The sequence below is a fragment of the Vigna umbellata genome, chromosome 3, assembly GCF_029865625.1.
Source record: "Vigna umbellata cultivar VRB3 chromosome 3, Vumbellata_1.0, whole genome shotgun sequence".
In the NCBI taxonomy this organism is placed as follows: domain Eukaryota; kingdom Viridiplantae; phylum Streptophyta; class Magnoliopsida; order Fabales; family Fabaceae; genus Vigna; species Vigna umbellata.
Genome location: NC_142167.1, coordinates 289,013 through 361,101, shown reverse-complemented (window position 1 = coordinate 361,101; position 72,089 = coordinate 289,013). Strand labels below are relative to the sequence as shown.

The window sequence follows — 72,089 nt, the reverse complement described above, 5'->3', positions numbered from 1 at the left end:
GGAATAATATTAGTGATTTCTTATTAATTTCATGTAAATAACTTTTTTATATCACAATAGTGTATTTTTTTTATAACTACGTAACACTCCAGACAATGATATTCTAGAAGTGATAGTTCAAAAGTAAATGGTTTTAATGTAAATAGTTTAATGGTGAACTAGTTGTAATTTTAAAATACATTATCTTTTTATAAAACACTTTTCTAGAGTTCTCTTACTTTTGTGTAAGTGTTCTCACTCTCTTCTTGTCTGCTTGTTTGAAGATCAGAGATGGGTTGATTAATAATCATAGCGAGATCTTCAAATCTAACTGATTAATTTGTTATATAGAGTAAATTGATTTTCTACTTATTTCTTTGGTTAGTTTTGGTTTTCTTGCATGCTACTCTTCGTGTTTGCATGTAAAGTTTGAGTCTTTTATAAGATTTTTTATTGATTAGTGGTCCTAATGATGTACTCTGATCGTTTTGTGGTCGTGAGCAGATAGGAATTCCTGTATGTTGGAGCTATTTTAGACTTTCTAGAAAGGTTTGGTCATTTGTCACATTAGGAAACTAACTAATACTTTTAATTTAAATGATATTTATAATTTGTGTTATATAGGTGAAATGTTATGAAATTTGGTGGTTTGATGAATTAATTTTTATTATGAATTGTTGGTTGAATGTTACCGACCTTAGATGATTTATGGGGATTAGAAATGATTGTTTAATTGATTTGAATTATGCTAAAATGATGTTATCATAGTTAAAAAAAAATTGAAGTTCGGTTTATTATAATTATAACTATATATATAATTCTAATAACATATGTAATATATTTAAGATTTAAATAAAATATATAGATATAAATAATGTAATATAATTTAGTATTTTATTTTTTATTTTAATTATTAAATTATATAAATTATAAAAAATAAAACATTTCTAATCAATATGCCAAATTTTCAAAAAATTATATGAAAAAAAGAACAATAAGAATAATTTCAACAGTTTAATTATTTATTAAATACAAGTAAAGTATAATCAAATCAAAATTAGGAGAACTGTATACATGAATAATTTGTTTTATGTACTCTTCAAAAACCCCCTTTGCTTTTTACAATTATTTTATATGAACTTAATCGTTGGAAGAAGATTCCACATTTAAATTCACAATATTTATAGGTGCAAATTTTGTAAAATTTTATATGCGATATTATAAGGTTGAATTAAATGTAAAGTTTTAAAATTTGTTATTTAAAATATCATTTAGTAAGCTTTATATAAATAGTAGAAACTGAGTTGATGAGATTGACTTTAAAATTTAAATATTATTCGTATAAAATAAAATAGAGATAGAAAAAGAAAAGGATAATGAGACAATGAAACATGGTCATATGATTATTAATGAAGAAAAGAAGAAAAAAGAAATGTTCTATTCTTTGCAGCAACAAGCGTTTCTAATGCAGTAGCCACCAGCAGGATGTGGAACACTCAAGCAATATTTGTTGCAGGCATTGTTATCTGGGCAATGCCCTTCATCGTTCGAGCAAATCAATAACTCTGAATCGCTTTTTCCATTCTTCTCAATTTCTCTAGCTGATGAACACACAATCAAACCAATACATATCATTCCAAACAACACTATGTTCATCTTTAAACCCATTCTCATATTGTCTTTTCTTCTCTATCTCTCAAAACAAAGAACAAAACCACTCTTTCACCCTATTTAAACACCATAGCCAATTCACCAAACATTGCTTTTCACTTTTCCATTTTCCTCTTTTAATAAATCTACTTAAGCTAATTTTATTAGAATCAATTCTATTTAATGCTAACTTTATGAGAGTCATATCTTTTATGTTAAAAATGTTTAATATTGTTATTTATTTATAGAAAAAAAAATAAAATTTTATTAATAATTTTAATTATTCCTTATTATTTAATAGTAAATCAAGATTATGCAACAATTTAATCAAAGATAAGTCATACCACATAAACAATTAATGAAAAATATTAATTTCTTTTAATAACAATTAATGATCAGTTTCTTAGTTTCTAAGAGAGAGTAAGTTGGTTTTCTATTCATTTCTTTGGTCAGTTTTGTTTTTCTTACATGCTAACCCTCTTTGTGTTTGCATATTGTTACTATGAACTCATAGCCAACCGAACAGTAAAGGTGCAGAAGAGCCTCTACGTCATTTTGGGCTCATATACTATCGATCGGTTAGAGTGACATACGACCCTAAGGAACTGAATGGTCAGCATGCAGGAAAAAGCTTCTCTGTCGTTCGGTCCCGACTGAAAGCAGACAAGCGGAGCACAGAACTTAAACATCGAAGTCACGTCGGAAAAGTTAATGTCTCTGTCTCACAAAATCCCTACCGAAACATAATATAATATAAGAATAAATTATTCATATTTTTTATCAATTAATTTTTTCTTTAAATAAATAATAACATTAAACATTTAATGTAAAAGATTTTATTTCCAAAAGGTGAAAATGAGCATCAAGTAATGTGTGGTGTTTAAATAGGGTGTAAGAGTGGTGGTAATCCATCAAAGATTGTAAGACGATGAATGTAAAGATTAACATAGTTTGGTTGGGAATGATGTTCATTGGTTTGGTTGTGTGTTCAAGTAGGGATATTGAGGAGAATGTGAAAAGCGATGGAGATGCGTGGAATTTTTGCTTCATCGACTTGGGAAATTGTCAAAATAACGATGTTTGTAGCAAAAAGTGTGAGAGTGCTTCCTTTTCTCGTGGTGGCTACTGCAAGTATAAGGATTGTTGCTGTAAAATATAAAACATCTCTTCTCTTCTCCATTAATAACATAACATCTGTTATTATCTATTTATATGTCTCTTTTTTTTCACTCCCTCTATTTTATTTTCTTAAATACTAAACATAATGCTTAATCTAATTCTTATGCGTTTCGATAAGTCCTCGTATGTTCTTAAATATTCTTTTATGCAAAATAAACACTTACAATTTATAAAATTCGATCTAAGTTTACGAAACTTTCACGAGATGAGAATGTCAAGTTTGATGATATTAATAAAAAATAAATTATTTTAAAATATGATTTATTATTAATTTAAAATATCACTTGCATAATTATTTTTTATCGAAATCAATTATAATAACATATCATTTTAAAATATTAATGATTATTTAATGATTGTTCAAACTATGATTTGTGTAGATGATCGATTGTTTACTTGAAGTGATCAATTAAATCAAACATTGTCGCCAGCTGTTGTTTTCCTTTTCCATCATATGTGTTCAAGGAATAACTTTTTTTTACTGGATAGTAGTAAACATGAATTATTTATTGTTTTACCCGGTCCAATAGGTACACTAAAGAACGGAGTCTAATAAGGTCCATTAAGCCTCCTCAATGTAGAATAATCCAAACTTATGTTTATTTTGTCCACATATTATAACTAAATCTCGATATTTAATGTGTCGGATATTATTTATTCTTTTGTTATTATTTATTACATTGATATTGTATTTCTCAAGTAAGTCTTATTACAATAGAAACATAGGTTTACGGTCCATATTGATCCTATAAATACAATTAGTATTCTTCAAGAAATAACTATTACTTCATAAACACTTATACACACTATACTTACAAAGATCCAAACTTTCTTATTGACTTGAGCATTTGAAAGTCTATTACAGGTGAGTCTCCCCCCTCTTAACAACAAAGAAATCATTTCCAAATAGCAGGAGCTTTCAAAACCACCATTAGGATTTTGTCACTTGACCTACGCTTAAGATCTTGGTAAGATCATTTGGCACCTACCATTAGGCCTCAATAAAACGTTCCCCTGGCCTTACCACCCTATGTTCACCTCTTCAAGCGAATTCAAAAATTGATCCCAGTCAAAATTTGAGTGAATTCAATCGAGTCAACCTTTATTTACATTCGGTGAAATCTGGTTAAGTTAGTCCAAATAAAAATTCGGTAAAATTCAATCGAGATAACTTTAATCAATATTTGGGCGAGTCGACCTGACCAAAATTCAACCTAATTTAGTTGATTCAGTCTTGATCAAAATTTGTTCTAGACAGCCTATGTCAAAATTTGATGAACTATTACCTAATATCAAATATATTAAAATAAATTAATATTGTTTTCATATTTAAAAAAAAAAACTCCTGATATTGACCCATAGAATTTTTGTAGTTATTTTGGCTATAGGAATATTTTAACAATAATAAATTATATTTTAAAAGAATTGATTATCTTATCAAGATTATCAAACTTAAGTTTTGTAAAAGTTTTTATTACTGAGAAAGAAAATTCAACCTTAAACTTGTAAGAGTTTATTTCGCATAAAAAAATATTAAAGAATAATCGAGGGGTTTGTAAGACTGCACATGAATCAGATCAAACATTGTATTTACTTTTTGATAAAATGAAATAAAGAGAGGGAGAGAGAAAAGAAAAGACATAATAAGAGATGTTTATGTTATTAATGTAGAAGAAAAAGAGAGATGTTTTATAATCTGCAGCAGCAAGTCTTATTTTTGCAGTAGCCACCACGAGGAAAGACAATACTGAGACACTCTTGGTTACAAACATCGTTACCTTGACAATGTCCCATGTCGATTTTACAAAACAACCATTCTCCTGCATCGCTTTTCGCATTCTCAATATCTCTACCTAAACACACAACGAAACCAATGCACATCATTCCCAACAAAACTATGTTAATCTTTGCATTCATCATCTTCAAACACGTTCTCTAGTATAATCTTGGATGGATTACCAACACTCATCCACCCTATTTAAACCTAATAATCCTACTTAATGTTCCTATATTACATTAATTTTGTGCTATATTCTTATTATTTAATTAAATGTGAAAGTTATGACTAAATATACAATAAAGGGATAACCAAGTCGTTCTGTTTTGGTCATGGGACTATCTGGTCAACACCGTTGATGAGATTAATTTTCTTAACCAACATGTTTTTAATGAAAATAATAAAAATTTGATAAATCATTGAAAATTTCCGTAAATTATAATAGTCAATCAACTTATTTGAAATATAATTCCTTTTAAATTTTAAAATTTTATTATGATTTTACTTTTAAAACGCGTCTTAAAATTTTTTAAAAGATAATATATTTAAGTATAATATCTATTTTGGTCCCAATTTTGGTTGGAAATATTCAAAATGGTCTAATTTTTTGTTGCTGTTTAATGTTGTCCTAAAAATCGTAAGTGCAATCAGTGAATGACATGGACCACCACCACCGCTGTTCATCTTCTTCGTCCAACAACCACCCAGAAACACCACCAGGACCATCTTCCCCTTCCTCCACCGTGGATCTCCATCAACGCCACTGCCTCTCCTTCTCAAACCATCACCATGGCGGCCCATCAATGTTACTGTTCGAACCCTAAATCGAACCGTTGTTCAACCTCACGAGCGTCACGCGCAATCCTCAACGCATCACCATCATCAGCCGCATCAGAAACCTGCAGAAGAACCCAGAAATTGCAAACTCCATTGATGCACGAAGCTTCAACCGCCATCGCATAAGATCATCTTCATCTTCTTCAATGCCTAGCCACGGAAGCCTCTGTAATAAAAAAAACCACCGCGATGCCAACATCTTTCACCTGCAAATTCCAAAATCAACATAACCCTAACTCGTCTAAACCATGAAACAGACCCGTCATCATGTTCATTGCGCTTCATGAATCCAATGCGCCATTATCGTCAACCCTTGAGCAGTGCCGCTTCTTCATTCACAAGCAACCATGAACGCAAGTGAGCGGCGCAGGAGGAAGAAGCCACTAGGTTTTCCCTTTCCCCCAATCTGAAACCCTAATTTTGGGTGGGAAAGGGGTTGTCACGCGGCAGCCCCTCATTGGTTGCGTGATGTTTCAGTCAAAACAAGTCAGCAGTTAAAGTGTCCACATCATTCACTGATTGCACTGCTGGACATTTGGCTGTTAACTATTTAAACGGCGTTTACAAAAATGACTAAATTGAACATAAATTACGATCTTTAGGACAACATTAAACAGCAAAAAAAATTGGGATCATTTCGAATATTCCCAATCAAAATTGGAACCAAAATAGGTATTATACCAATATTTAAATTATCTTGGTTATAGGAATTATTAACATTAGAATATTCATTTATCCTACTTCGGTAGGCTTACGAAATAACGTGAGACAGATTTAAAATTTTGAAATTTTAAAATGTCTTAATAATGTTTAATATTATAAAAACCAAATATAAAAGAGAATATCCAAACTAAATCGATGATACGCAAGATGTATAATTTTATTCTGTCCCGAGTGCTGGTCCTTCAGTTGACTTTTGTCATAGTTTTAAGATGGAAAAAGTTTTTTTAACAACCTTTTTTTTTATAACTTTTTGACAACGCATATGCAGACTTATGATTGGTTCGTTTTAAATATTTTTTAAAAAATAAATTCAAACAAACCAATAAAATGGTGACAAGTGTCCTGTTGTCAAAAAGTTGTTAAAAAATTGTTAAAATATCATGATTTTTTAAAGATTTAGCAAAACAAATTTATGATGTCTATTGTATGATTAGTCAAGACCGGATGGTTAATCATTGAATAATGAATTAATCGATTGGGAGTAATGAATTGATAATTTGAACAATAAAAATCATTAATAGATAATTAATAAGAATAATAAAAATTATTAATCGATAATTAATATGAATAATAAAGGTCACTAATTGATAATTAATAGGTCAGACCTAATTGAAAGTCCATTATAAAGTTTATAAATATGTTTAATATTGAGGTAAAGGATTTTACTTTTGACTACTTATCTTTACCATATAATTATTGAATAAAATCACTCACTTGAGCGATAGAGTGCTTGCTGGTAACTCCTATACGTACCGAACCACTCAAGAGGATTCATAGGTTATTTGGCGACTCATGCTTGAAAGCATAGGATTATCCGAACAAGAAGACGTCTTTTACATTAATTACAACATCATTTTTGTATTAACCATAACTTGATATTTATTAATATGTAAAGACAAGTAATCAAGATGATGAAACAATTAAATAGTCATATGTAGGGATGACAAAAAAATAGATACACCCGCGGACAAAAAAATATACTTCGGCTTCATCTCCTTGTCCGAATAATCTTATGCTCTCAAGCGTGAGTCTCCAAATAATCTATGAATCCTTTTGATTCGTTTGGTACGTCTAGGAGTTACATGTAGGAAGCACTCTAACGCTCAAGACAGTGATTTTACTCAATCATTATATGATAAAGATGAGTAGTCAAAAGTAAAATCCTTTATCTCAACGTCAAACATATTTATAAACTTTGTAATGGGCTTTCAATTAGGTCTGACTCGTTAATTACTAATTAATGACCTTTATTATTCATATTAATTATAGATTAATGACTTTTATTATTCTTATTAATTACCCATTAATGACTTTTATTATTTTTATTAATTATCCATTAATGACTTTTATTGTTCAGATTATCAATTAATTATTGTTACTGACCGGTCAATCAATTCGTTGTTGAATGATCGCTCCCGGTTCTTGGTTGATTGGGCAGTTAGACAGTACATGATGCTTTCTTTGTTTTCTTTGGTTAGTTTAACTAGTAAGAAATTCACCATTTGATACTCATGTTCAATTCTTTCAAATACAATCAAAACCACAACATTATGTATTCTTGGTGGTCCAAAGACACTGCTATAATGGTGATTTTTCATTAGTCAAAGTTTTGGACATTATAAATAAGAATTTAGCATAAACAAAAGATAAAAATTCTCAAATCAATTCATAACTATTTAAATTTATATTATTTTAATTTCACTTTGAATCATTTTCAAATTTAAATTTATATTTTTTGAATTTTAAGTCTCATATATTTTATTCAGTTTGGATTAAATCTAGATGAATAACATTTTGAATTTTGAAAATATAAAATCAAGGGATGTTCATGTCGAACTAAGTTAGTTTGAGTCTAAACTCACATGAGTCAACCAAAGTAGAAGAATGAGTTGAGTTAGACTAAGCTCATGTCGAACCGAATTGGCTCAGACCCATGTTGAGCGAGTTGATCTAGGTCGAATCGAATCAGACTAGGATTAGGTTGAACTAAGTATGCTCGGGTTGGGTCAAACCTAAGGTTAAGTCCAATCGGGTCGAAAGTTGAGTCGAGATGACCTAGGATGAAGGTCAAGATGAATTGCTCTAAGTCCAAGATGAGCCAAGTCACTTAAGGTTTAAGTTGATTCAAGTTAGCTCTTATTGAGATTAAGGTAAGGCGACCCAAATCCTAGTTGACCGAAGTAGCCGAGTTAAAGTCTAGTTGAACTGATCCAAGTATTATAGAACTAATAGTCAATTCTATTAAGTTCACTAAATTGAATCTAATTGACAAAGTGGATTCAATCTATATTTAATTAAATTTAAATTAGATAAAAAAATCCAAATCTAATTTATTTAGTTAACATTGATGTAGATTACTGTCCAACTTATTAGATGTAGATTATAGTGCAATTTATTAGATCTAGATTGGATTTTGAAAAATCCAAATTCATGATCACCCTTAACCCTAAAAAAAAAGAGTTCAAGAGTTTGTGACGGGCTAAAGATATAGTGCATCTAAACGAACAAGATTTGACGTTTTGTCCAACCTTGTAAGGAACACAATCCTATGTCAAAGAAATTTGTTGGTGAAAGTTTTAAGAAGATACTAAGGTGGGGAAGCTGCAGGGAAAATAGGAGTTAACTTTTATTCAATAGGAGTTATAAACTTAGATAACTTAGATATGCAATAGGAGTTATAAACTTTTATGTTAGTGCCAAAACTTGTATTTCTTTGATCAATACTTTAGTGGGAAAAAAAACATTTTTTTTTATGAAGTGGACAGTGATACATACCATTTGTGCTTATTTTGACTTATTAAGATTCCTTGTCTTATATATGCTAAAATAAATAGTCAGTTGAATACAATAAATATTTATATTTTATTTTTAATATAATAAGAAAAATAAAAGGACAATATGACAATACAAAGACTTGAGGTTTTTCGCAACCTTGTAAAGAACTGAATCCTACGATGATGTCAAAGAAATTGACCGAGAAAAGTTTGGAGAAAATACTAAGGAATGGGTAAGTCAACTGTTGGTAGTTAACTTGCATAAATATGCAATAGACTTTTCAGCTGTTGGTAGTTAACTTGCATAAATATGAAATAGACTTCTCAACTTTCTATTCCTTTGATCAAACTTTAAATAGTTAACGTGTGGCCCCTTAGGCAATATACACCACAGAGTGGAAAATCTCAACCCGGCAATGTACTTAGAATTAATTTCAAAAGCAAAGTTTAAAATGCACAAACTGGCAGAGTTGACCAACCAGTTTGAATGTAATATAGATATTTGATTAAGAGTATGATGGTAGCAGTAACCATCACAAACATACCGAAACACAATGGAGAACCAACAAATTTTCATGCTAATCATTTACACTACTTTCTTTTGTTTCATGCCCACTTCCTCTACTATCACCCCAAATCAGTCCCTACAATATCCTGAGACACTTGTTTCTTCTGCAGGAACCTTTGAAGCCGGATTTTTTGATTTTGGAAACTCAAGAGGACAATATTTTGGTATATGGTACAAGAACATATCACCTAGGATTATTGTGTGGGTTGCCAACAGGAATGTCCCAGCACAAAACACAACAGCAGTTCTGAAACTTACTCATGAAGGAAATCTTGTCATTCTTGATGGCTCCGGAGGAAGAGTGTGGTCCTCCAACTCTTCAAAAATTGCAGTGAAACCAGTTATGCAGCTTTTAGATTCAGGAAACCTTGTTGTCAAAGATGGAGAGAGCTCAGAGAACTTCTTGTGGGAAAGCTTTGATTATCCTGGAGACACTTTCCTTGCAGGAATGAAACTGAAAAGTGATTTTGTTACTGGTCCATATCGGTATCTCACGTCTTGGAGGGACAGTGATGATCCAGCTGAAGGTGAGTTTTCTTATATGATCGATACAAAGGGCTTTCCTCAGCAAGTTACTACAGACGGAACTACAATTTTGTACAGCACAGGGCCTTGGAATGGCTATCTTTTCAGTGGTGTTTCTTGGGACAGAATGAGCAGATTCTTGAATTTCTCTTTTGAGTTCACTAACAAAGGGGTTTCTTATGGATATGAAATGTTAAACAGTTCAGTGCTTAGTAGAACAATGCTCAAGCTCAATCCAAGAGGGGCTACAGAGCGTTTTCTATGGTCAAACCAAAGACAAAGTTGGGATATTGTAAACAGTCATCCAACAGATCAGTGTGAATATTTTGCCACTTGTGGTGTCAACTCTATCTGCAATGTTAATAATGTTCCAATATGTGAATGCTTGCAAGGTTTCACACCAAAGTTTCAAGCAAAGTGGGATACTCATGATTGGTCTGGTGGTTGTGTCAGAAGAACAAATTTAAGTTGTGATAATGGAGATTGGTTTAAGGAGTACATAGGAATAAAGCTTCCTGAAACGTCTTCTTCCTGGTTTGACAGGAGCTTGAGCCTTCAGGAATGTGAGACATTGTGTTTGAGAAATTGCTCTTGTACTGCATATGCAAATTCAGATATTAGAGATGGTGGGAGTGGTTGTTTGCTTTGGTTCCATGACATTGGGGACATGAGAACTCACCCTGATCGAGGGCAAGAAATTCATATACGACTGCCATTTTCTGAACGTGGTAATTTCATTTCCATTTCCATTTTATGCCTTTTTGTCAGATTTAGTTGAAATATAATTTATGTTAAGTTGGAATCGATAGAAAATAAAGGAATGAAATGGAACATTACTAGGATTCATCAAAGAATGCATTCTATTCTATTCTATTGCATTTAAAACCTTTCCTCCATTGCATTCCATCAAATTTGTAAATTCTATTAGACAACTAAGAGGATGAAATTATAACCATACTGGATTCAGCTTCCCATCAACAAACATATATGGCCAATAGTCATGTGTCAGAAGTTGGAACTAGCGGTTACAAAGTTGAAGTTGTTCTGTACTCCATTTTTGTTTTTCCCTGAATTGTAAGCTTAGAGCTACTTGTGGATTGACACTAATTTCATTCCTCAAATCAAGGAAGGAATAAGAGGGACCGAAATCCAAAGAGACTTGCAGGGATTGTGGTAGGACTTGTTACATTCATAGTTGGACTAACAATTCTTGTGTGGGCGACTTCAAAACGTATAAAAGGGATGAAGCACGTGATGGAGAAGGAAAACAACAGCTTACCGACAATGTTTGATTTTTCAACCATTGATATTGCCACAAATCATTTTTCTAAGACAAACAAGTTAGGAGAAGGTGGCTTTGGAACAGTACACAAGGTAGGTGTTCAAATTTGTTCTTGGTTACCAAGTTATTCATATCGATTCTCAAGTACCAAGTGTTCCAAAATCATTGCTAGGGAACGTTGATAGATGGACAAGAGATTGCAGTTAAGAGACTTTCGAAAACTTCGAGACAGGGAACTGAGCAGTTCAAAAATGAAGTAAAGTTGATGGCAACACTTCAACACCGTAATCTTGTAAAACTTCTTGGTTGTTCTGTTCAACAAGATGAGAAGTTGTTGATCTATGAATTCATGCCCAACAGAAGCTTGAATTACTTTATTTTTGGTTTGTTCTTTCACTCCCATCAAATTTTTTGCTTTGATTTTTCTCTTGCCTTCGTGTTATTTTCATGCTAACTTGAGAAAATGAATGTTGCCAGATACAATGAGAGGCAAATTACTAGATTGGACTAAGCGGTTGAAAATTATCGAGGGAATTGCTCGGGGTCTTATGTATCTTCATCAAGATTCGAGACTTACGATAATACATAGAGACATCAAAACAAGTAACATTCTTCTTGATGATAATATGACTCCAAAGATATCAGATTTTGGATTAGCAAGAATATTTGGAGTAGATCAAGCTGAAGAAAATACAAACAGAGTGATGGGAACGCAGTAAGAAACTTAATTTCTGTTTAACAAAGCTATAGTGCTACACAACCACTTTTCCTTACTTTGATACTGTTTTTGCAGTGGCTATATGCCTCCAGAATATGTAGTGCATGGTTCTTTCTCAACCAAATCTGATGTTTTCAGTTTTGGTGTAATTGTTATTGAGATAATTAGTGGAAGGAAGATTCGTGGATTTCATGACCCTCACCATCATCTTCTCAACCTTCTTGGGCATGTAAGCTTGAAGTGGTTTCTTGATAACTTGGTTTCCTTATATCATTTGTTTGTCTAAGTCAAACCTGAAGAATTATGAAACTTAAAATGAAAACTAATTCGTGCATATACTCAATGTAATTGAACTATAGTTGAAAGTAAACTCCACACCAACACTCGTACCCTCCCAAATAATCATCTAAAAGGTTTTGAACACATCATAGGAACATGAAAGTTTGCTTTTAGTTTTATCATCCATTGAAACTCCTGTATGTTTGAATAGAAATTATGAGTAGGGAATGAACTCTCACTCTTGATATTCCTTTTTGTCATATCAGGCGTGGAGATTATGGAATGAAGAAAGGCCACTGGAGTTAATGGATGAGATATTAGATGACGGTGGAGACTTATGTTTAGAAATACTGCGGTGCATTCATGTGGGTCTGTTGTGTGTACAACAGAATCCAGAAAATAGGCCTAACATGTCATCTGTTGTTTTGATGTTAAATGGTGAGAAGTTGCTACCAAAACCAAGCCAACCTGGCTTCTATATAGGAAAAGATAATATTGCTGACACTGAATCTTCAAAGCAATATGAAAGGTGTTCAATATATGAAGTTTCAATTTCATCCTTAGATGGGCGATAGAACATGTTTCAAGTAATGATATAGGATGTCACGTTGGTCAACCAAAACTCATTGGGACCACACGGATTTTTCAATGATGTAACTTTGTTTGCGCATGCTTCTTTTTTACCTGCGAAGACTTTGATGTATGTCTCATAGTGATGTGGTGTGTGTAAAATAGAAGACGACACACACTGCATAATTGAACTTCGTAATTATGTGTGTTTTTCGTTGATGAATATCATAAAATTTAAATAAATGTAGGAATGGAGATAAATATATATATATATAGTAACCTTAAGTTTTCACAGCATAAAATCACTAATAATGACATACTCAAATTATAATGACAAAATCAATCAAATCAAATTGAGACAATAATTAAAAACCGTAACATTGTAATCATGTACCAAATAAATTATGAATCAAATAAAATTACTAATAAACACTTTAGATTTAAGTTTATTCAACAAAACTCTTCTACAAACTTAAATATTTCCATTCTTCATTCCTTCACTCCAACTTTCTTTATGCCTCATCCCACATCAGGTTTGTTTCTTCCATTACGAGTTGGATTTTTCGTTTTCTTCTTGTTGGTCATATTGTTTTTCACCTTGATGGATTCTCTAATATTTTTACCGACTTGTTTTATATTATGGCCTTACCTCTTCTTCACCTTGACCAAAATGGCTGACCTCTTCTTTGCTTTAATCGACATGTTCTTTGTTCTACCCGACTTCTCAATAATGATGGAGGAGTTCCTTCAACATTGTTGATGAAACTCCTTGATGAAGAGATGACATAGCGAAAGCATGAAGAAGAAGTGTTAAAATGGCTTGATGTTGGGTCAACCTTGAAGAAAAAGGAAGAAAAAGCCTAGAAAAGAGACTACTTCAATGAAAACCTAGATGATACACACTTTCTTTTGACACACAAAAGGATGAATAAACTTAACCTTGCAACAACAAATATGCACTCACTTAGACACACTAAAGGAGACACTTCTTTCAAACAACACAAGAGTTTACAAGTACATGCACCTTTTGCACAAAAAGTTTATTAAAACAAGCTTTTAAACTTCTTAGCAAAAAACTACTTTTTAAATATTCAGCAACAAGGTATTTATAGACCTAACTTAAAAAATAGGTTAGATACAAAAGATATATTCATAATAATCACAAATAATTGATTATTCTAAGTTGGTAATCAATTATTTCAAAAACATTTAAAATTTCATTTTTCTTTGAAATAATTAATTATCTAAAAAATTAATCAATTATTAAAGAGGAATTTTGTCAATTGATTTGATAGTTAGGTCTAGGTATATAATCAATTATTTGATAGTTAAGTTTAGGTATTCCAAAATAATCATTAATTATTATCTAATAACATTTATTAGGATAGTTAAGTCTGGTATATAACTTGTTGATTGATTTGATACATGTTTCTGGATTCCCATCTTGAGTTGATAAATATTACAAGAATTTCAGACGCTTCAATATCAAACGCATAACTAAAATTTCATGATAGTCAAATCATCTAATAATTTTGTAAATATTGAATAATTGCACTTGCGTTTATGAACAAAAATAGATAAACTTAAAAAATATTCTTTAAAAATTATAAAAATAAATATTTTGTATGATTCTTTAACTTTTGTCTAATTATTTTAATTTCAATTTATGTAATTGTATTTTTTTCCTAATACTTAACATTGAAAAAAAATGTTATTTTTATATTTAATATTTAATAATATGAACATGCTTTCTTTAATGTTATTTTTATTAATTTATAAAAATTATTTTAATATATATTGAAATAATAAGAAAGTATTTTCATGTATCTTTATTACTTAATGGTAATGAAAATGAGACAAAATTGTTTATACCTTTCAAGTATTAAGACGAAGATGAATTTTTATTTAGTAGATAAACAAGGATGGTGAAACGCATCTCGATTCTCGATTTGTTATCCTTGTATTAGGAGATAAACAATAATATATTATCGAAAAAAACATTAAATTATTTTGAAATAAAAAGAAGTTATTAATTATGTATTTTATTAAATTAATAAATAAATGTATTATCTCTTTATTTACTGAAAAGTAAAATTGTCCATTGAAAAAATGGCAAATAAATAAATCATCATATCTTTACATAATGGTATAAATTAGTATTATTACTTTGATTTTTATTTATTCAATAAATAATGTGATGAATATTATTATCATGGTTTAAAAAGCAAAATAATATGAGTTGATAGAATGAGAATTAACCCAATCACTTTTTATTTCTTTTTATAAATTTAAATCAATCAAAACTATTGTCATATTGAATATACTTCTTAATGTATAATTTTCTTATAGCATTATGTAATGAAACATTAGTATTTTAATCAATAATGTTATATTCTTTTTAATTTGAACTATATAAAAAGAAGAAGTAGCCCAACAAAAAACAACATTAAAACATACTTAATCATGAATTAAAAATTGAAGAAATTAATTATTTTATTCAAAACGAGGGAGAGTAATTAAAAGAAGATATAATAAGATATGTTTTATTAATTTGTTCAATTTACTTTACAACAACAACTCTTGAACTTGCATAAGCCACCACGAAGATAGTTAGCTTTCTGACACTCTTCGCTACAAAGATGGTTATCTACACAATGCGCTATTTGAAGGAAGCAAAGCAGCAGCTCACCATCATCGATTTCCACCTTCTTCTCAATATCCCTAGCTGAACACAAAACCAAACCAATGCACATAATTCCCAACAAAACTATCTTAACTTTTGCATTCATCATCTTCAAATCTTCTTTCTTCTTCCTTTCTACCTCTCAAAGTTAAACAATCTTGGATGGAATATTACCACCACTCTTCCACCCTATTTATACAATCCTATATTTAATGCACACTTTTATTTTCTCAAATCAAATCTTTTACATTAAATGCATCATTTATTGTTTGTTAAAAAAAATTGGTTCATAAAAATATTAATCTTTCTTTTTATCGTGTATAATTGTTAATTAGTTGTGAAACATCCTAACTAAATCGATTCTTTTACATTAAATGTTTACTGCTTTTGCTTTTTTAAAGGACAAAAATAATTAAGAAAAACATTAATAGTTTACTCCTATATTGCCTTATTTATGTGGTATATTCTTCTTAATTAATTAAATGTGGAAATTATAATTAAATGCACAATAAAAGTGTAACAAATCACTGTTCTTTTAAATTAATTATAATATCATTTTGTATTAACCATAATTTTATATTTATTAATATGTAAAGACAGGTAATCAAGATAAATATATAAATAATTGTAGGGTTTTCTCTTCTTTTTTGTCATTGTTTTTATTGTCGTTCCCCATTTTCAAATAATTCAAAAAGGAACGGAGGTAAAAAAAAGTTGTTAGATAATAGTTTTTTTAGTAATTGTATCATGATACAAATTTTACATTAACTTGACATAACTAATGTGTCCATTTTAATATTATTTTAAAATGTGTGGTTCCAAAACATAAATTAAAAGGAAAGTAATTATGTCAGGTAAGTTTATTTTGGTTTTTCATTGTAACTCTCACTTTCTCCTCTCTTCAACACTCTCAATTTATTAAATTGTTTCTAGAACCTTCGACCTTTTTTACTTATTTTTAATATTTTGATTTGTTGTTTACTTTTATTTTGCAAAACATTGTTTGAATAATCTTTTATATAATTATTTTTATTTTTAAACTCTTTAACAAACTTGTAATTTTATTATAATATAATAATTTAATGTTATAACTTTTGTTTACCAAAATTTTCATATATTTTTGACATATATGTATACTTTTAGTGGTATTGTTTTTATTTATACATGCTTTAATTTTATTTATTCATTAGGGTTATATAAACCTATTTAGCTCAAACAGAATACATATTTTAAAGTTTAAGTCAAATAATATCAAGTGGACAACAATTAAAGTACATTACTATAGTATGTTTTATGTGTAGTATAGTCTTGACTATAATAATTAAATTATTAAATGACCTTATATGAACTTTAGTTCACGTTATGATTGCTTTCATTGTACTGACTAGGTGAATAACTTGTATTCTTGAATGGTTGAAGACTTATTTACTGATTGTATGGTATTCGTTAAGTAAATAACTTGAATTATTGTGAAACTGGTTGAAAGAGTATCAGTTTGTAATGAAAAAAGTATGACTTACTATTAAGCGTTTACATAGTTATTTATTATCATGTACTAAATCTGTTTGGAGTTTATTGAAATTTTGGTTTGCTATTATGTTCAAATTACGTGTGTGTTAATATATGAATGCATAGGAACAATTTTAATTAATGTAAGTTATTTTTATTGTCATAATTAATTTGTAATAATAAAATTTAATTAACTAATTATATATTATTTTTCTTTATTACAGTATTTTTCTAGGCATAGATTGTGGTATCACAGGCATAATCAGTTATGGTTTTTTTTAAGGCAAAGTCAATTAAAAGCTGTTACAAACAAAATTGATGTCAGTTATAAAATTAAGGGTAAATTTGTAAAGTGCCTCACTTTTAATTTAAATATGCATGTAGTGGATGAAAACTTGAGCATTAAAAAATTATTTATGTTCATTAAATAGATGCATCAACACTTAATTTATATTTAAAGAAAAAATAAAAATAATAAATGTATAGGTTATATAGTGCAATAAAAATCGTGTATAAACAAAATCTCAAACATCTTCTTTCTTCAATTCTATTTCGCACAAATCAAAGTAATGATAGTCTTCCCTTTCTATACAAATAGTAAATTTACTCTCAAACAACACATTAAAAGAAACAATAATGATAGAGATAAATCTTAAATAAAAGAGTTATTGTAGAGAAGGTGATGAAATCGAATTTAATGTATGGAAGAATAAAAAATGATCATTAACTATAACATAAATTAAATATAAAAAAAACACTTAACATCCAATTCTATATATATGGTAGAGACGGATCAAAAGGGTACATTGCTCTGAAATAAAATTAAGATGAAGGCCATCGCTTCAATTTTCATGGTGATGCTACTTCTTTCAACCAATATTGGTAAGTTTTTGTTTCTGATCACTAACTTACGATTTATGATATTTATTAGGATACAAAACAAAATCTCAAATAAAATAAAACACGAGATAATATAAGTTTATATACATATAAAATACATCTCTCTTGGTAAGAAATTTTATGGAATAGTGTCAAAAACAGATCTGTAAAGGCTTGATCTAAAACGGACAATATTTTATCAGTATTAAAACGGAGAATATCTTATCAGTATAGAGTTTTATTAGTATAGAGATATACATGTGGATTGAACCTCCTTATCGTTTCTTTGAACAAAATTCTTGATTGAATATCAAATGTGGTTTGTGTTGTGCAGGAAATGAAGGAGTTTTGAAAAAGGTAGAGGGAAGAAGGGTTGAGAAATCGTTGTTCCAAGCTTGCACAGACAAACTATACGACAACTGTGAAGACAATATCCCGTGTTTGAGACTTTGTCGCAAGAAATATGGCTTCTTAGGAAGTGGTGAATGTAACAACAAAAAAGAATGTATTTGTACTCACCCATGTTAACTCTTTCATCTTCTTCCAATTACAATTTCAATCTTATTTCTTATAAATCAGTATTGAATCCTTCAAATAAAATTACTCTTTTATAGTATATTTATGCTTTAATTTTTTGTTGGGTTAAATATGTTTTTAGTCCCTAAACTATTGGTTGTTTCTGGTTTTCGTCCCTCTTTCAAAGTAAGGTACAATTTGGTCCTCATTCTTTTCGAAACGTTCGTTTTAGTCCTCGAAAACTAAACACTGTTTAAAAATTTGGTCCTCATTTAGCAACAAATGAGGACTAAAACCAAAATTCCGAGGACTAAAAAGAACGTTTCGAAAAGAATGAGGACCAAATTGTACCTTACTTTGAAAGAGGGACGAAAACCAGAAATAGTTTAGAGACTAAAAACATATTTAACCCTTTTTTTTTAATTCCTCATCAAGTATATCAACTTATGAAGTAAGATGAAGATGCAATAAGAGTATCTTATCTCCACTATACGATTCAGTCTCTCAGATTTTAATTTAATCTTTACATGTTTTGAAAATCTTTCTCTGTGATTTTTACACCGATACAAAATAATGATAATGGATTGGTACAAATTTGATAATTTTATCTTTGTTTTTAAATTTTTAAAATAAAAATTCATCCTTATCACAGTTTTAGTTAATGAATATTAATTTTTCGTCTCGTTTACTTTTTATTAAGAAACCGTTTCAAATATTAATTAAATAATTTTTTTATAAAAATGAAAAAACACAATAAAAAAATATTGTTATTAAATATTTAATATAAAAAAATACATATTTTTTCTCTAAAATGAAAAATAAAATAAAAATTATAATTATATAATTAAAATACAAACCTTAAGACCGTTGAAAAATTAATAAAAATTTATTATATTATCTTAAACTTTTAATAAAAGGAACACGTTACTGTTATATTTCTAGAAAAACTCCTAACTTTTTTTAGTAATATTTTTAATCATCCAAACAAAGAAATGTATGATTCCTACAAAAAAATTAAATATCGTCCAACAATACTAATATTTATATAATTTTGTTGGCTTAAATTCATTTTTTCATTCCTATTAGGTAATTTTATTTTATTAATTCATTTGATAAAACTACAACTAAAATTAAATATTTACATTTTTTTCCAAAATACTGTATTTAACCTGATACTTTTAATTGATTATTTTTAACTACTTTAATTTTTAGGGTTTTTTTTATTTGTCCTTCCCATTTTAGAAAAAAAAAAGGTCAAAAGAAACAGAAAACGCTTTTTGTCCATTTGAAAAAAAAAATGTTCCAGTCTATTTAAGAAATTTTTCTTTAAAAATATTATTTTGAGAAAAAAAATCCATTTAAATCTTTCTTTTTCAAGGCAAAGTCAATGAAAAAGAATTAAAAATGAAACTGGTTTGTGTCAAATACAAAATTAAGGACAGATTTGTGTAAAATTGATTTGAGCATCCTCCTATCTTCATCCCATTTTTAAATAGAAACAAATAAAAATAATTTATACGAATAATAAATTTATTGAAACAAATATATTTATGAATATAAGAAATGAAATTGAAATTAAAGAACGAAGTAAGTAAGTTATTATTTGTGACCGAAATCATAAAATGACATTTGTTATTAATATGCAATCGAAATAGTAATTGATTATTTTTCTAATGATAATAATTTGGTTAATGGTCATAATTATCATACTGTTTTGATCGCCATATGTTTAGATGTGACTAATTTTTACTTACCAATTAAAAGTGGATTGCTAATTGTTTTCTGACTAAGACTTTAGCTATCATATGTTTTTTTTATCACAATTTTACTTTTTAATTGATTTAAACTTTTTAAGGAAAAAGAATGACCTTTATAATGTATTGTTTTTATAGTGTAATAGGGAAAATATATGTGCTACAACATGTGTTCATATTTTTTTATAATAATAAAATAATAAAATTATTATTATTATTATTTCATAATTACAAAATTAAATATAAATAATTTTTATAATTTTATTTTAAGTAGTTTTTATTTATTTTATAGATAATTTTTAAATAAAAAAATTATTAAACTTATAAAAAAGGTTAAACTTAAATAAATGGTTACTTGTAATATTGATAAAATAATAATTTTAATTTAAAAATCTGAAGGATAAAATTAAAAAATAAATATAAAAACTAAAAAGGGAAATGTTCTTTACATATAAATATAAATATAGGCGTGTTTCCGAATTAACGTAAAAGAGTCAAATAACAATAAATGATAAATATCAAATGAAAATAATGCTATCAAATTAACGTACAGAAGAGTCAAACGGTGACTGATTATATCATAAATTAATAAATAAAAAATAAAAAAGTTACAAGCATTCAATACTATATATATACATATATGCTGTAGCAAATGATGAAATAGTAAAATAGTACATTGCTCTGGAAACAAACTAAGATGAAGGCCATCGCTTTAATTTTCATGGTGATGCTCCTTCTTTCGACCATTGGTATGTTTTTGTTATTTTGACACACATAAATTCATTATTTTTTTTAGGTTTAATAGGTTCGGAGGTCCTTATATTTGTGGGTTCGTTTCAATTGGGTCCTCCAATTTTGAAAGTGATCAATTTGGTCCCTAATTTAACAAAATTGAGTCAATAATACCTTTCCGTTAAATGCAATGGACGGCATTAACGTTTTAAACATGTGGTATGTTGAAGCATCCTTCAAATAAAATTGTGCAACCTGCAAATAAAAGGATGCCTCAACATGCTACATGTTTAAAAAGTTAACGTCGTCCATTACATTTAACGGAAAGGGTATTATTGACTCAATTTTGTTAAATTAGGGACCAAATTGATCACTTTCAAAATTGGAGGACCCAATTGAAACGAACCCACAAATATAGGGACCTCCGAACCTATTAAACCTTTTTTTTAATATAAAAGTTTATTTTTTATAATAATTTTATGTGTTTAATAAATATAAATATAATTGTGTTGTCGGGAGTTTTACTTTTACGAGATCAAGTCAATTTAGAATATATAGATGAATGTAAATCTCATCTAGTCAGTTTTATAGGATTGAGTTAAACTTAAAAGTTCACTTCTTAATTTGTATATCAAAGTTATAATTAGAGTCTATCTTAACGATATTTGTTGTTTGTTAGATATATTATTTGACATGTTATCGAATCGTCTATTAACGTCCAGTCTCGATTATGATTTCTTTGAAAAAGGTGGTTTAAATATTGAATGTGTTTTATGTTGTGCAGAAAACGAAGGAGCAATGGTGGAGGGAACAAGGGTTGAGAAAAAGTTGTGGGAGATTTGCATAGAAAAACTATACTGGAAATGTGAAGACAATGACAAGTGTTTCACTGTTTGTCGCGAGAAATATGGTTACTTAGCAAGTGGTGTATGTAATTACGAAGAAGAATGTGTCTGTCGTCACCCTTGTTAAGTCTTTCATCTTCTTTCGATTACACATTCAATTTTCATCTTCTCTTCCAATTAGCGTTGGATTGGATCCTTCATAATGAAATTAATCTTTTTATATTATATTTATGCTTTCTAATTCTTTCAATTTTATTTTTAATTTCTCTCCATTATACAAAATTTAGATTTTAATTTAATGTTTACTTGTTTCATTGGGTCTTGTTGTTTTTAAAATCTTTTTGGAACTTTTACTCCGATTCAAAGAAATGGTAAAAGGGTAGGTATGATATTCGTTAAAGTAAAAAATTATTACACATTTTGTTTTTTATTTCAAATATTAAAATTAAATTATATTTATATAAATATAAATATTAAATAAAAATGAATGAATTTAAAATAATTATAAAAAAAATAAAGATATTGAATACTTATAAATGATTAAGAAAATTATGACAATAAAAAATAATATAAAACTTATCGGATTATCTAAAATTTAAAGTATTTTAATAATTTAAGACGGAAATAAGATTGAGCTAGAAACAAGAAACAATATGAGAACCTGAGTTTATATTTATATATATATATATATATATATATATATATATATATATATATATATATATATATACCTGAATATAATTTAAAAAAAATTGAATAACAAGATTATGTTTTATCTAATTGTTTTTATATATCCAATGCAAAAAAAATGTATATTTTTATTACCATGGCCAAGAGTTTTTGGATTTTGTTTTTTATATCACGTTAGCATATTCTGAGGTTTTATAAGACTTCATGATCCAATATATGTGATTCCTCTTAGAAATATTCTCATCCAATGTTTAATTTTAAGTATAAGTATCTTAAGTCATAATTCAATTTAAATTAAACAGTAAAATATGTTTACAATATCTAAATTTGGATGCGAAAATTGAGTTTGTCTCTATTTTATCATTAAACTTTTCTCAGGTGTAACATTTTTGCTAAAACATTTCTTTGTTTTCCTTGAATCTGAAGTTTTAAAATAGTGTTTATGCAGTTTATCTTTTACATAAAACATTCATTTATGAGACAAAATTTAAAAAAAAAAAAAAAGTATTGTCATTTTTGAAAATCTAAAATAAAAATTGTACTAAAAAGTTACCATCTTATTCTTATTAAATCATTTTACATAGTAACGAATTAAATTTTTAACAAAAGTAATAACCTGTCGTGATTTGAAAGGCAGGTGTAAATTTAGATTATTAAACAATTGTAGTAAAAAGAAAACATTTGAAATTGAAGCTGAAAATTCAAAGGTTCAAAGAACGTTGAAAATTCAGCAGTTAAGGTAAGGTTTCCTTGTGTAACTTTTTTGTTGTTTGAATTGTATGATTTTGATTGTGAGTTTGTGCTTATGTTATTAAGGGTTGTGTTTAGTTCGTACAGAAGGTGTTGATGGGGTGAAGGTGGTGATTGTGAAGTGACTCGATCAAAGGACTCATGGCAGTAGAGTGTATGAGTGGGGCATTTCTGGCAGCTGCCTTTCAAGTGACTTTAGACAAGTTGGCTTCAAGGGATATCCAAGACTACTTCCATGGAAGTAAACTCAAGGATAAGATGCTCAAAAAGCTAGATATTGTGCTGAACTCCATCAACCAAGTGCTGGAGGATGCAGAGGAAAGGCAGTACAAAACCTCAAACGTGATGAACTGGCTTGATCAGCTGAAAGAGGCTATATATGAAGCAGAATTGCTGTTAGATGAGGTTGCCAATGAGGCATCAAGACAGAAGCTGGAAGCTGAATTTCAGCCTGCCACTAGCAAGGTGAGAGGCTTCTTCAAGGCTTTTGTTAATCCATTTGACATGGAAATTGCATCTAGGGTTGAAGAACTACTAGAGAACATACAATTTCTTGCAAGCCAAAAGGATATGCTAGGATTAAGAAAGGGGATTTTTTCTGGCAATGAAGTTGGAGTCAGTTGGAAACAATCCAAGCAATTGCCAACTACATCCTTGGTGGATGAATCTAGCATTTGTGGTAGAGAGGAAGATAAAGAGGAAATCATAAAGATTTTACTTTCAGACAATGTCACATGCAATCAGGTGCCCATAATTAGTATAGTTGGAATGGGAGGGATGGGTAAGACCACCCTTAGTCAGCTTGTGTATAATGACCAAAGGGTACTAGATCAATTTGACCTTAAAGCTTGGGTCTATGTTTCACAAGATTTTGATGTTGTTGCTGTCACAAGAGCAATTCTTAAGGCATTTGGGTCCAAAGGAGCAGAAGAAAAAGACTTAAACCTACTTCAACTTGAATTGAAGCAGAGACTGATGGGAAAGAGATATTTCCTTGTTCTAGATGATGTTTGGAACGAAGACTATTCAAGTTGGGGGGTACTGCAGATCCCCTTCGTTTATGGACCTTCAGGAAGTAGGATTCTTATTACCACTCGTAATGAGAAGGTAGCATTGGTCATGAACTCCTCCCATCTATATCATTTGAAGCCATTGGAGAAAGAAGATTGTTGGAAGCTATTTTCAGATGTTGCATTTCATGACGAGGATGCCACCAAATATCCATATCTTGTATCAGTTGGCAGTAAAATTGTTGACAAGTGTGGAGGATTGCCTTTAGCTTTGAAAGCATTGGGAAATATCTTGCGAGTGAAATTCTCCCAGCATGAATGGGTTAAGATATTGGAGAGTGATATGTGGCAACTATCTGACAACGATGCCAACATTAACCCTGCTCTTAGATTGAGTTACCATAATCTCCCCTCCTATTTGAAACGCTGTTTTGCTCATTGCTCCATATTTCCAAAGGGTTATGAGTTTGACAGAGATCAGCTAATCCAACTGTGGATGGCAGAAGGTTTGTTGAATTGCTGCCAAATAAATAAGAGTGAAGAAGAGTTAGGCATTGAGTTCTTCAATGATCTAGTAGCAAGGTCATTTTTCCAACAATCAAGACGCCGTGCTTCGTGCTTCACTATGCATGATCTTCTTAATGATTTAGCAAAATCTGTCTCAGGAGAGTTTTGTTCACAGATAAGTGGCAGTTTGGAGAAAATTATAACCAAAAGAGCACGCCACATTTGGTCTAGCAAAATTAACATTGATGATAAATTCTTGAGGCATATTAGTAAGTGTAACAGATTACGTTGTTTTGTGGCATTCAAATGGGAATTTGGCAGAGGAGGCTTGATCAACACTGATAAACAACGTATTCTGTTGTCTACATTGAAATATTTACGCGTGCTATCCTTCCATGATTGTCTTCTCACCGAATTAGTTGATGATATAGGCAATTTAAAGCTTTTGCGTTATTTAGACCTTTCGTACACTAAGATTAAAAGATTGCCTGACTCCATTTGTAGGCTGCATAATCTGCAGACACTGCTACTATTATGGTGCTATCATTTGGATGAGCTTCCCATAGATTTGCACAAACTTGTCAACTTGCGTCATCTTGATTTACGTATGAGCGGGATAAACAAGATGCCAAACCACATAGGAAAGCTGAAACATCTTCGCACACTGACTAGTTTTTTTATCAGGAAGCATGATGTTAAGGAATTGGGAAATCTCAACAATCTTCAAGGAACACTTTCAATTTTCCGGTTAGAAAATGTCACCGATCCTGCGGATGCCATGGAAGCTAATCTGAAAGGTAAAAAGCATTTAGATGGATTAGTGTTGAATTGGGGTAACAAATTTGGAAGGTGCAATGAAAATGAGGACTCAATAATAGAAAGACAGGTGTTGGAGGCTCTTCAACCAAATGGGAACTTGAAAAAGCTTTCTGTTTTACGTTATGATGGAACCAGCTTTCCAAGATGGTTTGGGGGATCTCATTTGCCCAATTTAGTGTCCATTGCACTGACTGAAAGCAAATTCTGCTTTGTGTTACCACCATTTGGGCAGCTTCCCTCTCTGAAGGAGCTTTCCATATCATGCTTTTATGGAATAGAGGTCATTGGTCCTGAGTTCTGTGGTAATGATTCCTCAAATATTCCTTTCAGATCTCTTGAAATATTGAAATTTGAGGAAATGAATGCATGGAAAGAATGGTGCAGTTTTGAAGATCACAATGAAGAAGGCCAAGGTTTGTCTTGTCTTAAAGAGCTATCTGTGAGGCGTTGTCCATGGTTGAGAAGGGCCCTTCCTCAACACCTTCCTTCTCTGCAGAAATTGGAAATTTGTGAATGCCCACACTTGGAGGATTCAGTTCCCAAGGCTGTAAGTATTCATGAGATGAAGTTGCGTTTGTGTGAAAAACTTTTCCTGAAAGATTTTCCATCCAGCTTGAAAAAGGCCACAATTCATGGAACTTGCATCATTGAGGCATGCCTCCACCAAATTCTTGTCAACAATCCCTTCCTTGAAGAGCTGAAAATCCACAACTTTCATGGTCTAAATAAAAAATGGTCCTCTTTGGATTTGCACAGACATGATTCTCTTGTCACTCTCTCTATAACAAGCTGGTACTCTTCCTCTTTGCCCTTTGCACTACACTTGTTTTCCAATCTTCATTCTCTACTTTTTCATGATTGTCCTTATCTTGAGTCATTTCCCGAGGGGGGTTTGCCTTCAAGCCTACGCAAACTCGAAATTGAGGATTGTCCCAAGCTGGTTGCTTCTAGGGAGAAGTGGGGATTGTTCAAACTCCATTCTCTCACAGAGTTAAGAGTTAGTGATGACTTTGAAAATGTGAAGTCTTTCCCAGAGGATGGATTGCTACCACCTACTCTCAGTGTGCTCTACTTAATTGCTTGTTCGAAGCTAACACACACAAACTATAAGGGTTTGCTCCATCTGAAATCTCTCAACTCCTTCTATATTTTATGTTGCCCTCTTCTTCAATCTTTGCCAGAAGCAGCTTTATCCAACTCTCTTTCTGTTCTCTACATTCATGATTGCCCTTTACTGAAGCAGCGTTACCAAAGGGATGGAGAGCATTGGCGTAAAATTCACAACATCCCTTCTGTGATTATATCATAGCAGCAGTTGAAACACAAGGCAAATTCCTCCATATTTTAATACCCAGTCTAAGCTTTCACAGGGGGGAAAAGGGGAAAAGATATCTATTCTACCACATGACGTGACTTCTTAGAATAATGATATTTTTCACAGGACATTTTTTACAATATTTTAATATTATCTACGTGTTATTATGTGATTAGTCCATATTAATGTTTATAATTATTATTATTGATTATTAAGTAATTTTATACCAATCACATAATAACACGTAAATGATGTTAAAATATTATAAAAAAATATTATCAAAATATCATTATATTTCTTACTTGACCTACATCTATGAATGCATATATAAAGTATTTATTACATGAATCATTGTGAAGTTATAAAGAACCACTCCTCCAACTAACATGGTTCATTTGGTAAAGATATTGTTAATGTATTTTATTATAATTTTATTAGTCTTTATTAGATTATTTTTTACCTAGATTAATGTCAGAATTTATCATTAATTATTGTGAATAAGAAATCTCCTATAATATCTCCCTTTACATATCTTTTGTAATTTCTCATATAAAAATATTGTGTTGCCTATTTAAGAAAATAGAGTTTTTTTGTAAAATATTTATCACTGATTACTAAATATTATTTTGTAAACTCCTATACTTTCAATTTCTTTCATGACCTACCAATACATATATATTCCTTTGCATATCAAGAATTTCATTCGTATAAGTCAACATGTAATTTGATATTTTACTATAAAATTGATCATTCTTTTCTATCAAGCATAATTATAATTACCATTACAATTTTCATTACATAATCACTTCTATCATCATATAATATTTTTTTACAAACTAGTAGTATCCTTACGGAACTTAAAATTTATATTTTGGATTACACATTATAAAATATAATGTCAGCATCATCATTGGTAGAGTCTCTAGTTCTTCAACTCCATGAGATTTCAGCTGTCAAATTTGGCAACTTCAAGCTCAAATCTGGCATCTTCTCACCAATCTACATAGACCTACGCCTCATCATATCTTACCCTTCTCTCCTCCAGCAAATCTCTCAAACCCTTATTTCCTCTGTCTCTTCCACTTCCTATGATCTTGTATGTGGTGTCCCTTACACTGCCTTACCAATTGCTACATGTGTCTCCCTTACCCAAAACATTCCCATGGTCATGCGCCGCAAGGAAATATACAAATGTTTAAAATTTAATAAGTACACATTTATTAAGATAAGAAAATATATATTAAGATAAGATAATATATTTACATACTAAATACAAATATTTCAAATTAATTATATTACAACATCCAATTTCATCTTCTAATAATAATAATAAAAAAGACAAAAGTGATAAAATATAATTAATGAATAAATGAAAAAAATATTAAATAAATTTAAATAAGTAAAGACAAAAATAGTAAAATTAAGAAAATATAAAATATAAAAATATGAATAAATAATGAACAAAATACTAAAGCGTGTCTTTAATTTTTTTATTTTAGTATCTTTTAAAATAAAATTATGTGTCTCTTATGTTTTCTTGCCTTTATTTTTTGTGTTTGATGTGATACTTAATATTGCATCTCGTTCTAAATAAGATAATAAGATTCATAAAAAAGTTTATGATCAAACTTTGGACGATTTTCCTTTAGGGTTAAATATGTTTTTAGTCCCTAAACTATTGGTCGTTTCTGGTTTTCGTCCCTCTTTCAAAGTAAGGTACAATTTGGTCCTCATTCTATTCGAAACGTTCGTTTTAGTCCTCGAAAACTAAACACTGTTTAAAAATTTGGTCCTCATTTAACAACAAATGAGGACTAAAACCAAAATTCGGAGGACTAAAACGAACGTTTCGAAAAGAATGAGGACCAAATTGTACCTTACTTTGAAAGAGGGACGAAAACCAGAAACGGCCAATAGTTTAGGGACTAAAAACATATTTAATCCTTCCCTTTAATACTTCATCCGGTAGATTTTTTATGTAGAAAAATCATTAATAGCTCAAAATATTAATGCAGATTTTCTATGCAGAAAAATGCTCAAAAAATTAATGTATGTATAATTGAAATGATTCTTTTACTGAGCATCAAATGTCTCTAAACCATTTTCCATAATATTTTTAATTCATCAATTAAATATTGTAAATACATATCAATGTCATTTTTAGGAATTTAGAACTTGAAATAAGTGTTGACATTAGAAATACAATTCGTTCCTTATATTTTCATAAGTTAACTCGGTTATGAAGCACATTTTGACACATTTGATTTTTCAAACTTTCACAATAAATTTAAATTTTTAATGAATGGTTTAAAATGTTGATCCAGAGATAACAATGATTTCTTTATCAAGTATAACTAATCTTTATAAAAAATTTCATTTATCTAATTTTCAATATTTTATGAGTTTGGATCAAGTCTTATCCATCACAAACTTAATATTATTAGTTCATGATCATATTTATTACATATATATTCGTTCATAAATATCAAATTTATTAAAAATATCGTATAATTAATCACATTATTAAGAATTGAGAAAACTCACCTGTAAAAAATTAGTAAAATCTTATTTATTTTATTTATTAATTTTAAATTCTTGAAATATGAATCTACTATCTCTTCAAAGAATTGTAACCTATACCTATAGTAATTTATATTGATCAGAACTGCAAGTTAAACATCATAATATATGTTGAAATTACATAGATCGAAATTCTTATTTTTCTTTTAAAACACTCCACACATTTCTCATTCACTTTTAAAATCTTAAAATATTCAAACCCTATTTTTAAAATGCATAAAAAATTCATTCTAATAATTAATAAATATTAATATACTTTTCAAATGAAAAAATCCATCATGAAATTATAAAAAAATATACCTAATGACCACAACGTATTCTAATTAATATATATATATATATATATATATATATATATATATATATATATATATATATATAACTTACTACTTTTAACTAGTTAAAATGGAACTGGTGATATCAAATAATTTTAGAAAAACTATTATGAAAATCAAATATATAATCTTTACAACATTAAAAATAAGAAATTTTGATGAACAATTCATCCAGAATGTACTATTCTTAAAAATAAAACTCCAACGTAATTCTATAACATTTCATTAAGTCAACTAGGACTATATTTCAATCTTTTTAAATTCAAGTGCGAGACATAACTTTGAATGTTCTGAATGACGAAACATCCATGTTCTGATGATATCATTGCTTTGCAATTTATGATTTTCGAAGAAAACTTTCCACTCGCCATTCAACACATAGTATTTATTTGCCCACTTCTTGAAGGCCAGTGAATAAAGATTCCCATAATCATCGTAGGCACAAACCTCTACTCCCTTTTGGATATCATCATCATCTTTCAATATTGGTAAAAAATATTTTTCAGCTTCTTTTTTATTGAAAAGAAGTCTATTTAAATTAACATTCACATCACTCTTTGTGAGTCTTTTTTCAAGACGTTCTTCACTATGATATAAGACATAGTTTCTGTAGTTTATGAGAAGTCGTGAATAAGAAGCATTATGACCATTCTCATGAATCAAATATTCTTGAGAGCAAAAGCAATTCTTTGACGATCCTTCAAAATCTTGGGATTCATTGATATTTGGCCTCATATTCTTTTCACCCTTTAAACCTTCAAAAAGAAAATGAAAAAATATTTATATACAAAATAACAAAATTTTGTGCATTGCATAGTTTAGAATAATTTACAAATCTATTGATCAAATTTTAAACATACATGATGTGATCTTACCTAAACAAAACAAAGACTGTTGTCGAATCAAGTTGGAGAAGAAATGATGTATTTTCCAAACTTGTAAATTCCTTGTTCTTTGAAGCCAAGTATTGAACAGTAAGAGAAAGACAAATATTGAATGAGAGTTGACAAGAAAAAAAACTCTTTTCAATACTCACACTGAAATAAGAAAGAATTTTTTAGTAGGAAAATGAATGAGTACTTTGTGTGAATGCAAGATTGTTTTTATAGACTTTTTAAGTCTTTGGTAAACAAACTAAAGATATAAGATAAAATAAAATAAAAAGATTAAAAAATTTATTATCATGAGATAATTTTAATTGATAATTAATTAGTTAAAATTTGAATAAATTTTATATGTAAATATACGTACAAATAGTTAGAATTTAAAGAGTATATATTTATTAAGATAAGAAAATATCTATTAAGATAAGATAATATATTAAAATAAGATAATATAAATTAAGATAAGATAATAAATATTAAGATAAGATAATATATATTTTGAGATAAGATAATATATTACATACTAAATACAAAATTTCAGAATAGCTATATTACATCATCGAATTTTATCTTATAATAATAGTAATACAAAATACAAAAGTAATAAAATATAATTAATGAATAAATAGTGAAGTTAATTAATGAAATAAATATTAAATAAATTTAAACAAGTAAAGACAAAAATAGTGAAGTTAAGAAAATATAAAATATAAAAATATGAATAAATAATAAACAAAATACTAAATTGTGTTTTAAGTTTTTGTTTTAAACAAATAAAAAAGAATATGAAAACGATAATTAAATAAAAATGTTTGTTTGTTTTGTTTTAATATTTTTATTAAGTTTTCTCTCTCTTTCCAAAAAAAATTGATACTAAAATATTTTTTCTCTACACCACACCTCACTACTTTTTTAAATATATACGGCTCTAATTTACATAATCTATTATACATTTATCAGTTTTTGCGTGCCTTGGGTCCAACAAGCCGATTTCCTTTTCTGTGATATATGAACAGATGAAAAAGAAAATAGATTTGTGAATATTTGGGATAAAGTTATTAAATAAATATCTTTAATAGATCTATGTGAACGAGGGATATAAATATTTAATTTTTTTTAATGGGATGACGGATATCCGTTACAAATTAATAATTCTTTTTATATTTTTTTAGATAATAATTGGTTGTAATTTTTATTTTAGTATTTTTTTAAAATAAAATTGTGTGTCTCTTGTATTTTCTTGGCTTTATTTCATATGTTTGATGTGATACTTATATCTCATTCTAAATAAAGTAACAAGATTGATAAAAATCTTTATGATCTATTTTTGAAACCTTGAAAAATCATTTTTGTTTAAAATCAATTAATCTCTCCATGGTTTGAGTTTAACCTCTTTTCTTTTTCAACACTAACCTAATTAAATTGTTGATATTGTGAATTATATCATCTTTATATTTCTATCACTTAACTCAGATCAATCAAACATTTTGAGAAGCTTTAGGATTTGGAATAAATGTTAGACATTAAAAATACAAATCTTTCCTTATATTTGTATCATTCTACTTGGATTGTATACATTTAACAAATTTGATTTTTCAAAATTTAGCAATAAATTTAAATTTTTAATAAATGGCTTAAAAGGTTAATTCAAGGATAACAATGATTTTTTTTATCAATTATAATTAATTTTTATAGAAAACTTCATTTCTCTAATTTTCAATATTTTATGAGTTTGGATTACGTCTTGTAACACCAACTTGTTACTAGTTCATGATGATATTTATTATACCTATTGGTTCATAAATATCTAATTTAGTAAAAATATCTTATAATTTAAACACAATATTAAGAATTGAGAAAACTCACTATAAAAAAATAGTAAAATTTTCTTTATTTCATTTATTAGTTTTAAATTCCAAAAATCCAAATCTACTATCACTTCAAATAATGTAACCATAGGAATTTATTTTTATCACAAGATCAAATTAAAGACCATAATGTATTCTATTCTGAAATTAGAATCGATCGAAGTCCCTATTTTAAAAAAAAAAACACATCACACAAATGTCTCATTCATTTTTAAATATTCATTTTCATCACTATCGTAATTTAGTCTTTTCCTTCCTTGAAGAGCTGAGAATCCACAACTTTCATGGTCTAAATAAAAAATGGTCCTCTTTGGATTCCTCTTTGCCCTTTGCACTACACTTGTTTTCCAATCTTCATTCTCTACTTTTTCATGATTGTCCTTATCTTGAGTCATTTCTCGAAGGGGTTTTGCCTTCAAGCTTACGCAAACTCGAAAATTGAGGATTGTCCCAAGCTGGTTGCTTCTAGGGAGAAGTGGGGATTGTTCAAACTCCATTCTCTCACAAAGTTAAGAGTTAGTGATGACTTTGAAAATGTGAAGTCTTTCCCAGAGGATGGATTGCTACCACCTACTCTCAGTGTGCTCCACCTAATTACGTGTTCAAAGCGAACAAACACAAACTATAAGGGTTTGCTCCATCTAAAATCTCTCAACTCCTTCTATATTTTATGTTGCCCTCTTCTTCAATCTTTGCCAAAAGCAGCTTTATCCAACTCTCTTTCTGTTCTCTACATTCATGCACTAGTGCAGAAAGGGCTTTAGACGTCTGTTCTTTTGGTTTTTTGACGTCCGACCTGCACCCGACATCTTTGTGGGTGACGTTAATCAAACGTCCGTTGTGTCAGGCCGGATGTCTATATAGACGTCCGTTGAAGCCACCCTGGACGTCTATATGCCTGAACGGGTTGTTTAGGGATTAGGGGTTTGGACGTCGGTTTGTGCACTGTCAGACGTCTATAAACGTCCGTCAGTGCACTAACCGACGTCTACTGGGCGTTTTTTTTTCTTAAAAATCAATTTATTTTTGCATTAAAACCACACCTGAAAAACAGAAAATCATCCCAAAACAATATATAGTATAATATATTTGTGTTTCATATAAAGAAAGTTCTACTTAATGTACAAAATAATCCAATACCAAAACTATCAATATATAAACTTATAAAACTAAAATTAAGCAATGTTCAACAACAAATAAAATTGTTCCTAACTCCATCTTTGCAGAAGATAAGTTGTCCACTCTTGCCTTATTTGCCTAATCGTGTCCTCTGGTATAGGAGATGTACTCTTGAAGCGCTGCAAAATTGAAGAAAGATTCATTATGGTTTCATATATGTTTAAAGATGAATTTGATTTGTAATATATTCAAGGTATGCATCATTACCTCATTCTAGTCATTTGTAATGACAGCTCGAATGATGGTCTTAATCCAACACATGACATAGAAGCCACATTCCCATGAATCATGCTGCTGGTTACACTAAAATGACAAACTAAATAGTCAATAATTTAGATCATTCAATAACATAGAAAATGAATTAGAACTATAAATGACTTACAACCTTTGGATATAAAATTTGAACTAGTTGACCTCGAGATTTACCAATAACTCTGTACAGATTGAAAACACAAAGTAAAATTATCATACCTATATTTATCATAAAATTTTAAGGGGAAAATCAAATTCAAAGTCATTTTTGGAGAAACACTTACCCTTGAAGCATGGTTCTCAAGTCATTTTTCATCTTCCTGTGCAACAAACAAAATCATATAATTTTACATTGTTTGGGAATGATGACCATCAACTGCTAGTGCGGCCTATCACGAAGGACAAATAGTTATTTAACTAAGTAATTAAGGAAACTTTAATAATGAACTTTTACATATAACAACACCTACCCATCAATGTATGGCAAGGTATACGTCTCTTTTTGACTGATCCATCCATGTTTGCAAATAATGTTATCTATTTTCAAGTGTGTTACCAGAAGGTTGAATGGTCTGAGGTTCAACAAATCTGTACATGGAAGACCGACCTTGGTCTACAACGATTGTGTCCATGTACCTAAAACAACAAAGTTAAGTTGTTAGAAACTATAGGAATCAAAGAAAAAGAGATATGGAAGACAAAATTAACTATCTTACATGCACCACAGTTGAATGATGGAAATATTCAACATCCGGTCTCCCCCAATCACCTCCAATGCATCAGGAAATGTGATATATACTGGCACATGGGGGGCAGATCAAATACTCTCAAATCCCAGTACAGTTCTAATGGTGCTCTCTTCAACTTGGGTAATCTTGTCATTAGCTTTGATAGCAACTGCAGTAAAAATTGCTGAGGATCATTCTGATTTTGTAATTGGCTTCATCTCAGTCAATCCTGCATCATGGCTAGGAGCACCTATAAATCCCTCTTTCATTCAGGCAACCCCTGGAGTTCAAATGGTAACCGGTGGTGATGCTTTAGGCCAACAATACAACACTCCATACTCTGTCTAGTTTCTTTTTGATATCCTCTAATGGATCTACTTCCAAAAACATCCTAAGTTCTTCGACAGCAGATTGGGCTTCAGCCATGAAGGACACCATATCATGGTCAGCCATTTTAAGAGATGCAAGCTTGTTCGTAGTGTCATAGAGACGTTGAATATCGTTGGCATAAATGCTTTGGGCTTTCTTCCAAAAGGAGTGACAAGTTTTGAAAGCCCTCAAAGATACAAGAAGTTTGGGTTCCACTGATTGCCATAACAGGGTACACAACTGGAAATCTGCTTGTTTCCACTAATCAGCTTTTTTAGTAGGCACACGGCTTCCATCTCGCTCAAGGTAGTCATAATGCCCTTGGCCAAGGAACCACATTTCAACAGCAGCAGACCATGATAGATAATTTTTTCCATTTAGCTTCTCGGAGGTAATTGATGGACTTCCAGAGAAGGAAAGAGTACTGTCAGACGCCATCTCTGAAGAAGACAAATAGTACTAGCGAGGAACAAGAAAACCTTAAGGGTTTAGACAAAGGAAACTGTGACAGTGATGGACGACGGTGGCCGGCAACGGCGGCCGGTGAACGGCGGCCGGTGAACGGCGGCCGGTGAACGGCGGCCGGCGACGGACGACGGTGGCCGGCGGCGACGACGGTGGCCGGCGGTTGACGGTGGCCGGCGGCGGGTGTGGCGCCGGACAGATATATATTACGAGACAGAAACCAGAGCGGGATCGACCCGCTCTGATACCAACTTAAGATTGAAAATAAATAATTCTTGAGGGCTTAATTGATCCCTCTCACAATCTTCTATTTATAAGAATAAATTGATACACAAATACATGATAAATAGGGTAACCCTAGACACAATATAATCATGATAAATAGGGTAATCCTAGACACAATATAATCATGATAAATAGGGTAACCCTTGACACACTATAATGATGATAAAATAGGATAAATATCCTAACAAATACAACACTCCATACTTTGTAAGTTAATGTTTTTGACAATGATTTGCAGAAGTATTTTGCCCCAATTATTTGTTGTTCTTTCTTGGATTGAAAACAAAACAAAATGGAGGAAAAAGAAAGAGGGAGGGTGTACTAGTTTCTACCATACAGTCCCTTGCTTTCTGCATAGAGCATTAAAAAGGGAAGCTCACTTGTTTGAATTTCTACAAGTGAAATAGAAAAAAAAAAACTGAATCAGATTATAGAAAAATATGAAATAACTTTTACACCAATTTTAGGTTATGAAAAAGTTGATTCTAGTTTTCCTTTTTCACTTTCTTTTTCAGGTGATTCATGATAGGGGCAATGACATAATCAAAGTAGCAAATCCTGCTGAGACAGCTCGTGAATACCGACTTGAAGGGTGGAAAGCATATTTGGCCAAGTGTTCTTGAGGCCTGAACCCTACATAATAAGAAAAGGATGAGTCAAATTTATGTTGTACTTATTAAGATAAGATAATATATATTAAGATAAGATAATATATTATATACTAAATACAAAATAGTTATATTACAACATCCAATTTCGTCTTATGATAATAATACACAAGTATGATAAAATATAATTAATGAATAAATGAAAAATACATTTAAAGAAGTAAAGAAAAAAAAGGTGAAATTAAGAAAATATAAAATTTAAAGATATAAATAAATAATAAACAAAATACTAAAGTGTGTTTTAACTTTTTTGTCAGACCCAGCAAAAATCAAAAGTCAGAAACCAGTAAAATCCAAGCACGTGTCCTTAGTGGAATTCACGTGTCAAGAGGGAGGCTCGACACTCAGATGATGAACGCCAGGTGTCAAGCGAAGGAGAACCGAAAATCAGTTAGTGGAAAACAGGTGTCGACTGAAGAGGGGACGTTCGTTCTCGACTGTGGAGCAAAACTTTGATTTTCAGAAAAACACTCCACTCTCCTCTGCATGCACTCTCTTTCCAAAATCTGATCTTCCATCTTCCTCCTTCTTCTCTCTAGAAACCCTATCTTCTCTCTAAGAAAACTCACCCTTTCTCTCCTCCGATCAATATTCCGGCACCAGTTCTACACTTCCGGCGTAGAGGACGATCGTTTGAACCGATTCTGAACTGGTAAGTTCATCTTTCCTCCATTCGTGCCTTTTTCCGTAACATGCAAACCCAAATTCTTGGCTGCATGAGTTGAATCTATCATTCTGAGTATTTGTCTGGTCTATGTTGGTTATAGTTTGTAGAACGTGTTGAAGAACGTTGAGACCTCTGTTAGAAGGAAAACCCTAGCCCATATCTGAGAACGTTCGTTCACGCTCAGAGGTAAGGGAAGCTTATTAATTTAATTCATATGAATATGTGTTGCATGAACGTTCGTTGAATTGATTTGGATATGAAAATGATGGGGCTATGTTATGATGCATGAACTGTATGAGATTTCTGTGATTTAATGATATAAGATATGATTATTTGAATATGGTATGATTGTAGATGGGTGAGACTATATGTTAAAACTGAAATTTGATAACATTGACTATGATAAGAAATTCCCTTATGAGTGTGTATGTACGTTACTGGGCGGTCCTTGACCGTTCAGTTTTCTAATGAAAATGATTTGGTAATGGATTCTTTCATTCAGAAAGAATCCTAGTTGAGGACGAACGCCCTCTTGTATTAGTGCTACGTTTGAGCGTTTGGCCAAACGTAGATGCCCTGAATATTATGTGAGGAGTTGAGAAACTTTATAAATATACCTTTGAACACTCAGTTATTCCTAAATCCTAATTTCACCATCTCGTATTACCTTTATTTTTATTTCTATTATGAGTACAACTCCGCGATGGGTCTTGACCCAAAGCGTACGTTACGAGTGGCGCTCGGTCTTATACCGAACGCTCGTCCTTATCATTACTTACCAAACGGGTGGAAATAGCGTTCGTCCAAAATTCTGTAAATCCGTGTACCGCGTTCGGTCATTGACTGGCAGTCGGCTTCTATAATTAAATTGTTCTCGGTATGGTCATTTAATCATCTTGAGGTGCCCTTATCTAATTGGATTTGGCCTAGAGCCTTCCTACTTAAATTATTCTTTGAGGAATGATTTGATCTTCTTAGAGTCAGTTCAGTCAACTGATTCGAGTAGAAAATGACGTTCGTCAATTATGATGTGTCGGTTTTATTCGGTTCTGAAACGAGGGGTTCTCGATCTCGTTTTCACGTTCGTCCTCGTTATGAAGAGGGCTGAACGCTCGTTATTTTATGTCATTGTAATGGAAGACGAAAATGAGGTTAAAGTGAAAAATTATAAGGAATGAAAAGTATATGAGATGAAATAATGGTTGTGGAATTTGAACGAGCGTTCCAGGGAGGAACGACTCATGTATGAATGAATATGGAATTTTGTAAAGTATGATTATGGCCATGCTAATGCTGGTTGTTCATCCTGATGTTCCGTGAGTACTCGTCCTCACGTAGAGGAGGGTAGGTCATGTGTGGGAACGGCAGGAGGTCCTAGTCCTTAGGGGTACTTTGGATAGGGCTAACCTCGGGTGGCAGCTGATGTGATTATTCCAGTTACTACATCACCCGAGTGCAAGAACGCCTGTAGCTACACAGATTCATACAGTCCGGACGGTCTAGTTAATGAGAGTTTTTGGATGGTTATATGTGTTGAAATATTCTTGTGTGATTGGAATGTTTAAATTATATGTTGACGTATGAATTAAATTACATAAGCTTACCCTGTGTTTCCTTGTGTTGTCTTCTTGTACGTCCGTCCTGTCAATTACAATGATCATCCATGTGGATGTGAGCAGAAGGAGATGCCTTGTTGGAAGATATAATTGAAGAGGAGAATCTGGTAGATGTGGAAGTCAAGGCCGAGCCTTAGAGAGCGTCCGGTTATTAATAGATGAGAGCTAGTTAATTTTGATTTTTGAACGTTCGGTTATTTGGTTTTGTAGAACCGTTCATCCCGAACTCTATTTACCTCAGTATTAATGTATTAAATTTTGTACTTAAAGCCGTTCGATTTATGATCGTTGTTTTCTTTTTAGTGTAAGACTGCATTGTTTGATTATGCAATGTAATTAATTATAAATTATGGTTATTACTGTATTTTGGGATGTTACATTTTTTATTTTAAACAAATAAAAAACAATATTAAAAGGATAATTAAATAAAAATGTTTGTTTGTTTTGTTTTAATATTTTTATTAAGTTTTCTTTCTCTTCCAAGAGATTTTGGTACGAAAAGTCTTCTTCTTTATATCAGCACACCTCACTACTTTTTCAATACACACTGCTTTAATTCGCAGAACCTATTACATACGGATGAAAACAAATATATCTCTAATTATTAAATAAATATTTTTAATGAATATATATTGATAATGGATATGAATATTTAATGGGTGTTAATAATTATTATCTAAAGAAAATATAAAAAATTATTATTATTATTAACTTTTATTTTAGTATTTTTTTTAAACTTATGTTATAAAAAAATAATATTATTTGTAAAGTTACCTTTTAAAGTAGCTTATAAATATATAAAAAAAGGCATATTAATTTTTAAACAATCACTTATATATATTTCTTTCAATTAAGTATTTTTAATATTACGTATTCTATTATTAATCTTAGGCTATATTTTTTAACGAAATTTAAAATAATGTAAAATTATCAATAATTAATAACGATATATGTGTGTTTATAAACATATCTAACACAAAAAATTATTAAAAGGGAAATTCATTAAATAGCTTAAGGATAAAAATAGCTTGCAGGCAATAAGAACCAAAGGACTGGAAAATTGATAAAAAAAACCATTTGTTGTTTCTTCAAGAAGGTTCAATATGGGAACATGATCTTCCCCACCAAACATTTTCTGGAAAATTCCTAGGCTCAGCCTACCACTCACTCAAATACTGTACAATGCTGAATTGCTTGAAGAGAAGTAATGAAGCCTTTGCTTCTCTTCATGCTTAGACTGGCCACATAGCTGCATAATTGTTTTGGCAGATATTCAGGCTCGTGAAGGTTTCATAATACCTATTTGACCAGGAAGTTCCATCACAAATTGTTTTATTTCTGACTGCTATCAGATATACCTTTCATAGCTTTCTACGGAAGTAATTACATAATAAATAACCGAAAATTGATAGCCCCACAATACATTAGAATGAAGAATCACTGAAATTGATAACCCAACTTAAGCCTATGTAGACTAGATAACTACATGATTCAAACCTTGAATGCAAATTGTCTTTTAAGCATTTTAAGTTTGAACGCAATGAACCAGATAACTATCTTTATAGCCACTTGAAGAAGATTTATATTTCACACTTATTTTCAAACAGCATAATCTAAAAATAATTTAAAAATCATGATAGGCTCACTGTTATTTAAAGACGTTTAAGAAAAACACTAAATACTTATCAAAGAACTATCTAACTTTAACCTCTACTAAACCTTGACCTCCATGAGTAATTTTTTGCCAAAAACAACATTCAAAGCAGGAGTTGAAGTGCATGAATGAAGGACAACACAAAAAGAGAGTTTTTGAAGCTTCAAAGAGATATAGATCAGAAAAGACGAAAGAGATATTTAAATAATTAGGTGAAGAAAAAAAATGTGAGGGTGCAAGAATTAATAGTCTGGGTCTTAAATACCAAGCCCACCGGCCCAAAACGTGTGGGTTGGGGGAGGAGGGATTGCTGCTTGGATTAAAAAGAAAAATTCGAAAGAAGTGACTTAGGGTTTTTGCAGAGTCTCTTACATATAAAAGGAAGTCCTTATCTAGTAGTATCGGTTAGCTCTTACACTTCACAATCTGTTCCAAACCACGTAAGCTTCAAGAAGGTATATCGTCCTTCTCACCTTACAAGGTCTTCGATAACTTAATCGGTTTGGGTATTTTCGATACGGTTTTTTATCTTTACCTGTGGTTGATGTAATGATTTCAGTTTGTATTCGAGAATCCAATTCATGGGGTAGATTTGGTGTATCTTTTGATTCTAAAGTTTGTGGAAATTTTTTCGATTTTTTGTTTTACAAGTATTAATTGTTACTATTAATTATTATTATTATTTAGATTCGGGTACTCTTATTAATATGAATTATTTATATTACATAATGAGAAAGACTGGAGATTGATGTGTGCTGATTTCTTTTGTTTCTTTTTTATTGCTTGTGCAAGAAAGAGAGGACAAATTTAGGGATGCGATGGTTTTCGGAGTTACTTGATTGGACGTTTGTGTGTGGCATTTGGAATTTGTATTTTGAGGATGCTTGAATTGCATCTGGGAATGAGTTGAATAAGGAAGGGTTTGGTTCTTTTGGTTTGTTCAGTGGGGAATAATACTGGGGATCTGAACTGTGGTTACTGTGTTCACTACCGGTTTTATTTGCTGTATGTATGGGGGAACTGAACGTGGGTGTGTGTCTTTCAATGTATTTGGATACCCGTGCTTCATATTTTTATTTCTTTGATTATAAGCTTATGTTATATAAATGTGATATTATTTTGTCTTTTTTATATGCTAATTATTTGATTTCTTTTATATTTTAGGTGATTTCTGGCTATGTTTTAAACAGTTGAGAATTACGTTTTAAATTATTTATAATTGTATGCCTTTTGTATATAACCAATTCCCCTTGATATTGTTACCGGCAATTTATCCCCCTTTGTCAAGCTGTAGTGATTTACATTCTTTCCGTGAAACTTATTTTTGTTTCTTTGCTTGTATACAGATGGATGTAGAAAGGTTGAAGAAGATGGCCAGTTCTGTTCGAACTGGTGGAAAGGGTACCATGAGAAGGTATATTTGTATGTCAAAATCTGATATTATTCCATATCAATTTATGTTTTCTAATATCATTATATACTCCTATATGTTTCCCAAAATAATTTGATGCAACAATTAAAATCTTCATATATTTTTACTAGCCATGCATTGACATTTTCTTATTGCACTTGTATTAGAAATGTTGACATTATCATTTTAAATTATGTATTTGCCCTCTCTTGTAGGAAGAAGAAGGCTGTCCACAAGACTACTACTACAGATGACAAGAGGCTTCAAAGCACCCTGAAGAGAATAGGGGTGAATGCTATCCCTGCAATTGAGGAAGTCAACATCTTTAAGGATGATGTAGTTATCCAGTTTTTAAACCCTAAAGGTAAATATTGATGGGTGATATTTTTAGTGTACATTTGTTTCGACATAGTAAGGATTGATGTAGTTATCCAGTTATCCAGTTTTTAAACCCTAATTGTTAAACATGGAATCTATTGCAGTGCAAGCATCTATTGCTGCCAATACTTGGGTTGTTAGTGGTTCTCCTCAAACAAAGAGTAAGTTTATATATACATCTCGTTCTTCATTTCTGTTTGCTGTTGTAACATCTGACTTGGTTTATGCTGTCTGCGTTGGTGTGTTGCTAAGTCTTAACTTCTTTAGAGATCATTCCTCAGTATCTTATGCAAATGTGTGTGTTCAGTCCGGCTAAGTCAATCTTCAGGCATTGCAGGTGTCAATTGCCTTATGGGCATGGACATCTTAATTGAATGTTTATCACATGAAATGTCCAGACTTGTTATGTTGAATTGGAGCATACATAACATAATTTTCCTCCATTTCTAGCATTAGACTTGACTACAGAATTCCATTTTATTTTTAACTGATCTCGATCTCCTTCTAGATTACATTTTACTTAACACAATTTTCTGTTTCGCAGAACTGCAGGATATTCTCCCTAACATCATCCACCAATTAGGTGTGTGATATGTATCTTCTTAAAGCTTAAGCTTTAGATTCATTATTTTCTTTCTCTGTCTTGCTAATCTGTAGCTGTTTATTCTAAAAAAAATGCAGGGCCAGATAACCTGGAAAACCTAAAGAAACTAGCTGAACAATTTCAGAAGCAGGCACCTGAAGCAGGAGCTGCTGCAACCACAGCACAGGATGATGATGATGATGATGAGGCTGTCCCGGATCTTGTCCCAGGAGAGACTTTTGAGGCAGTTGCTGAGGAGACTAAGTCTTAGAATTTTTTTACTGTGTCGTCTTTTATATATTTTGGATGTTTCTTAAGCTTTTTGCTTTCATTTTTGCCCTTTTAAAATTGAAAGTTTTTCAGGTGTTGTTTATACTTTAAATTGTTAAAACACTCTTAATTGTGGGCCCCATCATCTAACTCGAAAGTGTTACCATCTGACTGCACCTGAGTTTGTGTATTGTATGTTCATTTTTCGAGGTAAAAATCAATTTTGTTAATTTACACTTTTTGTTACCTCATGCAAGCAGCCAATTCTGAAGTTTGTGGGGTTATGTTGTAATGCCAGTGAATAAGAATCCATCATTAATATTTTGAGGAAGAGATTTATGCAGACACAGCTGACATGAAATTAGTGGTGATGAAACTGGGTTTGTCCTCAAACTTCTACAAACCCGGAAGTGTTTGAGATATATTTGGATGTTTTTATTGTTACGATTGAAATTTTGTTAAAGTCTCGAACTGAAGATTGCTTTATGCCGAGTTATCTGTTTAACATCTAAACCATTCGATCGTATCAATATTTATATAATTGTTAGATGCTAGATTACAATTAAGAATGTATAAACTAAAAGACAAGCACGTAGCAGAATTAAGAACTACATAATACCTGCGAGAGTACTCTAAATGTTCTATATTAACATGGGTTACTCATCACAGCCCCAGTTGATTGAAAGAATGTCGATTTTGATAAATTTTCAACTTGAGCTAATCATGACTGTAAATATTATCTCACAACGAAGACTGCATAAATCAATTATTCAAAACCCAAGAACGTGGTGAGAATGCTAATACATAGATTAACTATTCAAACATAAACAAGTATTTTGGTTTTATTCTTATATCTTTTTACTATTACTTTATATGTTGTTTCAAACCCTAAATGCATAATATAAATTCTTTTAAAATCTTATGTCTTGCTATTATTTTTCCATTTTTAAAAATCTTTATAGTATAAATTCACTAAAAATTTTAACTACAAAATTTTAATCACAAAAGGCTTTTAAAAAAATCACGACAATCCTATGTAATCTTGTAAAATTATCAATATTTATTTTGTCAAGCTCATACATCTTTGTTTGAATTATATTTGAAGATTAATTTTTTTTCTTGGTTTACAATTATTACATATTTCTTTTAAATATTGAATTGTACCCATGCGTAAACTCATATAAAAGGAAATCTATCGACATTTTTTGTGGGTACGCAATGAGTAATGTAACCATTTTTTTAAATGTGACATATAATGGATAATTATTGTGTCTAGCAAATTGTTGTTACTCATATACAAAAATAATTAATAACAACTTTTTTTTAATGAGACGGATAATTGATAAATATTATATGTATTTGTCTCCTAAAGTTTTCAGATAAGACAGATAATAAATGAAAGAAAAATATGGAGTGTTTAATAATAAAAAAGAAGAAAAAAAATTTATTTTTAGATTTTTATATTATATTTGAAATTGGATTCGTGCCTTTCAAGGTGTTTGATAATGAAAAAGAAAAAATAATTTTGGTTAAGTATGTTTTAGTTTCTGAATTTATATTCAAAATTAAAATTTATTCTTCTAAAACTTCATGTAAAAGTCATCTTTATATTCAAAATGTGTGAAATGATGCTTATTTTTGAAGTACAAGGAAAACACTAATAATAGGGACTTGAATAGCATTTGTAAATTTTTTTCATAAAATAACGCTTGTCAACTATAGTGGGGATTAAACAATTTGCTATAAAAGTTAGACAATTTGTTATAGTTGTTATACAATTGTATTTTTAATAAAAAAATTTAAGAAAATATTTTAAATAAATAGATAATAACATAGGTATTTTTTATACTGGTTCATTCAATCTAAGCTACGTTCAGTCTTTTCCAATAACTCTTTAGAGATTCTCCTAATCATATCCAAGATTACAATTGAATTTAACTCACTCCTGATTGCAAGTATTATCACTACTCTTGGTTCCCTAGTCAATCCTTACTAGACTGAGTATTCTAAACTACTCTTGGTTTCCCTAGTTAATCTTGACTAGTCCAAGTATTCTAAACACTTTTGGTATCAACCCTAGTCAATTCGAACTAGTCCGAGTTTATCCACTCCTAGTTCTCAAGTATTATAATCACTCTTAGTATACATTGAGTATTGTCGATCACTCATGGTTTCCTAATTAATCCTAACTGGTACAAATAGCTCAATACAAGTGTTTTAATACAGACAACTTCATATCTGAATAACTCTTTGAGGGAGGATCAATTCAATACATGCATGATGATGTCTCAATAATTTTTTTAGGTGTGTAACAACAATGATAATGTGGACATATTATACTTTATATGCATGATGATATAATTCACTTGTTGAAACTTCATTTTTGACATGTTATAAGACATAACCCAAGACACATTATACATAAACCAAATCAATGAAAAGTATAAAAAATTAAGATAAATTACATAAATAAATAAAAACATAAGAAAATTAGTATTCCGTTAAAGTCAACTTCTCATGGAATAGAATGTTGTAACACAAATCCAACACAATCTAGACATATAACATTTACAATAAAAACATAATCTTTCTAGCCTCAGATACTTATTACATGTCCATATCTGCATTGTCATTATACACCTGAAAGAATTAAAGACGTTCAAAATGAAAGATATGTTCTATTCATTATAAAAATGACTTTTATAAGAAGGATGAAAGAGGAATAAATTTCAAAATGCACATGAAAGTTCTAAAAGCATACTTAACCTAAATGATTTAATAAGTAAAGAATTATAAATTTTTACAAAGGTGAAGATAGTGTAATAAGATTATTAGAGAACATGGACGACAAAAAGGGAGCATTTTATAGGGTTAAAGCTCACACAGGCATGTCAAAAACAAAGGTCAGGGATGGAGATGCATGTGGTCTACTTAGGGCACACATTAAAAACAATTAACGCTTAACCAATGTTCAGTCTTAAATAATATAACATATGAATATGATTGTAGCGTGTGAATTGAATATACAACATCTAGTCAAACCATTGCTAAATTCAAAACTTTAAAATATAAAATTGTTAAATTCTGCTAATAATATCTCGTATTATATATAATAAAATAAACGAAAGAAACATTTTAAAAAATTATTAGAAAGTACAATATCAAAATACAAAAAGCAATGACTAATGATAAAAAAAAAAAAACTCCTTTCTAGTAAAGAGTTTATAATAGAGAAAAACAATTGTGCATGAACTACTCTAACAATGAAATCATGCAAAAACTTGCTGGGACAAAATTTGTATACCAAACGACAAGTTAACACAATAGTTCTAGTCAAATTCAGCAAAATGGTAAAATTCAAACAAATAAAACTAAACATTCCCCAAAACTACAACATGACAAATTCGATTTTGACAGCTAAACTGCAATTACATCATTGTTTACTCGGTTTCCTTTTTTGATTTCTTTTTCTTCTTCTTAGACTCTTCACCAGTCTCCACTACATTATTGACCTTCTTATTCTTCTTCTTTTTAGCTGTTCCATCCTGCTCATTCACGACCCCATTGGCACCATCGTCTTCAGCCTGATCCTCATGTTCGGTCTCCTGTTCCAACTTCCTCTTTTCTTTCTTTTTCTTTTTCTTCTCTGATTTATGATCTTCCACAGCATCACCATTTGTAACTTTTGTAGGCTTATCTAGAATCATGTCACCACCTTCGTCAGCAGCAGCTTTTTGGTTCTTCTTTTTGGATTTCTTGCCTGAAACTTCAGCGGGCGCTTCTGTTTCCATCTCAGTATCTGCACAGTTAGTACACATTAGCATCCACCCCAGGACATGAAACTTACTACGACCTGCAACTTTTATGTTTCATAACTATCCACCATATTACGAACAATATATATGCGCCCAAGTCGAGTTGAGATACAATTAAAACCAAAATTAATTTGGTGAAAATCACAACAGAAAAATCAGGTGACTGTATAACCTTTATTTTCAGCACTTTCAATAGCAGACTGCATGACATCTATGTTCTTGCGAGGGGCAACTCCCTTGTCATAAAAGTCGAGTCGTTCCTCAACTTGCTCACGGAGTTTCTCCCCAAACACAGTAGTACCCCTTTCTGCATTGAGGTACAACAAAATCATGACAAAGGTGACACGTACAGCCATGAATATTTCTAAATTAAATATGTAAGAAACAAACCAGAAAAGCAGTCAATCCGTGATGCAATTGAGCACTTGTTTGCAAGGTAACGAGCCATTCTGCCCTTATTTTTGGCAGATGCCCGACCAATAAAAGAAGAGTGGAATATCAAACCATATTTGGGAGTGTTTCCTCTGGTTTTCAATGCCCTGAATAAAGAAAGCAAAACAATATAAAGCTGTAGACGGCGCACAAGGAAAAGTAATGTCTGTATTTTAGCCATCTAAACAATGGAATTACCAAATCCCTGCAGTTTCACTTTTACAAATGATGCCATGTTTGTTTTAGTTCAAACTTCCAATAAACAAATTCACAGTTCAAAACTAAAGAAACTCCAAAACAAAAGGCGTAGTTTAAACCTGAACAAAGCCTTCTCTGCACCAAGAATTTGAAGAGTTGATGAGGGGCACTTGGCTAAATTTGTGAGACTACCAGCATGCGAAATCAAACGAGCACCAACAACTTCACCAATTAAAGAGGCCAAATTTGGCGCAATATCATTCATTTTAGCAACCAGGTAGTCATAAAGGTTCTTCCTGTACTCAGACAGATCCATTACCCTCTGTGCAAATTGTTGGACATTGATCAAGTCAACTGGAGACAGATCCTGTCCTGAAAAAAATCAACAGAAAGAAGACTTGAATACAGAATAAAGCAAAAGTTAAAACCACCAGATACATTTGTTTCACAATTTTTTTTTGCATTTCAGGGTATATGAAAGAGGGAATATTCATCCTTATGTCTGTTAGAAAGATATAAAATTATTTCCAGATATATTCTCTTCACATGTCTATACAGTTTTTATTGTCAAGTGCAAGAAAACTACATTCTCATGGGAATATTGAACTTAATTTTCAAACCCCATTAAAGCTTTCACTTCACCTTTATTATAACCATTTCTAAAATTTAAAAAGGATTCCTAGGGAAATCAAAATTAAGCCAAACACAAGTTCAAATGTCTTAGAATCAAATTCAATTGATAATATTCCTGGATAATGATTCATAGGGAAACATTATATAATGAAACAAAGCCCCTAATAGGATGAGAATTCTACCCATGGAGGCCTTGGCAGCTTCCACAATCTCCTTTGCTTTATCCTCATCTCCAACTATTTCAGTTAAGCTAGGAATCTTGTCTTCAGTCAACTTGGCCTTATCCTCAATATATTTTGAAACTTTGGCATACAGGTAATTATCATTTACAATTTTCACCAGCTCAGGAAAATGCCATGAATACCACTCTCTGCACATAATTACGAATCAAATAGAGAAATGAATTCTTCACGTTAACAAAACTGTCAAAGAAAGTGAATTATTTAATGATATACAATACTACCTCACTCTCATGGAGAACGAATTGATATCCTTATCAAGTGTATCAAGAAGGAAGATAGCTTGAATAACCATGTTGTCCACTCTATTGACATTAAATTTCACCTTCGCTCTGCTGTAACTATGCCCCAGACCAAGTTGGGCCTTTTCCAAATCTCCAGCCTATGAAATCCAAAACAGGACAAACATTAAATATAAACTCGGTATCCTGCACATACAGAAACACAACAATGGGCAGGAGGAAACACTAACCTTGAGATCACCAACAAAGGTATCAAAATGCAATCGCACCCCTCGAAGAAGTTCGCTAACAAACTCATTACTCTGGCAAGGAAGCTTTGTCACTTCAGATATTTGTGAACCAATCTTAGGATCAGACACACCTAAACTGAACTTGGCCTTTTTACCTTCCTTTACTTTAGGCAAGTTAGTCTCCAAAACAGTCCTTAGCTCATCAGTCAATATGCCTGAAAACCCCGAAATATAATAGTCAACATACTAGACAATAAAAATCACTAAACAGAATAAAAAGCACGTAATAAGGAAAAATTAAAGAAGCAAAGCACGTAACCTAAATAGAAAATTCAACCAACCAGAATAGAAATTACGATTACACTAATAAACTTGGTACCAGTTGATTTTCTACAATATGGATTCTGAAAAATGCAACTTTATCTAAATAACAGCGTGAGAGACTGGTTGGTTACCTTCAGAGACGGCGTTGCACTGCTTGAGGGCATCAAGAGCGGAAGTGAAAGGATTGAAGGAACGAAGCTGAACGACTTTCCCAAACCTGTTGAGGTCGGAAACGGAGTTGCGAACTGCTTCGGTGTTCTGACCAATTTCATCGAGGCCATGAGCCTCGAACAGTGCATAGCCCGAAGCGGATTCGTATAGAAGGAATAGTGCCATTGGATGCCAAAAACTGAAACCCTAGAAGTGGTGAAGAGAAAAATAAAATGGCATTTGAAGGAAGCTGCTTTGGCGCAACGAGGTTTAGGGTTTTAGAGAGAAAAAAATTATGCTGCTTCTTTTAACAATGGACCGGGTTGGATCCGATGGGTCGGGTTTTAGGCTATAAAAGTAAGTGGGTGTTTATTTCTGCACCTATATAATTTTCTTCTGTGCACCTCCGTATAATTTAAATTTTCAATTTTATCTTTTTTATTTTGAGTTTGACAATACTCGATCCGAAAAAGAATACAAAAATAAAAAATATATTTAGGATTTTCAAAATTTCGTCCAGAGTGAGAAATCTATTGTTTTTTCACATTTTGCAAGAAATTAGGTAAAACAAGAATTCACTTCAGAAATAGAGTTTAAAGGAGAAGTGAATAAATTTAAGAGAATTTGAAAGTAAATTGTATATTATTTTTTTGAAGGGATTTGGAAGTAATTAAGAATGGATTTGTAAATAAAATTTGTAAAAATTTGTGTATGATTTGACTGATGTCATAGATTAAAAAATGTTTAATTGATAGAAAATAAAGATTATCAAATTGTTCTTAAATGTAATAGTAATATAAAATTATATTTATGAGTAACAAATTTTTTGGTAAATATTATTTGAAATAGTAGAATAAAAAATTAATAAATAATTAAAACAATATTTATATTAATAAAATATAATTAAAGTTCATGTAATATAACAAGGATGATGATAGATGTATACAATTATAAAACCTCTTAATCCTCTTATTCATGGAAAATTGAGCTGACATTGAAATTCACTTTTGTTATTTGTTGGTTGATGTCTAGAGTTAAGTTGAAAAATTATTTTCAATTCTCTCAACACGTCATTGTATATCTTCCATACATTACATTATGTTTTGTAAGTCTTAAAACTCATCCCACATTTGAGTCATCATGTAAGAATTTGAAAGATAAAGATGATGTTGAAAATGACCATCAAGGTGTTGGTTTCATATAATATTTTCTCATGCTCAAGACTTTGTTCTTGTGGTTGTCCTTCATTTTCATTAACACGAAAGTCATGTTGTCATACACCATTGACATTAACAATATTGAACTTCTTCAAAGAATTGGTGAAAAAATGTTGTCTCAACCCAATTTGAGTGATGCGTCAACATAAAGATATACTCCACTGTATTACATAATTTGGGTGATCAATACATCATATGGGAGAGGTGTGTCAATTGTCTTGCATTTAAGCATATGTTGCATGATATGATCAATCCAATTAATGGATATGTTATTTTTAAGCACACATATCATAAAAATATCTTCTTGTAACAATTTTGCAAAATTTCTAGCTCATGGAGTCAATATATGCACGAAAACATAATGAAGAAGTATGTCATTTATGTGCAAACAACCAACAGTTTTCAAACATTAACCCTACATGTCTGGTCTCACCATAGATATCAATGTCATGTCACAGTCAAAGGGGATGTCTTCTGGTAAATCGACGAAGGACAATTTTCAACCCTCATATTTTTTATGGGCAATATTAAACCAATCATATGGTCTTAGCTTAATTCTTTTTATGTTCACCTTACTTTGTAGGTATCTATTGGCATAGATCCTTAGATTTGAATAGAAAACTTTTATCAAATTTGGATAGAATGGACGATCCAATGAAATAAAGTTTGTCAGCCCTTGAAATACTAGATGATGATGAAAATAAAGACTCGATATGGCAAAGGAATCAAAATTATAATATTTGACACCACAAGAGTTCTTACATAAAAATCACTTGTGTGGTGCTCCATCTAATGATGATCGCTAAAGACACGTCATTGATCTAATACAACTTCGACGTATGGTTTTCTCATTGCAATAATGTCTTTCTTAATGGCCAATTTTTTTCCCTTTCGACTTCTATGACTCTATTGTGATGATGATGACACCATTGAAGATTAACTTCAAAAACAATGAAATAAGAACAATGATGATATAAGAACAAACAATAATAAGAAAATACCAACTTCATATACTTAAAATTTATCCATAATTAACATAGTTCAAAATAATATAGTACATGATAGAAGAGTGAAAATGACCGAATAAAGAAAACATATCCACTCATTCTATACAACAACTCAACTACCACCCATCATCATGTTAAGTAACTTATTAAATTATCGATGAGTGGGCATAACCATTAACCTTTTCATGTAAATGTGGTTTGCACATAGAAAATCATAACACTGACCATAAGGCCATCTTCTTGTATATTCACGACAAATAACACTTCCCATACGTCGTTCTCAATGTATTGGAATGTTGTGTTGTGGCACATCATCCCCACTTGATCACTGAGAATTTCATTGTGTTTCTCAATGACAACCACTTCCCGTTTGGCTATGGATGATATTTTCTCAAAGTGAGAGTTATTCGATCCCATTACATCCACGAAGTCATCCAACTTTGTAGTCAACTTTTAAAATTGTGAGTCTATTAAGTCCACCACAAAAGCTTTGCATTTCGAATCACGTGAAGAAGTCGTGCCTCCGGATGGGACAGATGACACAGATTGAGTAGTCCCTAGACTGTATTCATCCATATGTGGGTGTGATGGTGGAGTGCGGTCATTGTGCACTAAAAACATAGGTTCTTCGAAGATGTACTCCATTTGGTTGTTAAGATCAACAATTTCATGTCAAAGATGACATGTTTGACATGTTATTCGCACTCCACTCCAGTAGCTCGATACATGGCCCAAAGCTCTACCATAGAGACCCATGATTCACTTCTAAGCTTTGAAAAAATCTACATGATGATTTGGAAACCAATTTAAAATTGAGTTCTGCTTATCATCCTCAAATAGATATTCAATTGGATTGGAAAAAATTATACAGTCCTTGAATATTTGTTGTAGGCTTGCATACTTGATCACCTTTGTGGTTGGGAAGAAATTTTACTTTTGGTAAAATTTACTAATAATAACATTTTCTATACATGTATAAGAATATGACACCTTTTCAAGTTCTATATGGTAGAAAATGTAAAACTCCATGGTATCAAGATGAAAAAAAGCATGTTACTAGTACCAAAATTCCTACAACAAACTAATGAAAGGTTAAACATATTCAAGAGAAGATGAAAACATTTTTTAGCATGCAAAAATTGTTGAAAAGAGAAGACGCGTGTTAGAATCTTTTAAGGAAACAACTTTGGACATTAAGACGAGATATTAAATGTAAATAGAAAAAAAAAATAGGCATTGATAATGGAAATAAAGTAAGAGAAGGATTTTATGAAATTTATTATTATAGCATGAAGTGTTCATATATTTTGTAAGTTATAATCATATTATTAATTTTAATTGTTTATATTATTGTTTGAATTAGAGAAAAAGATTTGAGAATCTTGAGAAAAGAAGAGTATTTAAGAGGATATGATGAGTATTTTAAGATTGATACCAAGGGAAGATTGATTTATTATGATTATATTGAAGTTGTGGTTAGAATTATATAAAAGAAATTATTGTTATTTTTTAAACAAAAATTATATTTTGACAATGATAGTATATATGAAATATAAGAAAATATTTAGTTAATGAACGATAAATTTTTGGATTGAGGTTTTGTCGCATCCAAACAAAAATATGATTCACAGTATTAGAAGAAGAAATTAGAATGATGTTGGATAAACTAATAGAGGAAATGAAATTTTGATAAAAATAAATGTATATAGTTATTCAAGTTGATAGTTAGTTAACAATGATTTTCTTAAAATTATTCCTATGGTTGTTTGATTGTATGGTGTAGAAATTCTTAGAATGGAGTGAATATATTATGATTTTGATACATTAAATAGATTATGTCAGGGTTTGGTATAGAAAAATATAGAGTAAAAAATTTTGATTGATATCAGAGCCAGGTTTCGATCCTGGGACCTGTGGGTTATGGGCCCACCACGCTTCCGCTGCGCCACTCTGATATCTATGTTTATGAATCCTAACATTATCATATCTGTTTTCACTCCGTACTTCTATTATTTGGTGCAGATCGAATTGATATAGGTGGTATACTACCAATTGAAGACATTGCTATGGAGTTGAGGATCACTTGTCTGATGCGGAGGTTTCAAACGATTTTTTTAAACCACTTGTTGGATCCTCTCAAAAGGAGAGAAGTCATCCCCTTTGAAAGAAGGTAATTCTGAAGACCCTGAAGAATGCAATTCTGTAAATACATCAAATTCTGAACCTAAATCTTCAAAATCAGCAAAGAGAAATAAATAGAAACATGATGAAGTTAAGAAGTTGATTGGTATGTGTGAGGAACTGAATGACTGATTTCAAGTTGGAAAGGAAGGATGCCCCCTGAGAAGAAATATCTCAGAATTTGTTGTCTGATGGGATCAGCAGAAGTCCTGGGCAGTGTAAATCTCTGTGGACATCTTTGTTACAGAAATACGAGGTTTGTTTCTTCAAATGAATGTTAATCTTATAAAGAAAATAATTCAGTTCCTAGATATAATCCTCCATAATTGTTGGTTGTTTATGTTTAAGGAAGCCTCTAATTCGATGGTGTGGAAAGGGAACAAAATCCTTATTGTGATTGGTGCTGACATTTTTAACTTTTACAAATTTTGTTCATATTCAACAACTCACTGAGTGGGCAACAATTACTGGTGCCTTGGAACTGCATTTTTGCCCTTCGACTTATGCCAACCATCAGAAGAACTATTTCATCTTGGCTCCATAACATATCAAGAAGCTTTTGCAAAACTGTGACTGTCACGAGCCTCACCCTAGAAATGATTTTAAATCGTTTCATTTCAGGACTCTTTCTTGATATTAGAAGAGAATTACATGTTCTCTTACCTACTTCCATTTCTTAGGCTGTAGGGCTGGCTGGACTGTTGAATCCAAAATATAGGATTCAAAAACAAAATACTGTTACCCATCTCCCTTTTTGCCACAACCTTCAAATCATTTTCTTCTCACATCCAAAACCAACCCATCATCCACCTCTAGAGTTATCTCAGTCAACCCCATACCCATCAAGAGCCTACCTGCAACTTAACTACAAGAAAGGCGAGCAATTTATTTGCGTTGAAACTGTGATGAAAAAATACTACTCTGGCCACAAGTGCTCATTCAGTCATTTTCTGCTGTTAGGGGATGAGTTTCTTCTTTTTCCATCCTTCCTCCACGGATGGCCCCATTATAACTGAACCAAATGATCATACATGATCCCTTTCTAACCACATCTTCAAATTTGGAGGATTTCTTGAAGGTTTACCTGTCATTGTCTTTGTGGACACTTGTAGTTCTCACAATATTTTGTAACCACGTTTGGCCACACACCTCCATTCGTGTACTGTTCCAACCCTCAGATTCTGTAATGATTGGCGATGGGTAATGAAAGACAAGTATATCTTAACAAGTTTCCTTTGAGCCTGAAGCTTGCTTAAATTCTCGCTTTTATCTTAATTTTGTGAATAAGTTAGTTGAGGTTATACTTAATGATTTTCATCACTAATTCCCTCAATTTTGTAGATTATTGGTATGTTTGGAAGATGATCAAATTATCAAGGAGTTGGAACCCGGTGAAGAACAACAAAAGCACCAAACTAGAAGGCTAAAGAAGGCACAAGAATGCCTGGGCGCCCACTCAAGGGGCGCTGAGGGGCAATTGTCACGTAAGGACCCCTGGGCGCCCTCTTATGGGGCGTTGAGCACCACTCACCACGTATGGACGCCTGAGCGCCACCTCTAGGGGCGTTGAGCGCCATTCACCACACAAGGACACCTGAGCGCCACCTCTAGGGGTGTTGAGCGCCATTCATCACGCAACCACGCCTGGGCGCCCCAGTTAGGGCGATGAGTGTCAGTCACTTTTGCCGACATGGAACTCTTGACCTATTTAAAGGCTTTTACGTGATAAGGTGGATCTCTTTTAACGGCTGAAGCACATAAACCCTAATTTCGACCTCTTGGAGCAAGATTGGGCGTGTGGGAACTCTCCCTTTCTTTTCCTTGTGTTTTCATTTCTTCCACATTCTTCCATCGTAAGCCAAAGTTTTCCATGACAATGGAGAGCTAAATTCATTTGTTGTTGGGGAAAGATGTAACCTCTTAACTTCATGTATTTGAACATGTTTTGAATATATTAAGCTTCTTTTATTGAATGTTAGTAATTTTCTCTTATTTTTAATGCTTGTTATGTTTTTGGCCATTTATAACTTTGATGTTTGGATTTATTAGTTATTGGAAAATAGCTTATGAATCGTGATTAGGAGTAATTACCTAAAAGAAATATTATCTAGAAATAGAGATATGACCTTTAGTTGTCATAAACTTCTTCTCTTAATGCAGAATTGATGCGGAATTGATTATTAGGGTTTTTCAATAGATTGATGTCTAATAATCAAATCTAGGTTTTTTACATCAAGGAATTGGGTTTGAAGTAATCTAGAAAGTTGGCATTAGCATTTCAATGAAGAAGATGAATTCTAATATGCACGGAAGTGAAGTAGACAAAATCTAACCCCAACATCATCATCTCATATCATATTAATTTCATTCATTCAATTTTGTTTTAGCTACAAAAGATCAATTTACATTTAAAGTATCATGTTTAATTTCATTGCATTTAAAGTTCATTCAATGGGATTATTCTTTAGTCTTAATTAGTTAAGTTATTATACGACGGTTTAGTATTACACGAGTCTCTTAGGAAACGATACTTGATTTTACCATTTTATATTACTTGAACGATTTGGTGCACTTGTCAATAAAACACTAGTACCAAAATTCCTACAAGAAACTAGTGAAAGGTTAAACATATTGAAGAGAAGATGAAAGCCTTTTTAGCATGCAAAAATCATATGTTGAAAAGAGAAGATGCGTGTTAGAATCTCCTAAGGAAACAACTTTGGACATTAAGACGAGATATTAAATGTAAATAGAAAAAAAAAATAGGCATTGATAATGCAAATAAAGTAAGAGAAGGATTTTATGAAATTTTTTATTATAGCAAGAAGTGTTCATATATTTTGTAAGTTATAATCATATTATTATTTTTAATTGTTTATATTATTGTTTGAATTAGACAAAAAGATTTGAGAATCTTGAGAAAAGAAGAGTATTTTAAGAGGATATGATGAGTATTTTTGTAACATCCCAAAATACGGTAATAACCATAATCAGAATTTAATTACAATTTAACGGTTAACCAATGCAGTCTTAATTACTAAAACAGAGGTTCTGGCCGAACGACCTTAAAATGCTAAAATACAAAACAGCGAAAGTAATAAGAGTCAAGGACGAACGGTTTTACAACACCAAATAACCGAACGTTCAAAAAGCTAAACAGAAATACTAAAGACTAAAACTTAACGAGCGCTCTAGGGCTCGGCTTTAACCTCTACATCAACCAGATTGGCGTCTCCCAAAATTTCTTCTTCCAGCGTTTCTTCAAGCAACGCCTCACCATCTGCTCACATCCACACGGATGATCATTGCATAGACATGACGGAAGTACAGGTACGAACGACAACACAAGGAAAGAACACAAGGTAAGCTTATTGAATTTAATTCACAAGTCATTCATGCAATTCAACATATCATAAATTATAAAATATCTCAACACATAAAATCATTATGAAACTCTCATAAGACAGACCGTCCGGACTGTATGAATCTGTGTATCTACAGGCGTTCGTGCACCCGGGGGATTAAATAGCTGGGTAATACCCATCAGCTGCCACCCGAGGTTAGCCCTATCAGTCCAAAGTACTCAAAAGGACTAGGACCTCCTGCCGTTCCCACACATGACCTACTCCCCTCTACTTGAGGACGAGCACTCACGGAACATCAGGATGAACAGCCATTAGCAGCTTTACCACAGTCATACTATACAACTTTCCATATTCAATACAAGAGTCGTTCCTCCACGGAACGCTCGTTCAAATTCCACAACCATAGATTCATCTCATATACTGTTCATTATCACTAACTTTCCAACGTAACATCATTTTCATACTCCAATTTAGTTTCACAAAAAGACGAGCGTTCAGCCCCCTTCATAATGAGGACGAACGTTACCATGATACAGAGAAGTTCTCGTTTCTGAACGGAAGGAAACGAACGTCTTTCCAAGGACGGACGTTATGACCACTTGAATCAGTTAAATGAACTGATTCTAGGACGCTTCAAATGATACTTAGAATAATTTAAGTTCAATAACTATAGATCGAATCCAAATGGATAAAGACACCGCAAGGCGTTTAGGTACTGATACCGAGTACGATTTAATAAAAGAGACTAACCGCCAGTCAATGACCGAACGCGGTAATATGTATTTATCGAAGTTTTGGACGAACGTTACTAAAACTTTTGGACGAACGCTATTTCTACCCATTTAGTAATTAAGGATAAAGAACGAACGTTCGGTATAAGACCGAGCGCTACTTATAACGTACGCTTTTGGGACGAGCGTTCGGTATAAGAGCGAGCGCCACTTAGGACGTACGCTTTGGGTCGAGACCCATTGCTGATGCGAAATATTAATAGAAATAGAAATTTATAAGATAACAATAGGGAGGTGAAATATTCCAGAATGACTGAGTATAGAATTTATATTTTTCAAGCTTCTCAATTTCTCACATAACACTCAGAGCACCTACGTTTGGCCGAACGCTCAAACGCAAGACTAATATAAGAGGGCGTTCGTCCTAAATAAGTATTCTTTCCAGATGAAAGAATTCTGCTTTTCAAGGGAATTATACAAATACCGAACGGTCAAGGACCGTTCGATAACGAACGTTCATTATCATAGCATTTCATATTCAAGATCTCAATTACAGTAAACTCATTTTTCAGTATAAACTTTCATACATTTAACTACTCATATCGTAGCACATTTCATGAATTCCATATAACATTTCATCATCCAGATCATATACCAAAGATCAATTAACACATATTTCATGCTTCACAACTCATATAATATCATACAGCACAACACATACACATGAATTAAACTTAATAAGCTTCCCTTACCTGGATTCGTGAACGAACGTCCTAACGTGAAAATTCGGGATTTGCCCAACTACCACTTCTATTCTCATATCACTCAACTCTTGCGAACTAAAACCATTTACAGAATCAAAATTTGATTCAGACAAGAACATGCAGGTAACCAGGTTTGGTTTTGTATGAAACCTAATAATGAACGACTAAGGGACGAACTTACCAGATTCAAAACTTGAACTTGTTCGGTTTGATGGAAAGCTTAGGACGTCTGGATCTCTTCTACGGTCTCTGAAATTGGATCGGAGAAGAAGAAAGTGAGTTATGGTAGAGAGAAGATGGAGGTTTCTAGAGAGAAGGTAGAGAATTTGGAAATCAGAAGTTTGGGGAAGAAGACGAAACATGCAGAAGAGTGGAAAGAGAGTTTTTCAGAAAATCATTTTCCCTTCCCATGCAGGACGAGCGTCCATTCTCCTGCTGCCACATGGATTCCACTAACGATTTCGAATGTTCCAAAGTGACACTTGGCAGTTACATGCAGAATGGGTGTGAGTACGTTTTAATGGCACTGCAAGTGTGGCGCGTGCAATTAATGGTGGTCAGAGTGTGGGGTTGGGTGCGTTTCCAAATACAAAATTTGAACAGGGTTTTCTGACATTAATAACTTGATTTGACAGGTGGAGGTTGGTTAAATTTTCAAGACCTTACAATTTTAAAGATTGATTTATTATGATTATATTGAAGTTGTGGTTAGAATTATATAAAAGAAATTATTGTTATTTTTTAAACAAAAATTATAATTTGACAATATGATAGTTTATATGAATTATAAGAAAATATTTAGTTAATGAACGATAAAATTTTGGATTGAGGTTTTGTCGCATCCAAAATTTTCTTAAAATTATTCCAATGGTTGTTTGATTGTATGGTGTAGAAATTCTTAAAATGGAGTGAATATATTATGATTTTGATACATTAAATAGATTATTTTAAGGTTTGGTATAGAAAAACATAGAGTAAGAAATGGAAAAACATTATGTTAGTCGTGTAGTTTTAGAAGAAAATTATCTGGAATGGAAATATGTGTAAAATATCCAACAAATTTTATTATTATGTATTTAAGTTATCATTGCAAAGATATTTTTTATATATTAAAATTTTTATGTTGACTTTTGAATTAAGAAATTATCTTTATTGATTTTAAATTGATTTTATGATAAGTTTAATTTTGTGGTTATTTTTCTTAAGCTAATAAAATTGTCTTCTGAGGAGAAGTCATTTTATTTTATTTGAATAATTTGTTGATTGTATGAATTTATGGTTGTTGTTAATGTGAAATTAGTGTTGCGGTTAATACAAATTATTACTGGGTCTAAAAAATACTAAATTGATGTGCTTAGTATATATCATGTACGGAAAAAATTTGTGACTTTGATTTGACAAGATCTCTCAGACTACAAAGAACAAAGAATGTGTGGAAGATCCTTGATCCTATATTATATTTATTGTAATTAATTTAGAAAAAAATATATAATAATTAAAAAATAGACAAATTTTATTGCATATCAGAGCCAGGTTTCGATCCTGGGACCTGTGGGTTATGGGCCCACCACGCTTCCGCTGCGCCACTCTGATACCTGTGTTCATGAATCCTAACATTAATTGCTACAAATTCCAACAGGCTTTTAGTTGTCTCCCTTTGTCCTTTTTACTATATTTGGTGTAACTAATAGTGAATTTTATTTCAATTGATGTTTTTTTCGGCTACACCTTTTGTTGTATCATATCTTTTTTCACTCCGTAGTTCTACTATTTGGTGCAGATCTAATTGATGTAGGTCGAATACTACCTATTGAAGACATTGCTATCTCAAGTGGAATTGAGGATCACTTGTCTGATGCGGAGGTTTCAAACGATTTTTTCAAACCACTTGTTGGATCCTCTCCAGTTGAGAAGTCAATTAAATCTAACAATGGTTATGTACCCCAAAAGGAGAGAAGTCATCCCCTTTGAAAGAAGGAAATTCTGAAGACACTGAAGAATGCAATTCTGTAAATACATCAAATTCTGAACCTAAATCTTCAAAATCAGCAAAGAGAAATAAGTGGAAACATGATGAAGTTAAGAAGCTGATTGGTATGTGTGAGGAACTGAAAGACCGATTTCAAGTTGGAAAGGAAGGATGCCCCCCTGAGAAGAAATATCTCAAAATTTGTTGTCTAATGGGATCAGCAGAAGTCCTGGGCAGTGTAAATCTCTGTGGACATCTTTGTTACAGAAATACGAGGTTTGTTTCTTCAAATGAGTGACTTCATGTTAATCTTATAAAGAAAATATTAAATTTCCCTCAATATTAAATTGACCATCAAATTTCTGTCCTACCCCAAGTTGCCCTTAATATTAAATTGACCATTACCCATATGCCCATGAAGAGACTATAACCTCCCTCATTGCACTATTAATTGAAGGGATTATCAAGCCTAGTAATAGTCATTTTTCATCCCCAGTTGTTTTGATTAAAAGGAAATACAAGTCTGGGTGTTGTGTGGATTATAGAGCTTTAAAAGGCCATTATAATTGAAGGGATAATTATAGAGCTTTAAAAGACAAAAATAATTTGTCTCTGTCTTTTACAATAGAGGATCGTGTGTGTGTGTATATATATATATATATATAAGTGCATCAAAAACAAAGAGATGGCTGAAGGCCCATAACTTCAAGTTGGTACATATAAATAGTATGAACCAAACTGTTTTACAAATATAACTAATTTTAGGACCCTGCTATGATTTAGTGAAGATATCTCCAGATGCAATCTTTTCTTGGATAAATTGATAATCTACGTACCGGTTAGGAAATGGAATATTTATGTAAGAAGGATGAAAATTAAAAATTAGTTACTTGGTTAGGAGGTTAGGAGGGTAGTCTTCCTAAAAGGAAGACTATATATAGGTTGGCTTTTGTTGTTTGGGGTTACGTTTTTAGTTTGATGAGAGTGTAGACAGGATCTTTGGCGTCCTGTTGGAAGGGAAACATTAGCCCTGGACAGTGTATAAATTGTGTGGCTGGTTTGAATCAAATAAACAAGGTATATCCAGTGTTATTGTGAGTGTGGTTTACGTTTTTGTGTGTGTGAAAGCTTTGTAAAATTAGACATAAGTAATAGCAGGCAACATATTTGTCACTTGTAGAAGCTCTTACAAAAACCAGGATATACAGGTACTCGGCTAAATATATCTCAAAATTTTAATCAATATATTAAGATAAAAATGTGTCAAAGAACCACTTAACCTAAGTTCAGCTAGGTAAGCAAGGTACAGCTAGGTTGCAGAGAAAATTAAAACTAACTGCTGGTGCAATTGCACAAAGGAAGGCCAACTAGGTCCAAGGTCCAAGAGAAAACAATGAAAAATCTATAGCTGGTTATTTGCCTACCTGCAAATTGCAATGATTTCCACTAATAACTTAATCCGGTGGATTTCTCCACCGTCCAGTTTCCATCTACTAATCACTTAAGTCATATCCTTAACATGCTTTATGAAAAATTAAGTATAGAAAGCATGTCCAATTACCAAATACAATGAAAAGAATGAATTAGGCAGAATAACAGATAAAATAGCTGTTTTGCAGATAAAAGAAAAGATAAAACAGCTGAATGTTTATTACCATAGTAGATGGATCAATTGGAGCTTTTCCATCCTTCCAAGCTGCATCTAATATGTTCTTAGCGACATGCCAATAAATACCTGATAGTATAGACACAAAATTATAGTGCTAACACTTGTTTATCGATTATATGAGCTTGTTTGTGAGAACAATGAACATACCAACTTCTTACCAGTTAAATCAGGAGCAGCTTTCACACTTCCAAGCCAATGTATATTTCACACAAACTGGGTCGTTATAACAAATCCTTTAGCAGCTGACATATTCCTCAATTTACAGGTGTTCGCCTATACAAGTGTTTTAAAAAAGACAATTCATAACTTACAAGAAAAACTTATCTTACTGTATTCTCATATTCATCTTCAAGAAGTATTTATAGAAGTATTTATAAAAGAGTTCATCAAAAAGCAGCACAACACATGTTTTAAGTCAACTCAGCAGAGTGATGGCTACAGTGTCACTCATTTAAGAAAAAACCAAATCGTTATCAAAACCACTTTCAAATGTGGTAGTGGTGCCTTGGAAGCTTCATTTCAAACATTAAAAATCCTAGCTAAAATAGAACGATGTGAGGAGGAACAAGAATTCAATTAGAAACACGAAATATCCCACTCAATACGGTGAAACCTTAATTGAAAAAACTCAAAAGAACCGCTTCCATTGAATCGAGGTTTCAGTGAAAGGGAAGAAAGAGGCCTACCGGGGAGGGAAGAAGAGAAGAGAGAGCAGGAAAGGGAACGGCGCGTACCGTAAGGGCAGTGGCGGTAACAGAAGGTGTGAGGACAAAGAGAAAGGGAAGAACAAGAGGCCATTGAGATAAGAGGAAGAAGAAGAAGAAGAGAGTGCAAAATTGATAGCTTAAAACCCTAATAATAATGTAATGTTGAGAGGGTTTTGCAGGGAGCTTGTTTCAGATCTTTCTCTAAGTCCAGAGTTGAAGCGGGAAGGAGATACATACTCACTCTATTACACTAATCGGGTTCGCTGCTGCTTCTTACCTTAGCGACACGAGTTTATTTTAGGACCACACGTGTGACACAGTGGCAAGGTAAAATAAAGTGTCTTCTTTCAACGTTGCTTTTCACATCGTTTGGTCTTGTAGAATAGAAGAAAGGTTTAATTCTTTAGTACATCCCTATTTATGTACGAATGTCTCAATTGGGTCCTCGTTTTTTAAAGTGTATCAAAATGGTCCTTAATTTTGAAAATTCATATCAATTGAGTCCTTTCCGTTAAGTTGGCTGGACGGCGTTAAAAAAATTCATGAGTGGATGCTGAGATGACGAACGAACGCTCGTCCACCAGCGAAGGAACGCTCGTCCACCAGAGAACGAACGGTCGTCCACCAGAAAACGAACGCTCGTCCACCAGAAAACGAACGCTCGTCCACCAGAAAACGAACTCTCGTCGACCTCTTACTGCTGGATGACCGTTCGTTCCACACTGGACGAGCGTTCGTTCTCTGGTGGACGAGCGTTCGTTCTCTGGTGGACGAGCGTTCGTCCGCTGGTGGACGAGCGTCCGTTCGTCATCTCAGCATCCACTCATCAATTTTTTTAACGCCGTTCACCCAACTTAACGGAAAGGACTCAATTGATATCAATTTTCAAAATTAAGGACCATTTTGATACACTTTAAAAAACGAGGACCCAATTGAGACATTCGTACATAAATAGGGATGTACTAAAGGATTAAACCTAGAAGAAAGAAAGAAATGAATTTGGAAAACAAAATAAACTTTTTTTTCTTTCAACTCTGACACTGTCTTCGTTTTGAATTAAGTTACTCTTAACGTTTATTCGCGAAGACGCTTTACTCCATAATCGGCTTCAAATAATACACTCACCAATATGCTTAATATTCTTTTATCCTCATCGGTCATGTTATCCTTCGACCACATGACCTAACATATGTATCAGAACTCCTAGATGATGACATACATTGTGCTATTAAAAAAAATAGATGATTGGTTACTCTTAAAACAAAATATCGCCTAGAGAAAGAAATGCTAACAAATACTTAAATGGTCTAAATGTTCCCACTATTTATTTATAGATCTTTTGGTGATTTTCATCTCCCACTTCTTTAATCTCAATTATTATATCCTCTTAGTTCTAATGGTTATTGTTTCGACGTTAGGATCCTGTTAAAATACAAACTTGCTTGTCGAAGACCGAGCGATCGCGAGCGGTAAAGGCTGGCGGACGAGCAATGAAGCTGCTATGGACCGGGCGGACGGTTTCGAGCTGGCGCGGACGAGCGGCTCTGACATTTGGGGCTAGCGAAAACCGGACAGGCGTCACTGAATCCAACGAGCTGAAGAATACTGGACGGACGGCCGTCTCTTGATTGGGGGTTGGACACGCTGGGTGGCGTTCTCCTTATGCGCTCCAGGCGGTCATCCTTTGCTTCAAGCCGGGGGTTCAGGTACCTGCCAAAGGCACTCCGACGCTCAAGTCAGTAATATGACAGAGCGATATGCAATGCATGTATATATTGCGTTGTAAGCAATCTCTCTCGAAATCATACCTGAGACCTTTATTTATATTGATTGTAATGGGCTTTTACCTTTTGGGGGCCTGGAAACGGCCCAATAATATCTTATCCTTCATTAAGGGCTTTAATGAGTCATTAGCACTTAACTGTGTAGTTGACAGCGTGATGTCCGGCCAGTAACGGCCGTTCAGGACGATGGTCGGCCAGGATGTCAAGCTATGTCGGAACCAGTCGGTTTTGTCGATCATACTGAACGCTCGTTCTTAGTTGGCGTCCGGAGCGGGCGATCGGTCCCCAAATGGGGAGGACCGGATGGTAATTGTAAAGGATCGCACGGTCGACGGTGGTGTGCGTTCGGTCTCCAAATGGTGATGACTGAACGGGACGTTCGGTCTTATACCGTGGATGACCGAATGGAACGTTCGGTTTTGTCGGTCATACTGAACGCTCATTCTTGGTTGGCGTCCCGGGTGGGCGTTCGGTCTACAAATGATGATGATCGGACGGTACCTGTTTGGGTGGACGTTCGGCCTTGGTGCTCGGCTCGGGTGGACGCTCGGTCCATGAATGGCTAGACGCTCGGTCCTGATTGCACACTTGGGTGGACGGTCGGTACATCTTAGTCTGGACGCCCGATCTTGATTGACCTTTGTAACACCCCGATATTTGGTGTTACGCCGACTAATTTTTCCGTAAAACACGTAAGTAAAAATTCAAATTTTAATATTCAACCTCAACGGAAAAATAGTACGATATTTATTACAAACTGATTATTCCGAAAATAAAACATTTAAATAGTCAGGATCGAATATAAACAAATACATTCCCAGTCATCTATCCCATCTCTCTTTCATCCTTTATGCATGTTCAAAAACATCATCCATCACATCTGCAATAACATCTGCTCCCGTATAACATCACACATTATACGATCATCGCATTCACATGCACAAACAAGCAAGGGTGAGCTAACAAAAATACAATTCATATACATCATAAATATACTCATAATAACATACTATCATCCACACCTTAACCACATCCAACTATATACCCAAGTACGAATTATGCTTCAACCTTATGCATATACCAATATGTATCAAAATATCAAATTAGAATGCATACACCAATATGCATTACAAAATAAATCAGACTACATCCACCAATATTACAGATCAATCAAAATACATACACCAATATGTACTAGCGTCACTCCCATCACTCTTTTCAGAGCTTCCCCGGGCCGTTACACATTACCCTAATGTGTAGTGCTGCTTCCCATCACTCTATAGGGAGATTCCCCGAGCAAGTACACAAGTCACCCTCCATCACTCTAATCAAGAGCTTCCCCGGACAAGTGCAAGTATACCCCTCATCACTCGCCTAAAGAGATTCCCCGGGCCCGCAAGCACAACGCCAATTTAATTATCTCGAGCTTCACCGGACTAGTACCCCACGTCACCCCCATCACTCTTACATAAATGTAAGAGATTCCCCGGGCGGTTACACATTACCCCAATGTGTAGTGCTGCTTCCCATCACTCTATAGGGAGATTCCCCGGGCAAGTACACAATGTCACCCTCCATCACTCTGAACAAGAGCTTCCCCGGACAAGTGCAAGTATACCCCCCATCACTCACCTAAAGAGATTCCCCGGGACAACACGCACAACGCTTACTATCCACCACTCGTTTAATAACATCATCTGACCAAATTACCCATATACAATAATCCTTACAATACCAATCCAACCATACCATAACGCCCATATCATATCATCATCACATATTCGCCAACCATGAACTTAGCATATATTCAATATATTCAAATGCATAAGTGAGACTATCACAATACCATATCATTAATAACCTCAATTCTTCATTTAACATGAAACTCATAATCAAATCATATACAACTATGATTTCAACAGTACTTAACCATCCAAACATCATTCTCATATCAATTTGCAATCTCAAACAGATCACCCAACATTCCCATATCAAATAGATATATCAAACAATTCAAAACAGTGTACACATAACACATTTTCTTTATATCCTTTTAATACTCATATTTAGGTAACTCAAACAGCTTTGAAACCATCACCAACAGTTCCGGAAGGGTCAAGAACCCCCAAAACGACTTAGAGAACGTCCAAAACGGACGTCCGGAACCCCCAAAACTATCAAAAACAAATTCTGCAAAGTGCAGGTGCGTGTTAATCGATTAACACTGCATGTTAATCGATTAGCAGTTCGTAATTTACCCAGAACAGGTCCAGACAGCATACAAGACCCCAATACTTCCTATTTTTCGCAATCCCTTTCTTACAGTGGTATAAAACCAAGATTTTCCATCATAACCACACATAATATGATTCCAAAACCTACTTTCATCAAAAACTACATTTTTCAAACACTTTACATCACAAAATCAAGATTAAACAACCTAACCTTAAACTTTTCAGCACATGTATTTCAGGCCAACACTATGAATCCTTTCACTCTCAACCATGACTCTTCTCATATTCATGATAATCAATCCTCCAAAAATCAATAAACTTAAATCCATCACAGATCCAACATTTTTATTGTCATCCAATAATCATCTCATACATCATGAAATTCATAATCAATTCATATCCAACCATGGTTTCAACAAGACTTAACCATGAAAACCTCATCCTCATATCCTTTTACAATTTCATATGGATCACACAACATTTCTACATTCAACAAATGCATCAAACAGTTCAAAATAGTTTATATATAACACTTTTTCTTTATATCCTTTTTATACCCATATTTAAGTAACTCAAACAGTTTTGAAACCATCACCAACAGCTCCGGAAGGGTCAAGAACCCCCAAAACGACCTAGAGAACGTCCAAAACGGACGTCCGGAACTCCCAAAACTATCAAAAACAAATTCTGCAAAGTGCAGGTGCGTGTTAATCGATTAACACTGCATGTTAATCGATTAGCAGTTCGTAATTTACCCAGAAACAAGTCCAGACGGCAACCAGATTCTGGTTTTTCACCCAGAATTTTCCAGATTTGATTTCCAGTACATATTCAACACTTCTAACATGTTTTCAAACATATTTGGAGTCTATTACCACTCCACAATCAACCAGAAACATCATAACATCATCCTATCCAATTTCTCATGCAAAAATCAACTCTTTAACTATCCAACAACCACATATCCCTGCATAATTTTCTAACAACTTGCAACCCAACATTCAGCACCCAACAATGATCTTTCCTCCAAGATTTTAAACACCAAAACAGATCAATAACGTACTGCAACTTATCCCAAAACAGTTTGCACATACCACTTTCTAAATTCAAGAAAACAAAGGAAAGGAGTAGCTTCCACCACTCAAAATCCCAAAATGTGCCACATCCAAATCTGAAAACAACTTATATAACTCTCACCTTCATCAATCTTCAATCCATTTTCGCAAATCAAAATACAGTGAGATAAACTTCTATTATATACAACCCCATTTCATGACCAAATTGGTTCAAAACTTTCCATCCACATATACCAACATAAAAGAATAAAATCCCACCATCAATTCAACATAGATCCATCAATTTCCACCAATATTTCATCATATAACTTAATCAAGATTCATAGATCAAAGTTGTAACACAAGGATCCCTTCAAGTCAACCAATTAAAATCATGGCATGCCTATGTATACGATAATCCCAATTTCTCATTCTCAAATTCTTAATACTCAACATTTACCCATAAGAAACCACATATTCATCAAGTAAATTCTGCACACACATAATCACAGAAGAGATAAGTTAGCTCCCCTTACCTCTTGAAGATCTTAACTTCTTCTTCCAAGAGAGTAACTCCTCCTTTCCTTGGTAGACCAAGCAAGCTCCAACACCTCTGCACACTTAGAGTTTCGTTCTCCTCACACCAAAAAGCTCTCCACTCTCCCCAAATTTCCAAATCTGATTTGGATTTAAAGAAATGGCTCCAAGATAAGCTAGGACCCAAGATATTGTAATTTAGCAATAAAAGACCAACATCTGGCCATCCTAATCCATTTTCCAGCCCAAAATCCGGAAAGAATGGTTTGTGGGAAGATTCCCCAACCTTGCACGCTCAAAAAAACGTGTTCCAGGCTGTTATGTTTCCATAACTGACGTAGCTAATCGATTAACTCAAGTGCTAATCGATTAACACGAGTCCAGAGGTTAAAACACGAAATTTTCTCTGTAACAATCGATTAACTATAGCTGTTAATCGATTGTTCCAGCAAAGAAAAACTCAAACAGCACATCTGTCACAACTTTGACAGATCGGTTGAACCCCTTCCCGAAGTCGGAATTAGGCGTATGAGTACTCGAATCGAAGCTCTTTGAGTCTACTTTCCAATGGAAAAAGAATCAACCCAAAATATTAATTGTATAAAAAGTTATACATAAAATAGTAAACTATGTCAAATTTTGACAGCATTCTATTTTACATTACAACTTGAAATTTTTACAACTTGGTAAAATTTTGAGTTTACAAGGGTCTTACAACCTTGGTGGGCGACATTGTGTTAACCGCTCGCTCGCTCTATGCCGAGGGGACTTGTCGGTACATTAATTATTCAAGGTTTTGGAATGGATAATTGAATTAAAATAAGATGTGCAGAATGTGTAAGGACCTATTTTTTTTTTTTATTTTTAATGGGATGGGGGAAGCAATCAGGGAGTCACGAGTTGCCATAAAAAGGGGAGAACTTTGTTTTATTTGGAAGTGGGGAGCAAAGACGTCCGGATTTTACTCTCCTTGCTGGCACCATTCAACAAGCTGCAAACGTGGAAGATATAAGGGGGTGCTGAGTTCTGAAATGAGAGAGGAAATCCTTGCTGCAAAATTGGTGAAGGAGGTGAAGTTCAGAGTTGCTAGAGTTGCTGGAGAAGCCTTGGTTCTGCAAGTCTTGAGGGAGATAATTTCAAAGATTCACAAAGGAAGTCTTCAAGAGGTAAGGGGAGCTAGATTTTTCGTTTTGATTATTGAATTTTACTGTCTTGAAGCAAATCTGGAAATTTTGGGGATGAAAAATGGGTTTCTGCGTTTTCTGGAAAACTTCATGCGATTCTGCAGAATTCTGCAGAACGCGCGTACGTCCAATTTTGACATCAAAATTGGACGTTCGTCCAAGTTGCTCGACCAATTAGTGGTCGGCAGTAATGGGTTGAGCGTTCGGTTATGGTGTTCTAAGGTAACGAGCGTTCACGTTCGTCCTTAAGTAATGTTTATAATTTAGACGTTCGTCCTTAAATGTTATAGTGAGCGTTCGTCAATAGGTCTTATAGTGAGCGTTCGTCCATAAGTGTTATATTGAGCGTTCGTCCTGGTGAGTGTAGCGTTCGGTCTTCATATGGATTCTTAAACGGTCGGTTTTGTCGTCCTAGTGAAAATAACGTTCGGTCTTATTAACTTAGTAATTGTACGTTCGCCAAACAGTATGTGTTTGTTCAAACAATGTTTGTCTATATGATCTTGTAGTATTTGAACCATATATACGTTCGTCCAAAAGGTGTTTACGTATTTGTTTTCTTAGAAATTGATCTATGTGCGTTCGTCCAAAATGTGTTAGTCGGACTATGTTCACTTTTCTTACTGCTCGTCCAAACAAAAAATTTGTATTTGATCCATATGTGCGTTCGTCCAAAACAGTATTTGTTTCTCGTAAGATTTTATCCATATGTGCGTTCGTCCAAACAGTGTTCGTAGTAATCTGATAGTGAACTGATAGTGTTCGGCTTTTTCTGAGCGTTCGTACAGATAGTATTCCTAGTGATCAGATAGTGTTCTTCTTTTTGAGCGTTCGTCCCTTTGTAGCAGCGAGCGTTCGGTCTTGATGTTGCTGGTTCTCACAGGCAGCGAGCGTCATAAGTATTAGTGAACGTTCGGTCTTGATGTTGCTGGTTCTCAGTTAGCGAGCGTCCCTGCGTAGTAGCGAGCGTCCATATTAATAGCGTTCGGTTCATCACGTTCGTCCAAACTGTACTCGTTCTTACAGCTTGCAGTCTGATAGCGTACGTTCTTGTAGCGTTCGTCCTAAGCTTTTAATGTTGGGTTCCAAGGCTAATTGTTGTTGTTTTGGATTGAATTAAGTGTGTGAAACGAATTATTCTAAAAGTATATGAGATATGTTGGATTTGATGTGATATTATGGGGGTATCTGGTTGTTCATGACTTGGGATAAGGTTTAAAGTAACAGTATAATTCATGGACGTAATTCCATGATCCTCAAGGAGAGGATACATGGTGGTGATTTGGGGTGTACATAATGATTTCATGGTAGCTCAGTCTTGGGGGTTTTCCTGACGCTCCAATGGTCTTTCATTCTCAATTAGAGAGGATTGATCCATGTGGTGAGGAGTAGCAGGAGGTCCTAGTCTTGGAGGCTTCCAGGATGCTCCAGGGCGCGGAACGGACTAACCTCGTGAGGGTGGTAGGGTGAAACCCATTGGCAATGGCTTTGCAAAGCAGTAGAGGCCACCACGAGTGCATAACCCGCCATAGCTCGGTAATCATTCTAGTCCGGACGAGTCGGTCTATAAAGCAACAAGTCGGGGTATAAAGTAACAAGTCTTGTGATGTTAGTTTACCATGTTTAGATGACTTTTACCTGTCGTGTGAAATTTTATAACATGCTTTTTATATCTAGCTCACCCTTGCTTGTCTGTATTGCTTGTGTATGTTTCTTTGGCGATGATCATCCACTTGGATGGGAGCAGATGGCGGGGAGGATACCTTGGAAACAGCTCTTGATGGAGATGGAAGTGATGCAGCTTAGATTTTCTAGTTTTATTTCGTGAACTCGTTTTATTTAAAAGAACATTTTGTATCCTAAGATTTAAATTCTCCGTAAGTTTCATGGAGAAATTTTAATACTCTAGTTGTGATTTCCGCACTATTCTAAGGATGACTGTAATTCTGAATTAACTCTTGACTGCTTTCCTATATTATGCATGATGACGTCTTTATTATATATGCATGACGTATATAATCGGGATGTTACAGAATGAACATATTCAAAACTTTCCCTCCACAACAATATTGAAAACGAAGGTCAGACCGATTATATAATACTATACCAGTTAAATTTGCAAAAAATGTCGTGATATGTAAGAACTGTGTTATGAAGCATTTTCAAATTTATACCATAAAGAAAATTACATAAAAATTTAAACATATTTTTGGATAAATTTTGTTTTTTACACCTATAAATTATTCTTAGTACCATCATCATTATTAATTAAAAGAAACAATTGAAATTTTATCTATAAAAGCAATTTCTGTATAATAAAAACTTATTTCCAAAGAAAATTTAGGTTTAATCCTTTAGTA

The 72,089-nt window shown here is 32.4% G+C and overlaps 5 protein-coding genes, 2 long non-coding RNA genes and 2 other non-coding genes across 10 annotated transcripts; 5 read left to right on the top strand and 4 right to left on the bottom strand.

Annotated features, from left to right (window-relative positions):
* Positions 1 to 9,429: 9,429 nt before the first annotated feature.
* Positions 9,430 to 13,072, top strand: LOC124845190 (G-type lectin S-receptor-like serine/threonine-protein kinase At4g27290). Its single transcript, XM_047322254.2, has 6 exons — positions 9,430 to 10,740; positions 11,139 to 11,386; positions 11,467 to 11,677; positions 11,772 to 12,009; positions 12,088 to 12,241; positions 12,558 to 13,072. The coding sequence occupies exons 1-6, from the start codon at positions 9,474 to 9,476 to the stop codon at positions 12,864 to 12,866; spliced, it is 2,427 nt and encodes an 808-aa protein (XP_047178210.2). The 5' UTR covers positions 9,430 to 9,473; the 3' UTR covers positions 12,867 to 13,072.
* A 10,124-nt stretch (positions 13,073 to 23,196) lies between these two features.
* On the top strand, positions 23,197 to 27,312 carry LOC148201320 (putative disease resistance RPP13-like protein 1). Its single transcript, XM_088108540.1, has one exon. The coding sequence runs from the start codon at positions 23,361 to 23,363 to the stop codon at positions 26,862 to 26,864; it is 3,504 nt and encodes a 1,167-aa protein (XP_087964666.1). The 5' UTR covers positions 23,197 to 23,360; the 3' UTR covers positions 26,865 to 27,312.
* Positions 27,313 to 27,765: 453 nt separating this feature from the next.
* Positions 27,766 to 36,438, top strand: LOC148201319 (uridine 5'-monophosphate synthase-like). Its single transcript, XM_088108794.1, has 4 exons — positions 27,766 to 28,063; positions 34,854 to 34,990; positions 35,476 to 35,622; positions 36,331 to 36,438. Exons 1-4 carry the CDS (start codon positions 27,766 to 27,768, stop codon positions 36,436 to 36,438), a joined length of 690 nt encoding a protein of 229 aa, XP_087964920.1.
* Positions 36,439 to 40,724: 4,286 nt separating this feature from the next.
* LOC124821094 (nascent polypeptide-associated complex subunit beta-like) lies at positions 40,725 to 43,296 on the top strand. Its single transcript, XM_088110550.1, has 6 exons — positions 40,725 to 40,875; positions 41,767 to 41,834; positions 42,047 to 42,195; positions 42,314 to 42,370; positions 42,754 to 42,792; positions 42,891 to 43,296. The coding sequence occupies exons 2-6, from the start codon at positions 41,767 to 41,769 to the stop codon at positions 43,061 to 43,063; spliced, it is 486 nt and encodes a 161-aa protein (XP_087966676.1). The 5' UTR covers positions 40,725 to 40,875; the 3' UTR covers positions 43,064 to 43,296.
* Positions 43,297 to 46,334: 3,038 nt separating this feature from the next.
* On the bottom strand, positions 46,335 to 49,592 carry LOC124821093 (nucleolar protein 56-like). Its single transcript, XM_047292914.2, has 8 exons — positions 49,307 to 49,592; positions 48,852 to 49,066; positions 48,604 to 48,761; positions 48,323 to 48,510; positions 47,627 to 47,879; positions 47,268 to 47,416; positions 47,050 to 47,184; positions 46,335 to 46,861 (listed from the first exon to the last, which is right to left on the bottom strand). Exons 1-8 carry the CDS (start codon positions 49,509 to 49,511, stop codon positions 46,503 to 46,505), a joined length of 1,662 nt encoding a protein of 553 aa, XP_047148870.2. The 5' UTR covers positions 49,512 to 49,592; the 3' UTR covers positions 46,335 to 46,502.
* A 3,818-nt stretch (positions 49,593 to 53,410) lies between these two features.
* On the top strand, positions 53,411 to 55,708 carry LOC148201317 (uncharacterized). Its single transcript, XR_015785149.1, has 2 exons — positions 53,411 to 53,986; positions 55,072 to 55,708. It is a non-coding gene; the product is annotated as an uncharacterized LOC148201317 (long non-coding RNA).
* On the bottom strand, positions 53,433 to 53,504 carry TRNAM-CAU (transfer RNA methionine (anticodon CAU)). The gene has a single exon. It is a non-coding gene; the product is annotated as a tRNA-Met (tRNA).
* Positions 55,709 to 56,688: 980 nt separating the features above from the next.
* On the bottom strand, positions 56,689 to 63,322 carry LOC148201316 (uncharacterized). Of its 2 annotated transcripts, XR_015784747.1 has the most exons (4): positions 62,963 to 63,322; positions 62,387 to 62,501; positions 62,215 to 62,294; positions 56,689 to 57,010 (listed from the first exon to the last, which is right to left on the bottom strand). It is a non-coding gene; the product is annotated as an uncharacterized LOC148201316 (long non-coding RNA). The 2 variants fall into 2 exon arrangements; XR_015784746.1 differs by having other exon boundaries at positions 62,387 to 63,322.
* Positions 60,112 to 60,183, bottom strand: TRNAM-CAU (transfer RNA methionine (anticodon CAU)). Its single transcript has one exon. It is a non-coding gene; the product is annotated as a tRNA-Met (tRNA).
* Positions 63,323 to 72,089: the final 8,767 nt, after the last annotated feature.

Excerpts from the sequence above, each read along its gene's own strand:
- LOC124845190 (XM_047322254.2), top strand. The coding sequence starts at position 9,474 with ATGGAGAACCAACAAATTTTCATGCTAATCATTTACACTACTTTCTTT. Across the intron at positions 10,741-11,138 it reads ACTGCCATTTTCTGAACGTG|GAAGGAATAAGAGGGACCGA; the intron begins GTAATTTCATTT and ends CCTCAAATCAAG. Across the intron at positions 12,010-12,087 it reads AACAGAGTGATGGGAACGCA|TGGCTATATGCCTCCAGAAT; the intron begins GTAAGAAACTTA and ends CTGTTTTTGCAG.
- LOC148201320 (XM_088108540.1), top strand. The coding sequence starts at position 23,361 with ATGGCAGTAGAGTGTATGAGTGGGGCATTTCTGGCAGCTGCCTTTCAA.
- LOC148201319 (XM_088108794.1), top strand. The coding sequence starts at position 27,766 with ATGTCAGCATCATCATTGGTAGAGTCTCTAGTTCTTCAACTCCATGAG. Across the intron at positions 28,064-34,853 it reads CCGCAAGGAAATATACAAAT|CTTTGATAGCAACTGCAGTA; the intron begins GTTTAAAATTTA and ends TCTTGTCATTAG. Across the intron at positions 34,991-35,475 it reads CAACCCCTGGAGTTCAAATG|AGAAGGAAAGAGTACTGTCA; the intron begins GTAACCGGTGGT and ends ATGGACTTCCAG.
- LOC124821094 (XM_088110550.1), top strand. The coding sequence starts at position 41,767 with ATGGATGTAGAAAGGTTGAAGAAGATGGCCAGTTCTGTTCGAACTGGT. Across the intron at positions 41,835-42,046 it reads GGAAAGGGTACCATGAGAAG|GAAGAAGAAGGCTGTCCACA; the intron begins GTATATTTGTAT and ends CCTCTCTTGTAG. Across the intron at positions 42,196-42,313 it reads CCAGTTTTTAAACCCTAAAG|TGCAAGCATCTATTGCTGCC; the intron begins GTAAATATTGAT and ends AATCTATTGCAG.
- LOC124821093 (XM_047292914.2), bottom strand. The coding sequence starts at position 49,511 with ATGGCACTATTCCTTCTATACGAATCCGCTTCGGGCTATGCACTGTTC. Across the intron at positions 47,417-47,626 it reads GCAGAGAAGGCTTTGTTCAG|GGCATTGAAAACCAGAGGAA; the intron begins GTTTAAACTACG and ends TTCTTTATTCAG. Across the intron at positions 47,185-47,267 it reads ACGGATTGACTGCTTTTCTG|AAAGGGGTACTACTGTGTTT; the intron begins GTTTGTTTCTTA and ends ACCTCAATGCAG.